This window comes from Triticum urartu, chromosome 3 (assembly GCF_003073215.2).
Source record: "Triticum urartu cultivar G1812 chromosome 3, Tu2.1, whole genome shotgun sequence".
NCBI lineage: Eukaryota > Viridiplantae > Streptophyta > Magnoliopsida > Poales > Poaceae > Triticum > Triticum urartu.
In genome coordinates, this window is record NC_053024.1 from 111,636,743 (window position 1) to 111,702,878 (window position 66,136).

Here is a 66,136-nt window from a genome sequence, read left to right on the forward strand (position 1 = left end):
GTCGTGCTAGTGATGGGCATGTCTATACCAAATTCGTTGGTTCTCCTCATGAGTACATTGAATGGTCTATTTGGGTTCCAAAGACCCTTGTTACTAACATCAAAGGACCCATTACAAAATGGGTACCTAAAACCAAGCATTGATCTCTTGTAGGTGTTTGCTTCTGGTGGGGGATCATGGTTGCTCGATAGCGGAGCTAAAAATCATATGACCGGAAGCAAGGACTTGGTGGTGGACATGCACAAGATTCCATCTATGCCCACCAATGTCGAGTGGGGTGACGCCTCATCTTCTAAGGTATTGGGACTTGGCAAGGTAGTCATCTCTCATGATCTCACGATCGAGAAGGTCATGCTTGTTGAGTCCCTTGCATACAATTTACTTTCCGTTCGTCAACTTGCAATCATGGTGTCACACCCTGATTTTCATGCCACAACACTTAAGCTAATAAATCTTGATAAAGTGTGGTTTGACAAAAACTTTTGCATTATTTGGCTTTTATTTGGAGTTGGTTTTCTCTCTGTGTTTTTCAAGTGCTCTTTAAAGTCAACACAACTCCACCTTCTATACTTCATCTCCTTGCCCCAAACTTCTGCCCAATGATCATGCCATGTGTATAGAGCAATATAGTATTTTCTTACAAAAATAATTTGGCCAAAAAGTATTTTCAAAAATTAGTTTTCCAAAAACCCTTGAATTGAGGTTTGCACAGAAAGTACTTAATTAAGGGCAGTAAAAATCTTTCCAAAAGTATATTTGAATCCTATTAGATATAGGACTCCCATAAACCACAAAAATATAATTTTAAAAGTTATTTTCCTATTTTATTTAAAAGCTTTTTCTTAAGGCCAGAAATGGTCTTTAATAGGGAAAAATTATTTTATTGTTTCAAAAATATTTGACAAAAATCAGGGAAACTCAGTGGACATATATTTTCCATATATAAGAGTTTCAACACATGGTCATGTTCAAAATATTGAACAAAACCTCCCAAAACCCTTTCTGCCCATTCTAAGGATTTGAAATATTTCTACAGGAAATATTTTCATAAAAATCCAAGGAAAATCCAGCAAGTCACAAATGCATATTATGATCACCTTGCAAAGCCTCATATAAATCAAGGTCATTTTGGTTCACCAAAATGCCCCAAAACCCTCTCTGACCAGAATCAAACTTGAACAACTTTGTACTACCAACTTTCTCTCCTTGACCCCAACTTTTCTGAGCATGTTCACATGACCAAATGAGGCCACTACACCAAGTGGTTCATCAAGGGGAAGTGATTTGCTCAACTAGATCTACACAAGTTCATTTCTGCTAATTTCTAGGGTTTACAAAAGATACATTGTGAACTTTGCCCAAATAAGCTCAAAATGGGTGCAAGGCCCTAATTATATGTGCAATTTCACCCTGTAGACTCTCCTGCCAAATGGAGTTCATTTGCTTAACCAAACAAGCATCAAACACCTTCTGCCATTTTACTAAAACCCCTGTTTTGACCTCTTCCACTGTTCTCCATGGCCTCCACTTTTTACCACAGCCCCTCCTAGACCTCTTCTACCTCCAGTAGCAATGGTTGCATCTCAGATCAATAATTGAGGGGTGAAACCACCTCTTTTACCTCTCTGGACAGCCTTGCACCCCTTTTCCTCACCTCCCTCCTCACTCCAGTGGCCACCCAAGGCATCCAAGGCTTTCCCCATATTCTTTACTCCTCCCTAGAGCTACCAGACATGCTTGGCCGTGCCCACTTTGCCAAAAAATGGCATGCCGGCCATTTGCACACTCTGGAGCGCGCTACAGTGCGCTCCCGCACTGTAGCCGCCCCCTGCCAACCACCTCCGGCCACCTCGGCTCTCCCCATCACGCCAGCCGATGCTCCTCGACGTTCGCAGCAAGCTACGCCTCTGTCCCCCTCCTCCTTCTCCCTCCTGCTGCCCTTGCTCGCACGCGCGCCGGCCGCCCGAGAGCTCCAATGAGCGGCCTCACACACGCGGCGTCTCTGACCCCTCCCCGCTCCCTCTCTTCTCCCCCTGGGCATAGTTGACCCCCAAGAACGCCCTAGACTCGGCGCAGCACCCTCCCGAGGCTCGTAGCGACGAGCACGAGCTCCCCGGCGCACGAGCCCACGGTGGACCGCCGCTCGCCTATATAAGGCATCCCCGAGCCCCCCTCTAGCCACCACTCGTCCTCTTCCATTCCAAATAGCCCCACTGGGCCTCCCGTTCACTCCCAGAGCCGCACGAGCTCGAGCTCCGCCGCTTCGGGTCGCCGTCGATCTCGTGGTACAGGCCTCCTTTGCCCCCCATCTCTCTTGATCTGGAACCGCCTCACCTCTCTTACCATTTCCCCTCTGCCTCCCCTCTCTATTGCAGCCGGAATCGACCGGGGCAAGCACCTCCTGAAGCCCTTCCGCCGGCTTCCTCATCGCCGGCGAACCCCTACACTCTGGCGACCGCCTCCACCTCCACCCGAACGGCGACTCCGCCCTGAGCACGCTGATGCCCTTGGATCGCCTCGCCGTCGACCATAGCAACGCCGGTGAGCTCGCCTCCCTCTCTGGGCCGAGGTTGAAGACGACGGCCGTGGGGCCCGTCGGTCAGCCTCACACTCTGACGGGTGGGCCCCACCCGTCAGGTTTAAACACGCACGCGCGCGCACCGGTTTGCTGCGTCGGCTGGAGGTGTATTTCCCAAATACGCCTTCGACGTGGCAGCCTTGCGCGGGCTGGATTCCCCCTGGGCCTGCTGCACTGTGGCCGAATAGGCCCAGTTGCACAGTGGCCTTTTTCCTTTTCTTTTTTCTATAACTTCTCCAAAAATTCCACAGGATTAAATAATAATCCAAATGCAATAATTCCAACTCCTAAATTCTTGTAATAATCTCACCTATTTATTGGTGCTGTTTCCACTCTTATCAAACCAACTTTTCTTCGGTGTTCAAATCTAAATTTGAATTTGAGCATTTATGCCTGACATTTAAAATTCCTAGCACTGTTTCCATGACTCCAAATCCAAAACTAGGAATTTTACCCTTCTTAGTTTTCACCCTAGTATTTAACAAAAATGAGTTGACATTTTTCTGAGCACTTTGGTTATTCTGTTTTGCTATTGCCTTATTTTTCCCGTCATTTCTTTTGCGACGAATAGATCCCGTATTTGACGAAGTAGTTGGATAAGAAGAAGGAGAAGGACTTGAAGACTTTGAAGCCCAAGGCAAGCAGCCCTTTGACCATGTCTATGAAACCCTTTTTATGCATGTCATATAGCACTTTATTAGTGTTGCATCGGAATCATGATGAGATGGTAACCACTTTGATGGGTTGCCTCTATTACTACCTCGTTGATACTTGCATTGTGCATGACCCTACCTCCTTATGAGGGTTATGCCGGTGGGAGTAGATAGGATGCTAAAGTAGTGCTACGCAAAAAGGGACGAGAATATGCATGGTGATGGGGACATAGTATTTTCAAAAGACTTTTCGAAAACCCCATCGGGTGACACTTATGCCCGAGGGACATAATGAGATGGGTAACCACTTGATGGCGAAGTGGTGTACCGAGGAAAGTGTGTGTGTTGTTTTCGAAAATGGATTAGATTTAAGATTTGTCGACTGTCCCAACCTTACATGCGCAACCACTCTACCCTTATATGGGAAAGGGCATTATTGATTACCTAGGCCGATACTAGCTTGGAGCCCGCATTACTAGTGACAGGGGAGAGTTGGTGCTCTCTCTCGGGACGGGGTCATGCCAGGTAGGGCGGCCAAGAACATTTTTATGGGGCACCGGACACACCATTGGTACCCCATGCCAGTGGTATGTGATGAATATGGGAGCAAGGCTCCACAATTTTAAGTTGTGAAAGGTTGGGCACGGGGGTTACTACCAATCGAGTGGACTCCATGTTAGTGTCGTCTAGGGAAAGATAGTGATCGGGTGCTTACCCCGGGTACTTGAGGTACCGCGGGTCGTGGATGACACGGAAGTTCCTCGGATCTTGGGGGTAAAGTGTGCAACCTCCGCATAGTGTAAAACTATTCGAATAGCCGTGTCCACGGTCAAGGATAGTTGGGCGGTGCTGCTTAAACTACGTCCAGAATTTTAAAAACCACGTGTGTGTGTGTGTGTGTGGGTGTGTTGATCAAGCTAAATGGGTTAAGTCAGATGACTTGACACGATGATCAAGTTGGATTGGTGTCCAACTCTGATAACTGTTACTTGTTCATACGGATGTCTGTACTCTCTTGATGCATACTTTACATGTTGATAGATCATGTCATTGCACTCAAAACTAGCTTTCTGCAAACTACCTACTTAGTGCTATATCATTGCATCATTGTGCCCTGTTCCAATCGTGGGTTGCTAGCGAGTACATTCAAAGTACTCATTGGCTTGCCACTGGTTATTTAATTGGCCAGGCATGGAAGAACAGGAGTTCGAAGAAGAGTTCTTTGGAGACGAACATGCGAACTAGGACGTTTCCCAGTCAGAATGCCTGTAGGGTTAAGGCATATGGCATGGGTTGTACTTATCAACGAAGATTTCCGCTGCTTAAGTTTATTTGGTATTCAGCCCTTGTGGCTTTATCTATGTAATACTTGACCATAATGGTCATAATTTGTGTAATACGATATGTATGGATGTAAGACTTGTTATTCAGCTTTTGTGTGTTCAGTGAGCATTGATCTCCGGGATCACTGTACACGTGCATTCGGTGATCTCGACTTATGAGTCAGGGTCCCCACACATGGGATTTGCCACTTTCTTTGATATCGATATCGTGGCCCTCTTGTGGAGCAAGACTCTTAAAGTAGCCTTTGTTGGGCATGTCGAGAATGGTCTATATTTGATTAACTTTTTGGAGCGACCCACTAAGACTGCAACATGCCTAATGGCTAAAGTTGATGTGGGTTGGCTTTGGCATCGCCGTCTAGCCCATGTCAATATGAGATCTTTGCAAAGTCTTCTCAAGCGGGACCATGTCCGTGGACTAACGAATGTTAGTTTTGCTAAAGATCGTGCTTGCAGTGCTTGTATCGAAGGAAAGCTACATGAGAAGGCTCACCCTCCCACGACTATCATTTACTCAAAGAGGCCTTTGGAGCTCCTTCACTTGGATCTCTTTGGGCCTCCATCCTTCGATAGTCTTGGGGGTAGGAAGTATTGCTTGGTGATTGTGAATGACTACTCAAGATACACTTGGGTGTGTTTCTTCAAGAGGAAGAGCGAGACCCAACAAACCGTCATTGACTTTGAAAATGAAGCACAACGTCAACACAATGCAAAGATCTTGACAATAAGAAGTGACAACGGCACCGAGTTCAAGAACTACACCTTGGACGAGTTTCTTAGTGATGAGGGGATCAAGCATCAATATTCCGCACCTTACAACCCTCAACAAAACGGTGTTGCGAAGAGGAAGAACCGGACGTTGATGGATGCGGCAAGGACCATGATGGCGGAGTTCAAGTCTCCATACAACTTTTGGGCCCAAGCCATCAACACCGCGTGTCATGCACCCAATCGGCTCTACCTCCGCAAGGGCTTGAACAAGACTCCATATGAGATACTCACCGGTAACAAACCCAACCTCAAGTACTTTCGGGTGTTTGGGTGTAAGTGTTTCATTCTCAAGAAAGGTGTTCGGTTGTCTAAGTTTGACGCTAGAGCTTACGAGGGCATATTTGTTGGTTATGCTACAAACTCTCATGCTTACCGTGTCCTCAATAAATCCACGGGACTTATTGAGGAGACGTGTAACGTGGAGTTTGATGAGAATAACGGCTCCCAAGTGGAGCAAAGTGGCACTTTGTGATGTAGGTGATGAAATTCCTCCTCAAGCCATAAGAAGAATGGGTGTTGGTTTTATCCTACCCATTGAGGAACCCCTTGTGGCCGAAGGAGAAGCACAATGCTCCACTCAAGTGGAGCCATCACCAACCCAAGGCCCACACGCTTCCGAAGAACAACATGAAGACCCTCATCCTCAAGAACAAGACCAAGGGCAAGATCATGCTCAAGACGGTGTTGACACACCAAGTGATGCCCAAGGTCAAATTCTCTCCTCCGAGCAAGTTCAAGAACAAGAACAAGCTCAAGACGACGCTCAAGATGATCAAGTGACCACTCCTCGTCTCACCCCCGAGGAGGAATTGGAGCGTCGTGCCGCTAAGGTTGCTTCCAAGCTCTCCACCAAGGATCATCTCATGATGAATGTGCTTGGAAGCTTAAGAAAGGGGGTAAGCACTCATAGACAATTACCAAGCTATTGTGAGCATCACGCGTTTGTCTCTTGTGCCAAACCCCACAAGGTCTATGAGGCGCTCGAAGATCCGGATTGGCTCAATGCCATGCATGAAGAACTCAACAACTTCGAGCGCAACAAAGTATGGAGATTGGTGCCAAGACCGACGGGGAACCACAATGTCATTGGAACCAAGTGGATATTTAAGAACAAGCAAGATGCCCATGGGATTATCATTTGCAACAAGGCTCGCTTGGTAGCACAAGGCTACTCCCAAGTCGAGGGTATCGACTACGGTGAAACCTTTGCTCCCGTTGCTCGTCTTGAATCCATTCGCATGTTGATTGCATATGCTTCTCATCATAACTTTAAGTTGCAACAAATGGATGTCAAGAGTGCTTTTCTTAATGGTCCTATTAATGAATTGGTTTATGTCAAGCAACCCCCCGGGTTCGAGGATCCCTACTTTCCCGATCATGTGTATCAACTCGATAAGGCACTCTATGGCCTTAAACAAGCCCCACGTGCATGGTATGACCACCTTACCGAGTTGTTACAAGACCGTGGTTTTGAAGTTGGGCTAATCGACCCCACTCTTCTTACTAAGAAGGTTAAAGGGGATTTGTTTGTATGCCAATTATATGTTGATGATATTATCTTTGGTTCCCCTAACAAAGCTTTCAATGAGGAATTTGCCGCTCTCATGACCTCAAAGTTCGAGATGTCTTCCATGGGAGAGTTGAAGTTCTTTCTAGGGTTCGAAGTGAAGCAAAGAAGAGAAGGAACCTTCATCAACCAAGCCAAATACACTCAAGGCATGCTCAAGAGATTCAAGCTAAGTGATGTCAAGCCGGCTTCCACTCTAATGCCCACAAAGTGCCAACTTGACATAGATCCCAATGGTAAAGTGGTGGATCAAAAGGTATATCGCTCCCTGATTGGCTCCTTGCTTTACATTTGTGCATCTAGACCGGATATCATGTTGAGTGTGGGAATTTGTGCACGGTTTCAAGCCGCACCTAAGGAAAGTCACTATGTGGCGGTCAAACTAATCTTTTTGGCTCATACCCCAAACTTTGTCTTATGGTACCCAAGAGGAGCAAACTTCAAGCTTGTGGGGTATTCGGATTCCGATTGGGTGGGAGACAAAGTGGATAGGAAGTCCACTTCTGGAGGGTGCCAATTCCTTGGTTGCTCTTTGGTAAGTTGGTCTTCCAAAAAGCAAAGTTGTGTGTCTCTCTCGTCCACCGAAACAGAGTATGTAGCGGCTGGTAGTTGTTGTGCACAACTCTTATGGATGAGGCAAACTTTAAAGGATTACGGTGTCCTTTGTGACAAAGTTCCTCTTTGGTGTGACAATGAAAGTGCAATCAAGATTTCTCTCAACCCGGTGCAACACTTCAAGACGAAGCATATTGAGATTCGGTATCACTTCATCTGGGATCACATTAGGCGAGGGGAGATCGAGCTCAACTATGTCAACACTCATGATAACCTTGCAGATATTTTCATGAAGCCGTTGGATGAAGCAAGATTTCGCGAGTTAAGGCATGAGCTAAATATCATTGATTCGGGCAATGTTGCTTGAACCCTTGCACACCCCACCATACTCAATTTGTTATCTTGTTTAGATGCAGGCATAGACCTAGAGGGAGTGTTGTTCTCTCAATGAACTCTCCCTCCCCCCATTATGCATAAACTGAACAACTCTTCCACATTAGCCATTTGTGATGGTACTTGTGCTTCAAAGATGAGTTTTGGTCATGGTCCCAAGGATAATTCTTCGCAGTGCCATACCAATTGACTCATACATAAGGGGGCTACGGCCTCCGACCACCTTGTTCGTGTTGTGCCTTGTGTTAGTCCTTCTTGTTCGTGCCTTAGTTTGTTTTCTTAGGCGCTAGGTGTAGGGGTCTCCAAGTGTGGTTCTCTTTCTTTTTCTTTTTGTATTTCTTGGAGACCCACCTTTTTCTCATGCCTTCTCTATCCCAAGCCTTTCCTTCCTCAAGCCATCTAGTCTATATTGCACACTCTTGTTCATGGCGTTGGTGATGGTGTCCGGGCGGTACAACCGAGGTCACAGGCGGTTCTACCACTGGTGCTCTCCAGGCGGTCTCCCAGTGGTGGCTTAGCGGTTCCACCGCTCAACCACTAGGGGGGGCGTCTGGCCAGTTCTATCGATTGGTTACGGCGGTACTACCGCTGCCTCTTGGCGACGGAAGTACCGCCCGTACCCACTGGCTCCTACCAGGCAGCGGTACAACCGCTCCCTTGAGCGGTACAACCGCCGCGCGACTTTGGGCCTATATATTCCCCTCGGGCTGGTGGGGGTTTCTTTTCTTCCTTCCCCAGCCCTTCCCATCTTGTTCCCTAGCCGCCGGCCGCCATTGCCTCTGCACCGGAGTGCTTCTCGCGCTTCGGATCCGTGTGGTCTCCGTGGATCCTCTCCAAGGAGGCCTCCTCCTTCCCGATCTCTTCCCATGGATGACGGTAATGCCCCATTGTCTTTCGTTCTTCGTTCTAGGGTTTGTTCCCTTTGTTCTAGGGCATTACTTGACATTCCGTGTTTATTGATTAAACTATTGGGTGGAAGAGATCACTTTTTGCCTCATGCTTAGATTGCACGTCTTTGAGAGTAGAATATGGCTAGTATGATTCATATTTCACAGTTAAATCTAGTCTCTACCCGTAGTGCCACTGTTCAAGCGGTTCTACTGCCTCTGCAGGCGATACAACCACTGGAGCGGTACTACCGGTAGGAGAACCGGTTCAACCGGGATATCTGCACCATGTAGCCCTGTTTCATTTTCTAAGTTCGTGCAATATTTCTTTTCTTCCATTTGTGTGTGCAATCCTCTCATCCTTGTTGGGTCTCTTGTGTTCTCCTTGTGCGTGTGTTCAGGTGGATCTAGTTCTCGCTCTGCTCCTCGCAAGACCAAGAAGAGGGCACGACGGACCTTGCGTCCGGTTGTGTCAGATGACGAAGAAGAGGTTGTGATTCCTACCAAGCCCACTCATCGTGAAAAGTCTGCCACTGCAAAGCAACGTGTGGTAATGCTGTTGCACCGTTGGAAAGCCAAGGATTGGGAAGCCTTCCGCTCGAAGAATCCTTATGAGGTTCCCATTGCTCCTCGTTGGAGCACCGTTCAGTTCCGGAATGAGATGCAAGTATGTTTTGTACATGAACTCTTTGAGTACAACAAGAACAGGTATGCCAAGCAATGGACCATCGATCTTGACCATTGGAGGAGCAACTTGGAGTATTTTGGTGAGGCATGGGCTCTCTGCGAGGAATTTGATCTTGTCAAGCTCATGTCAGTCAACTGTGACTTTGATGTTCAACTCATCCATCAGTTCTATTCCACGGTTCACTTTGGAGAAGATGACGCACGCACTCTCACTTTCATGTGTCGTGATGAGCTCTTTCAATTTCCCTGGAGGGCTTTTTGCAATGCTATTGGGTATGATACCGGTCTGGAAGGAAGGGGTGGCATCCGTCCTCATGACCATCCTGAGTCCATGCCTAAGGAGAAGCTTGCCCCTCTGTACATTCGGGGCCGTGGGATTATTGGAGAATCCAAGGATTTGGAGAAGGTCTATGACATCATGCACCGAGTGTTCCGTAATGTGCTCTTGCCCAAGGTGGGCAATCAAGATGAGATTCATGGCTATTTGGTTGACTTGATGGTTTCTATGAAGACCATGGTGGGGACTGGTGCAACGTTTGATGTGTCCAATTGGCTGTGGCATGAGATGTACAACATGGTCATCTACCGTAAGGTCCCAATCTTCGCTCCGTTTGTCATGTGCTTTTTGAACTCTATGTGGGCTGTTCGTCGTCCCGGAGAGCTCCTCACTTCTCCAGACAATCTCACTGTTCATGAGGTCAAGCTTCTTAAGAAGAAGAAGCACGCCGAGCCTCGCTTCCCTGCCAATGCTCCTGAGGATGTCTATGCCACTTCTAACGATGAGGACTTTGAGATGGAGCCAGGGGCCAAGCCCTCTTGGGTGGCCAAGCTCACTGCCAAGGTGAAGAAGACCTTTTGTCTCCAGACTGACATCCAGAAGAAGATGTATGAGGCACATGTCAATGAGAAGCTTGCACGGCGTCACCAAATTGCAATGATGAAGCACCACAATATGCCAGTTCAGAGTTGCTCTGAGAAGAGCATCACCCTAGAGGAGCGTTGGATTTCAACCCACAACACCTGGACTGATGATGAGGCCCCTCCCCAGCCATCCACCTCTTTTGCTGCTGCTGACAATGCCATGGAGGAATCCGATCACAACGACGATGACGACTCTGCTGATGAGGATCCAGATGCGACCGAGGAGTCAGAGGAGGACTACTGAGCTTTGGGACGCTAGCTTCGCTCTTTTCCTTTTTGGTGTCTTGATGCCAAAGGGGGAGATGGTCCTATAGGTCTCGGGATTTGCATGGGTTTCTCGTTTCCTCGTGTTTCTCTTTAGTGTTGTACTTTGTTCGTGGTTCTTGCTGTGTTGATACTTATGCTACTTATTATTGCTTTTAGTTCATCGGTTATTATTATTATTATTGCTATCTATCATATTATGTGCTTAGAGTGGTGAGTCCATAAAATCTAGGGGGAGTCTAGCCCTGAATGTGTGCCCATGCTTTCTAACAGCTTGTTCATATTGGGGCACACATCTAGGGGGAGTTCTGACTAGATTTCATAGACTTCTCTCTTGCAAATCGTGTTGTTGTCATCATCCACCAAAAAGGGGGAGATTGAAAGGGCATTTCCCTACTTTATGTTTTGGATGATGATGACAACCCGTTGTTGGTCTAATCTTGTGCTAAATGTTTCAGGTTCTTGACGCTTAGGCCTACATCGGAAAGCTATTCTCTCTCGTAGGAAAAGATCGAAGACGGAGTCCCCTATGCTTTTTTATCTCTTTGGTCGTAGGGAACCCGTACTATCAAGAGGGAATCCTCATTAGAAAGAACTGGGGGAATCTATTCACATACACCTTCATCACCCCTCCTTTGTCTTTCTCGGGTGTGTGAGAGAGAGTTTCCCTTATCTCTTCCCTTATATACTTCTGCTCACTGTTTCTGCCCAGCGGTTGTACCGCTCTTTGGAGCGGTTCTACCGCTGGGTCTTGACGCTCACCAGCTTTGATCGAGCGGTTGTACTGCTGCCTCCGGGCGGTGGTACCACCACCTTGCTCTGCAAAAGCTAGGGCGGTGGTTCCGGCCATGCACCCTCAAGTACCGCTCGAGCTTCTGTTTTGATGCGGTTCTCGGGCGGTAGTGGCCCGGTTGCTCCGGTCGTTCCTCGATGACCGGTACCACCGGTGGTCCGAGCGGTTCTTCCGCTCTGAACTTAGCCGCCCAAGAGCTCAAGGCCATGCAGTTGTTCCGGCCATGCACCGGTCTAGTACCGGTCAAGCTTCTGTTTTGATGCGGTAGTTGTGCGGTGGCTAGGCGGTTAGTCCGGTTATTTTCTTAACCGGTACTACCGCCTGCTGGCCCGGTTGTACCGCCTGGTAGGGTTCTACAGATACACCGTGAGTCCCGGTTGTACCGGGACAAGGACCGGTTGTACCGCTGCAGTGCAAAAAACGCAGTAACGGCTGAAATTTTAGGGTTGCTATATAAGGGTGCTTCTCCCACCTACCACTCCTACCTTTGACCTCTCTCACTCCACCATTAATGCAACTCAAGCTCTCATGCCCGATCTCTCTCTCTCTAGCCACTCAAACTTGTTGATTTGCTAGGGATTGAAGGAGACCTAGATCTACACTTCCACCAAAGGATATTTGCTTCCCCCATACTTTTTTGTGTGGATTTTGTTACTCTTGGGTGTTTGAGCACCCTAGACGGTTGAGGTCACCTCGGATCCATATTCCATTGTGGTGAAGCTTCGTGGTTTCATTGGGAGCCTCCAATTAAGTTGTGGAGAGAGCCCCAACCTTGTTTGTAAAAGTTCGGTCGCCGCCTTCAAGGGCACCAATAGTGGAATCACGGCATCTCGCATTGTGTGAGGGCGTGAGGAGAATACGGTGGCCCTAGTGGCTTCTTGGGGAGCATTGTGCCTCCACACCGCTCCAACGGAGACGTACTTTCCTTCAAAAGGAAGGAACTTTGGTAACACATCCTCGTCTTCACCGGCTCCACTTTTGGTCTTCTCCTCCCCTTACTTTTGCAAGCTTACTTGTGTTACTTTCCTTTCTTGCTTGTGTGCTTGTATGTGTTGCATCATATAGGTTGCTCACCTAGTTGCATATCTAGACAACCTACTTTGATGCAAAGTTTAATTTGGTAAAGGAAAGCTAAAAATTGTTAGTTGCCTATTCACCCCCCCCCTAGTCAACTATATCGATCCTCTCACTTATATTTTCACCTCCCAACGTATTCACCTCAAGGGTGATGTCAACAATAATAACTCATGCTACCCATATCCAACTGGATATATGTGCCTAGATCTTTCCTCACCACATGATGCTTGCCAAAAGAAAAAATAAAAAGGAATAGAGAGAAGAACCTTGACTCTTGCATAAAAGTAAATTCATAAAAGTAAAAGATAGGCTCTTCGCAGAGGGAAGCAGAGGTTGCCATGCGCTTTTTGTTTGTATGCTCAATCCCTTAGTGCAAAAGAACGTCACGTTATATTGCCCCTTGTGATAGCAACCTTTATTATGCAGTCTGTCGTTTTTATTCTTTGTCATCACAAGTTCGCACAATGCTTAATTTTCTCTTACACTAAATGATCTAACACTTTTATAAGCAATTTTATTGCCTTATTGCACCGATGACAACTTACTTGAAGGATCTTACTCAATCCTTAGGTAGGTATGGTGGACTCTTGAAAATAAGATTTGGGTTTAACGGTTTTGGATGCACAAGTAGTATCTCTACTTGGTGCGAAATTTTTGGCTAGCAAAGATGGGGCCAAGCACCACATGTTGAAGGATCTATGACAATATAACTTCTAGAGAATATGAACAAACATAAATCATTATGTTGTCTTCCTTGTCCAACGTGAACAATTTTGGCATATAATATTTTAATGGGGGCTCACAATCACAAAAGTTTTCCAAGATAGTGTATTTGCATGTTAATCTTCTCTTCCCTTATTAATTTTTTCATGAGTTGCATCATTGACCAATGCTAATCTCCAATAAAATTTCTACTTATACTTTTCCTTATGTGGTGTCATTACTTACCATAAGATTAGCATATGATCTTTTTCATTTATTTCATTTCCTTTTATTGAAACATGAAAGTAAAGAAAGCAAAACTCAAACTAAGCTTTATTATATATCTCACACATGATTACAAAGATAGATCACTAAGCAAACTCTCGAAGAGAAAGGATCGAACTAAAATTTTATTCATCTAAAGCAAAAGATAACTATGGATCGAACTAAGATAAGTAAATGCAAAATATAGTCGGGGTGATACGATACCGAGGCACCTCCCCCAAGCTTGGCGTAGGCCAAGGGAGTGCCCATACCCGATACTCAATTTTCTTTTGGTGATGAAGAAGGAGGTGGTGATGATGTAGTGGTAGCGATCTTGTCCTTCACGATCAAGAGATTCTCCAATCTACGAATGACGCTCCGGAGGACGATGATGTGCTCTTGCAACAGAATATTTTCACGGGTGAGATATTTATTTTGCACATGAACCGTTTCGATGACCCGAAAGGCTTCGATCTCGGTGGGGGTGAGATGATCATAGTAAGGTTTAAGGATTTCTTATTTTTCCTCGGCAGGCCAGGCCTGCTCAACCACCGACGCTTGATCTCCGGTAGCATCCTTGCTCTTGTCCCCTTTGAAGGCTTCTATGGGCTCTTCTCTCTTCAGCTCGATCTTCATCAACCAAGCATCCTCTTCCACGTTGTTGGAGGAAGAAGAAGACATGATGCGTGGCTCAACAGATCTGACCGAAAATAGCAAGAAAAGAAAACAGAAGATTTCTCCGTGATACGGTGGTCAATAGGTTCGGGGGGTATATAAAGATTTTTTATCTTGGGAAACAAGCAAACGGAATAAAAACGGAGTCCGGAAGGTACCCGAGGTGGGCACAACCCACCTGGGCGCGCCTGGCGGTGTCTTGTGCCCACGAGGGTCACCTTCCTGGTAGTTTCTTATTTTCCTAATTTTTAAATATTCCAAAGCTGGAAAAAAATATTTTTGCGGATTTTTCGGAGTCCGTTTACTTACTATATCACGTACCTCCTCTTTTTCACGATTCTGGAGTGTTCCAGAAGGTTCCTTTTTATGTGTTCTTCTGGTGCTATAGTTTGGATAATATTGTTTTCAACATTAATGGGTGTACCTGAGATATAATGTTTTATTCATTGCCCATTGATGACCTTAGGGTTAGTACTTTTGGCATTATTTATTTTCATAGCTCCAGATCGATAAACCTCCTCGATATCATAGGGTCCTTCCCATTTAGAGAGGAGTTTTCCTGCAAAGAATCTAAAACAAGAGTTGTACAAAAGAACATGTTCTCCGACTTTGAATTCACGCTTTTGAATTATTTTATCATGCCATATTTTAACTTTTTCTTTAAATAACTTGGCATTTTCATAAGCTTGAGCTCTCCATTCATCTAGTGAGCTAATATCAAATAACCTCTTTTCACCAACAAGTTTGAAATCATAGTTGGGTTCTTTAATTGCCCAATACGCTTTATGTTCTAACTCAAGAGGCAAATGACAAGATTTTCCATAAACCATTTTATAAGGAGACATACCCATACGATTTTTATATGTTGTTCTATAAGCCCAAAGTGCATCATCTAATTTCTTAGACTAATTCTTCCGGGACCTATTGACAGTATTTTGTAAAATTAATTTTATTTCTCTATTGTTAAGTTCAACTTGACCACTAGACTGAGGATGATATGGTGATGCAATTCTATGGTTAACATCATACTTGGCAAGCATTTTACAGAAAGCACCATGAATAAAGTGTGAACCACCATCAGTCATTAAATATCTAGGGACTCCAAACCTTGGGAAAATAACTTCCTTAAGCATTTTAATAGAGGTGTTGTGATCGGCACTACTAGTTGGAGTAGCTTCTACCCACTTAGTAACATAATCAACAGCAACCAAAATATGAGTATACCCATTAGAGGAAGGAAAAGGTCCCATGTAATGAAAACCCCAAACAACAAGTGAATAATTCATAGGCATTTCTTGACGCTTACCGATATTACCTATTCTTCGACATTCATCACAAGATGAGACAAACTTACGAGCATCCCTGAAGAGAGTACGTCAATAAAACCCAGATTGCAATACCTTGTGAGTAGTTTTGTCTCCCGCATGATGTCCTCCATAAGCTTCGGAGTGACATTTCCATAGCATTTATCCAAGTTCATACTCAGGTACACAACGTCTAATAATACCATCTACTCCTTTATAAATATGTGGGTCATCCCAAAAGTAGTGTCTTAAATCATAGAAGAATTTTTTTCTTTTGTTGGTATGTAAAGCTAGAGGGTATGTATTTATCAACAATATAATTAGCATAGTTAGTATACCAAGGTCTACTATTATAAACATTTATTGCAGCTAATTGCTCGTCGGGAAAACTATCATTAATAGGTTGTGGGTCATCAAGATTATTTTCAAGCCTAGACAAGTTATCAGCTACGGGGTCCTCCGCTCATTTTCTATCAATGATATGCAAATCAAATTCTTGTAGCAAGAGAACCCACCTAATGAGTCTAGGTTTACCATCTTTCTTTTCCATAAGATATTTTATAGCAGCATGATCAGTGTGAAAAACAACTTTAGAATCAACAATGTAAGATATGAATTTATCACAAGCAAACACCACTGCTAGAAATTCTTTTTCAGTAGTAGCATAATTTTGTTGAGCACTATCTAGAGTTTTACTAGCATAATGAATAACATTCAGTTTCTTATCAACCTTTTATCCTAGAACAGCACCAACAGCATAATCACTAGCATCACAGATAATTTCAAAAAGGCAGGTTCCAATTAGGTTTTAACAATAGGTGCAGAAATTAAGGCTTTCTTGAGTGCTTCAAAGGCTTCTAAACAATCATCATAAAAAACAAATGGAATATCCTTTTGCAAAAGATTTATAAGAGGCCTTGAAATTTTAGAAAAGTCTTTAATAAACCTCTTATAGAAACCATCATGGCCGAAGAAACTACGAATACCTTTGATATATTTAGGACATGGCATTTTCTCAATTGCATCAATCTTAGCTTTGTCCACCTCCTCGTCAATAACACTCCATTCAGTACTTCTTGTCCGTAAACTTCAACGAAATTATCCTCTTCCATGAGAGCCGTTAGATTGACCAAGCTGCAAAAGTAGTTATTCTCCGGAATTCTGCAGTAAGATAACAGAGGCAGATTATGTGTGAGCCTCACAATTCTTACTGTCAGTCCATAGTAGTTCCAAGGATTGCATATAAGCTGCATCATCAATAGACGTACTCGCCCCATCAATACGGACACGTACTCTATGAAACCTAGTCATCATCTCGAGATTCTCTTCCTACCCATTAGAATGTGTCAGGAGATGCATAGTGAGCCATTCAAGTACCATATCGATTGACTGGTAGTTGTGTGCTGTGCATTGCCAATTATGAAAACTCTCACCCATAGACCCGCATCGCATTCTATCGTATAAGCATCATACTTGCCAACTAGCGATCACAGCATACAATTAAGACCGTTGTCTTTTCTGTGTATCTAGTGGTGCTTTGAAGAAAGACGCAGTTATTTGTGAGTTGAATTTAGACCGATGCAATTCCGATCACAGAAGCAAGAGAAAATGTGTGTGCTTCGCTCACAAAGTGCTCTATCTCGAGCATTTCGATACTTAATATAAAAGCACAGTCAGAGGAGAGATGTGAGTCTCTTTTCTACGTGCCTGCTTTGTTTTAATTTTCTAAATCGATTACCGAATCTCATACTCCCTATGTTACACGCTAAGTTCTTTATGTGGCTGGCACATTAAGTTCGATTGTTCTTATGTCCTTCTCATTAGTGGCGTGCTAGTTTGTATACTAATAGTTTAGATAGACCGTACAGCTTGCTTATATCGTAAGAGACACTCCCAATCTGAACGACGGATCTTCTTTACTCTTCATTTTGTATATCTGTAAGGTCAGCGACTATACGCATTATTACTATCACCTGCTCTATGCAATCGTTATTATATACTCTCTCGGTTCTTTCTCACCCTCCTTCATCTCTAAGCGGCCGATTTAACGCGATGTAGGTATAATCCAACACAACCGTCCTTGTTCTTATGGAGCATCAGATTCTGGATAGTTAATCTTGGTTTCCTGCAGGTGCAGAGTGGACTGAAACTGCCGTTAGAGTCTTCACACAGGAGTAGTGTTCGCACTATGGCAGACTTCGGTGACTTCTCTCTCAGTAGAGCTTCACTTATATCTTCGTCTTTCCAATAATCTCTTGCTTCTTCACTCGACGACTACGCGAAATTTCAGAGAGTGTCATGGCAACTGTGTTATTGAGACTTCTAAACATGCGACCGTATGATCACACTCGCTTTGTTTCAGGTCATGAAGGATGCCGTTAGACTACCGAGTAGTGCCTTCTCGGCGACGTATAGGCAAATTAGCTGTACTGTAATAGCAGATGGCCACTCAGCGTGTGTTCGACATACGACTAAACATGCGTCTAGTCTATTTCATTCTTTCATGCATATGCAGTGATCTAATCTATTCCCATGGCTTCTAGCCAATATCTGTGGTCTATAGAGGAACTCGAATAGGTACAACGCGTGACATCCGCCATAGAGCGCAAGGCTTCGATTAGATCAGGCTTATATATTCGAATCTCTTTCTTCATGAGCGTGGTGTGTCTTAGCGTGAATACTCTGTTGTGATACAATATCTTCACATGACTGATACTCATCATCCTCAAAAGCTACACTCTTATACTGTGCTCTGTCTTCTCGTCACAACTCTATGTCTAGCGGCAGTCCAAACTCTCAGCCTGGTCACAGAAGAGTGGCATCCTACCTGCTATGAGATCTAATGCGGACGAAACATCATCTGTCTGGAGATACCAGCACCGTAGAGTAGAAAGTACTACGTGGGTGTATCCATGTCTTTGACTCATTTGCGCCACAGAAGACTCCTTCACCTAACATCCTTCGCTACTATCAATCTACCAGTGGTCTCCTAGTGTGAATGAGGTGTCTCTATGTGTCTAAATGTCTTCACACTTTGTATGTCTTCTTCATTCTCTCTCGTTTAATGCATCTTGTTCCTTCATATTTCTCTTATAATCAACTTCGCATAAGAAGTGTTACTTGACCCTTTTATAGGTCAGCACTATTAATCAGACTTACCTATGTCACATAACCACCTTAGAGTGACGTCGAGAAGTGATGGTCGTGTCTTCCATCTTTATGTCTCCATGAGAACATCTGGTGACATATGTGCCGACAACATACACTGTCTATGTTCTCTATCGTTTTGCATCGAAGGTAGTTTAGAGCAATGTTCTAGCTGAGACTTCATATAGTAGTAAAATAACTATGCGCGTCTATATTTCAATCCAGTGGGTTCTACTTAGTATATTGATGTATCGTCTGGAGCTAAGGTTTATGAACTCTGTGTTACTCTCTTAAATTCGACTCACCATGATGAAAACTTTTATGATGCTATGTTCTTCTTATCTATGATGAGACGGTGTCTTTTTTTGCCATAGTATAGCAAGTAATGTATAAGGAACCAGACCAGTAACAACTCACACATTGTAATGAACGTAGTTTCTACCTATCTCTCGCTACCATAGAGCCGGCTGTCGCGTATGTAATACCTTGTATCTTTCTAATATGTCGTGTATTATACTCTCATTGAGCTCTTTAGGCGGAGATGTAGCCCATCAACGATATCGATCTAAGTCAGTCATAAATGTACTTTCCATCAATCGCAGGAGTTTGGTGCGCGTATATCGTCAGAAGTCCACAGGTCTCATAGTACTTTCGTATGCTTAACTGGGTTCAAACGTGTGTTCGTGTCCTTGTGCTGAATTCGCATGAAAGAGATGATTTACACTAATCAAACTTAAGTCTCGCTCTCATAGACTCTGCTAACACAGACTGTCTCCTCAAGATCGCAAATGTACCCGAATCTCTCCAGAGTTGCATTCTAACGAGTCTCTTCTGTCGGAAGATGTCCTGCACCAGAATTCGTAATCATGTGTCTCTTCATTACAGGAGACACTAGTACAAGACAAGATGAAAGTCAAGCATGAACTCCTATAGAATACATTGGATCGTGACTCAAGAGAAACCGAGCGCGCATAAACAATTTCTCTGAATGATAATTTCTCCTTGAAAGCTCTTAGTGATTGCGTGACAAAGCAATGAATAGTATGAACATTGAATGCCCCCTCGCTCGCTCCTGCCCCGCCTGCCGCGCCGCAGGCTAAAGACGTGATACTATTTCTCCGTGACACCAAGGCCTCACACAATTATCGACTATATGTAATCACTGAATTCCGACTTCCTTATGAGTGCACGGTCGCAAGTAAGATTGACCTTCGCATAGTCTCTATGTTTTTAGTCACTGAGATATCTGTCAATCTCGAGTCCAAGTTTCCGATAGCTGATATGCCGACTGTTATGTACTCACCATGAACTCTTGAATGACCATGTCACAATAGACTCGTTTCCACATGATAGTGTACACAGAGAAACACCTAATTTTCTGTAAGACTCATCGCACGGGGTAAACCTGGTATAGCTTAGAAGTGTGTTCAGCAAATTCATCTTCTAGGTAGTATATCAGATGTGATTTCAGGTGAGATCTTTCGCGTTACACTCCCGCTGCCGATAAGGCGATATTTTGAAGCAGTCTGTTTCTATCTAGCTATTCTCAATACCCGAAGACTCTGTTAGATATCTTATTAGTGATCGTTCAAATCACTCACAGTCTGTGCTTATGACTGTTCTAATTGTCGGTCACTGGAGAAGATGAGACGCACTTCTTACTGTGGTTCCGGTGAGTGAGCCTTTTCTGAAAGTTCATACCTAGCAGAACCCTCAAAAGGAGTGTATGTGCTATTTCCATATTACGAAGCTCGACAATAAATTTCCATAGTCATATTATAATACATTCGTATGATACCGTGAGTTACAATTGCGTGCCAACCATTTACCCAAGATGCGCTTCACTCATCGACCTTCCTGGCATAACTCATTGCCTAAGGTGCCAGAAGAAGTGTAATGCTTTGGAGTCTGCTCAAGTGAATAACAAAAATTTTCACTCGGTATTCGACCAGGATGTGCGATCCATCTGCTATGAGTTCAATTGCCGAGCTAGCACGACAGTGATCCAAAGTTATGTCGGATTGGCATGTATCAACACATACGCTCTTGTAGATCTCACCCGTGGAGAGCGTGCGAACAGAACCCGGCGCGTATGAGGTAAAGTCCCGGTACTCTGACATGTGCGATCTCAAATATCACCGCGATACCTAGGCCTGGCGATACCGAAAGCTGACGGTCTATTGGTCTCAACACACGTAGTCGACCCGCTCGTACGTGTGTCCTTGCTTGATGACGTCTCCCATTGGATCAAAGCGGTTGAGTGAAATAGGTTGAGGTTGGAGATGAATAGACCTCCATGCAGCTTAACTGACGGGCGGTCTGGCTGAAGGTGTGATGGCATGTGAGCGTGTCACGGCCGACTGAGTGCATTATGCACTGCATGGTCATGCTACAGCGCATAGAGCTTACATGTATGTGCTCTCTACTTGAGTAGTGGGAGTTAGCTTTAGCGAGGCGCAAGAGTGCCAAAGGGTGGCGAGCCTCCGCTCCCTCACCTACAAGACCGGAACTATGATATATATAACTCTCAAGCTCTTCCGCTAAGCGGAGTGTCTCGCGCCGGCTTCATGACCGAGCTCAGGAGATGGGAGTGCGGATCCCTTAGTGGAGAAGAAGACGCACGCGAGCCTCGCCAAACATCGTAGTGAGTGGCACACACAAGACCAAGGTGTCTGGAGTCGAGCCACGCGGGCCAACCGTGAACATGTTGACGCCCTGCAGAGCGCCAGCCGTGGCTCAACTCTCGGTGCCACGCCGTATGGTCTGTCCACAGGTAACGGACGCATGGGGTGCTGACACAGTGCGAGTGCCACCAAGGCGGCTCACTATCTGGCCTAGTTGCCCAACTCGCCTCCTTCTATTTAGTCCCATGGTGCGGCACGCTCCAGGGTGGATAGGGTGTCGGCCGGCCCACGATGTGAGATCCCCACTGGGACGATCCCGTGTCCGGGCTCATGTTGGCTACACTCCAGGTATGCCAATATTTCGCCTTACCTGTGACCCTCCGAGACCTTTGCTCCGATGCCCGACCATACTGCAACTATTGAACTGTATAATATAATATATGCTACACGCTCACAACGGATCTCCGATCTCCCGAGACTTCCTTTCACGTACGTCCAGGTGATCTCCTTCGCGTGGAGAAGAACGTCATCCACGCACATAGAGCGCTAGTCGTCGGTACGATGTCAATAATCATATCTCTTCACCACACAGAGTCACCACCATCACCGTATGAGAAGTCTGTGAATCGCCATTACGGGCCGTCTTCGGAGAGACATGATAGAATGACCGATGCGCATGCATATCTCATGGTCTCTATATCAATGCCTGCAGCAGACGCGATGATCCCACATGTGGACACGAACTCATTCTCTCGCGATGATCCTCCAAATCGACGATGACGACTCTGCTGATGGATCAGAGCGACATCACAGGCAGTCAGACGGAGTGTCTTACTGAAGCTTGTGTGTCGAGGACTTCCATAGCTAAATCCACGCACATATACTTTCCTCTTTGTCTTCATGGTACTTAGTTGTCCTGGTAGACTGTTCGATCATGATGTGTCGTATCACCCAATGAGCCGTGAGTTCTCGATACTCTCCATATGGCTGTGATGACAAAGAATCGACAGCGCAATGGTCAGTTATCTGACGTTCTTTTGCACTACCTGTCAGATGCGCATGATCCTCTGCTTCTCTGGCTCTATCGACACTAGATCTATCACTTTGTAGCTTCTCATGAGGTATGATGATGCACTCTCGTGATTACGATGTGCGGTGTGTCCATGCTCGAGGATACCGTCTCCTGTATGCATTACTCAGTGCTACTTATAGGAGCATAGATCCCCATCTCTAGTTTTCATACTCATTGGTGTCGAGCGAACCATCATATCAGACTCTTCACGGCGATGTATATTAAGCGTACTCATTCTATTTCATCATCTCCCAGTTACGTCTGTGTGTTATTGAGTACACGCGAAATGAGACATTCGCACCTTAAACGAGTTATCTCACGGGAGTTGGCGGATCTAGAGTCTCTCGAATGGTGTAAGTGATAAAGATACTGACATGAGTGACATAACATCTATCCGAATTCACGATTAATTGGAAGTATACGATCTGGATGTGCTTGTTTAGATTGCGGTCTTGTCTTCTGACTAGGATCACATGATTCTTCCTAACTGATATTACGTGATCACTCTCCTCTATGCACATGATCTGTTGATCATATGTGATTCTCCATGCAATAGCTACGTCACTCTCTCAAATAAGTGATCGGAGTTGAGACAATAGTCTCAATTCCTGCACCGCTCTATAGTCTCTAGATGGATTACTATGATCTGTGCGGGTGGTTTGCTATGGTCATATGCACACACAATGATCTTACAGTTGTCCGTCTACTAGGGTATACGATCGCATAAACATTGTATAGCTCAGCGTTGCTAATGGATTAACGCACATCATATATCCACATGAAACAATAGACATCGGAGAAGTCTATAAATCATATAATCCCTCTTCGTATCTATATTGCACTACTAGAGAGCTATGGGTTGTCACTAACGTCTGACCTCCACCGGTGATGCCCGCACCTAGAGTCAATCATTTAGTTGCGATGAGCTAGCATGTAATAGGCGATACAGATAAACTCTCCTGACGTGGTGATCTTCACTGTTTTTGCCACAGCTGAGAGAAAGGTAGATCGTTAATTATGTCAAACGAGAATCTGTGCGCGGACATTCCAGTGCCTGTATGTACTTGTACTAACACACAAATATATACTTAGGTCTCATCACTCCACTGTTAGTGTAACGATCTTTCCGTCAGCGAATAGGAGTTTGGATAGTAGTCGGCGACTGTCGCATTACGTGCCCAGGCTCTTGATGCGAGATGGCTTCCTCCTCGGGCCTGAGTAAGTGCAATTAGCTCATAGATGTATTGTCATCAGAGAGCTGCTGAGATCTCTCTGAGCCCCGCTGATCGGCGCGCTCGCTTTGAACAGCTTGGTAGTGAGGCTCGCTGGGTCGGGTGCGCACTGTAACATACTCATCACTCGAAAAGTCGCATTTACCATTTGATGCAGTCGTGGTCTGTGGTACACAACCACCTTGTCTCCTCTGCAGACAGCGTGCCATGTAGAGTTATCGCGTTCACAATAGTAGATCGGCTCGGCCACGTCCGGCCATTCGTTGGCCTCCATCCAACTCAGCTCGAGGGTGCCACCCAAGAGTGAACCAATCGCTACCATCACATTCAAGTAAGTGTACGTATCGGTTGTGTGTCAGAGTCTGCCGTAGTGCTAGATCTGTGTCGAAGCTAGCGTCGACGTAACCCTTTACGACGAGCTCTTCGTCACCTCCATAAACGAGAAACATTTCCTTAGTCCTTTTCAGGTACTTCAGGATATTCTTGACCGTTGTCTAGTGTTCCTTTCCGGGATTACTTTGGTACCTACCTACCAAACTTACGGCAAGGTTTACATCAGGTCTGGTACACAGCATGGCATACATAATAGAACCTATGGCTGAGGCATAGGGGATGACACTCATCTCTTCTATATCTTCTGTCGTGGTCGGACATTGAGCTGAGCTCAATTTCACACCTTGCAACACAGGCAAGAACCCCTTCTTAGACTGATCCATATTGAACTTCTTCAATATCTTATCAAGGTATGTGCTTTGTGAAAGACCTATGAGGCGTCTTGATCTATCTCTATAGATCTTGATGCCTAATATATAAGCAGCTTCTCCAAGGTCCTTCATTGGAAAACTCTTATTCAAGTAGGCCTTAATGCTGTCCAAAAGCTCTATATCATTTCCCATCAAAAGTATGTCATCTACATATAATATGAGAAATGCTACAGAGCTCCCACTCACTTTCTTGTAAACGCAGGCTTCTCCATAAGTCTGCATAAACCCAAACGCTTTGATCATCTCATCAAAGCGAATGTTCCAACTCCGAGATGCTTGCACCAGCCCATAAATCGAGCGTTGGAGCTTGCACACCTTGTCAGCATTCTTAGGATCGACAAAACCTTCCGGCTGCATCATATACAATTCTTCCTTAAGGAAACCATTAAGGAATGTCGTTTTGACGTCCATTTTCCACATCTCATAATCATAGAATGCGGCAATTTCTAACATGATTCGGACGGACTTCAGCTTCGCTACCGGTGAGAAAGTCTCATCGTAGTCAACCCCTTGAACTTGTCGATAACCCTTAGCGACAAGCCGAGCTTTATAGATGGTCACATTACCATCCGCGTATGTCTTCTTTTTAAAGATCCATTTATTTTCTGTGGCTCGCTGCTCAACGGGCAAGTCAGTCAAAGTCCATACTTCGTTTTCATACATGGATCCTATCTCGGATTTCATGGCTTCCAGCCATTTGTCGGAATCCAGGCCCGCCATCGCTTCTTCATAGTTCGAAGGTTCACCGTTTTCTAACAACATGATTTCCAAGACAGGGTTGCCGTACCACTCTGGTGCGGAACGTGTCCTTGTGGACCTACGAAGTTCAGTAGCAACTTGATCTGAAGTTTCATGATCATCATCATTAACTTCCTCTCTAGTCGGTGCAGGCACCTCAGGAACATTTTCTTGAGTTGCGCCATTTTCCGGTTCAAGAGGTAATACTTCATCAAGTTCTACTTTCCTACCACTTACTTCTTTCAAGAGAAACTCCTTCTCTAGAAAGGATCCATTCTTGGCAACAAAGATCTTGCCTTCGGATCTGAGGTAGAAGGTATACCCAATAGTTTCTTTAGGGTATCCTATGAAGACGCATTTTTCCGACTTGGGTTCGAGCTTTTCAGGTTGAAGTTTCTTGACATAAGCATCACATCCCCAAACTTTTAGAAACGACAGCTTAGGTTTCTTCCCAAACCATAATTCATACGGTGTCGTCTCAACGGATTTCGACGAAGCCCTATTTAAAGTGAATGCGGCAGTCTCTAAAGCATAGCCCCAAAATGATAGTGGTAAATCGGTAAGAGACATCATAGATCGCACCATATCTAACAGAGTGCGATTACGACGTTCGGACACACCATTACGCTGAGGTGTTCCAGGCGGCGTGAGTTGTGAAACTATTCCACTTTTTCTTAAGTGTGTGCCAAATTCGTGACTCAAGTATTCTCCTCCATGATCTGATCGCAAGAACTTGATTTTCCTGTCACGTTGATTCTCAACCTCACTCTGAAATTCCTTGAACCTTTCAAAGGTCTCAGACTTGTGTTTCATTAAGTAGACATACCCATATCTACTCAAGTCATCAGTGAGGGTGAGAACATGACGATAACCACCGCGAGTCTCAACACTCATTGGACCGCACACATCAGTATGTATGATTTCCAATAAGTTGGTTGCTCGCTCCATTGTTCCTGAGAACGGAGTCTTGGTCATTTTACCCATGAGGCATGGTTCGCACGTGTCAAATGATTCGTAATCAAGAGACTCTAAAAGTCCATCTACATGGAGCTTCTTCATGCGTTTGACACCTAGTGACCAAGGCGGCAGTGCCACAAGTATGTGGGACTATCATTATCAACCTTACATCTTTTGGTACTCACACTATGAATATGTGTAGCATTACACTCGAGATTCATTAAGAATAAACCATTCACCATCGGAGCATGACCATAAAACATATCTCTCATATAAATAGAACAACCATTATTCTCGGATTTAAATGAGTAGCCATCTCGTATTAAACGAGATCCTGATACAATGTTCATGCTCAAACTTGGCATTAAATAACAATTATTGAGGTTCAAAACTAATCCCGTAGGTAAATGTAGAGGTAGCGTGCCGACGGCGATCACATCGACCTTGGAACCATTCCCGACGCGCATCGTCACCTCGTCCTTCGCCAGTCTCCGCTTATTCCGCAGCTCCTGCTTTGAGTTACAAATGTGAGCAACTGCACCGGTATCAAATACCCAGGAGCTACTACGAGTACTGGTAAGGTACACATCAATTACATGTATATCACATATACCTTTCGTTTTGCCGGCCTTCTTGTCCGCTAAGTATTTGGGGCAGTTCCGCTTCCAGTGACCACTTTCCTTGCAATAAAAGCACTCAGTCTCGGGCTTGGGTCCATTCTTTGGCTTCTTCCCGGCAGCTTGCTTGCCGGGCGCGGCAACTCCCTTGCCTTCCTTCTTAAAGTTCTTCTTACCCTTGCCTTTCTTGAACTTAGTGGTTTTATTCACCATCAACACTTGATGTTCCTTTTTGACTTCTACCTCTGCTGATTTCAGCATTGCAAATACTTCAGGAATGGTCTTTTCCATCCCCTGCATATTGAAGTTCATCACAAAGCTCTTGTAGCTCGGTGGAAGCGACTGAAGGATTCTGTCAATGACCACGTCATCCGGGAGATTAACTCCCAGCTGAGTCAAGCGGTTATGTAACCCAGACATAGTGAGTATGTGCTCACTGACAGAACTATTTTCCTCCATCTTACAGCTGAAGAACTTGTCAGAGACTTCATATCTCTCGACCCGGGCATGAGCTTGAAAAACCATTTTCAGCTCTTCAAACATCTCATATGCTCCGTGTCTCTCAAAACGCTTTTGGAGCCCCGGCTCTAAGCTGTAAAGCATGCCGCACTGAACGAGGGAGTAATCATCGGTACGTGTCTGCCAAGCGTTCATAACGTCTTGTTCTACAGGGAGAGCAGGTGCTTCACCTAGCGGTGCTTGTAGGACATAATCTTTCTTGGCAGCTATGAGGATGATCCTCAGGTTCCGGACCCAGTCCGTATAGTTGTTGCCATCGTCTTTCAGCTTGGTTTTCTCTAGGAACGCGTTGAAGTTGAGGACAACGTTGGCCATTTGATCTACAATACATGTTGTAAAGATTTTAGACTAAGTTCATGATAATTAAGTTCATCTAAATCAAATTATTCAATGAACTCCCACTCAGATAGACATCCCTCCAGTCATCTAAGTATAACATGATCTGAGTTAACTAGGCCGTGTCCGATCATCACGTGAGACGGACTAGCCAACATCGGTGAACATCTTCATGTTGATCGTATCTTCTATACGACTCATGCTCGACCTTTCGGTCTTCTGTGTTCCGAGGCCATGTCTGTACATGCTAGGCTCGTCAAGTCAACGCATGTGTAAATCTGTCTTACACCCGTTGTATGTGAACGTTGGAATCTATCACACCCGATCATCACGTGGTGCTTCAAAGCAACGAACTGTCGCAACGGTGCACAGTTAGGGGGGACACTTTCTTGAAATTATTATGAGGGATCATCTTATTTACTACCGTCGTTCTAAGTAAACAAGATGCAAAAACATGATAAACATCACATGCAATTAAATAATAATAGTGACATGATATGGCCAATATCACACAGCTCCTTTGATCTCCATCTTGGGGCTCCATGATCATCTTGTCACCGGCATGACACCATGATCTCCATCATCGTGTCTCCATGAAGTTGCTCGCCAACTATTACTTCTACTACTATGGCTAACACGCTTAGCAATAAAGTAAAGTAATTTACATGGCGTTTCTCAATGACAAGCAGGTCATACAAAAAATAAAGACAACTCCTATGGCTCCTGTCGGTTGTCATACTCATCGACATGCAAGTCGTGATTCCTATTACAATAGCATGAACATCTCATACATCACATATATATCATTCATCATTCATCACAACTTTGGCCATATCACATCACAAAACACTTGCTGCAAAAACAAGTTAGACGTCCTCTAATTGTTGTTGCAAGTTTTACGTGGCTGCAATAGGGTTCTAGCAAGAACGTTTTCTTACCTACGTGAAAGCCACAACATGATTTGTCAACTTCTATTTACCCTTCATAAGGACCCTTTTCATCGAATCCCTCCAACTAAAGTGGGAGAGACAGACACCCGCCAGCCACCTTATGCAACTAGTGCATGTCAGTCGGTGGAACCGGTCTCACGTAAGCGTACGTGTAAGGTTGGTCCGGGCCGCTTCATCCCACAATACTGCTGAAGCAAAATAAGACTAGTAGCGGCAAGAAAGTTGACAACATCTACGCCCACAACAAATTGTGTTCTACTCGTGCAAAGAGAACTACGCATAGACCTAGCTCATGATGCCACTGTTGGTGAACATTGCAGAAAACAAAAAATTTCCTACGGTTTCACCAAGATCCATCTATGAGTTCATCTAGCAACGAGTGATCAGATTGCATCTACATACCTTTGTAGATCACGCGCGGAAGCGGTCAAAGAACGGGGATGAGGAAGTCGTACTCGACGTGATCCAAATCACAGGAGATCATAGCGCTGAACGGACGGCACCTCCGCGTTCAACACACGTACGGTCAGCGTGACGTCTCCTCCTTCTTGATCCAGCAAGGGGGAAGGAGAGGTTGATGAAGATCCAGCAGCACGACGGCGTGGTGGTGGATGCAGGAGTCACCGCAGCAGGGCTTCGCCGTTCTACTGCGAGAGGGAGAGGTGTAGCAGGGGAGAGGGAGGCGCCAAGAGTCAAGGGTGCCGCTGCCCCTCCCCCCCCCTTTATATAGGCTCCCCTAGGGGGGCGCCGGCCCTAGGAGATGGGATCTCCTAGGGGGCGGCGGCCAAGGGGTGGAGTGCCCCCCCAAGCCAGGTGGGGCGCCCCCCCACCCTAGGGTTCCCAACCCTAGGCGCATGGGGTGGGCCAAGGGGGGTGCACCAGCCCACTATGGGCTGGTTCCCCTCCCCACTTTAGCCCATGGGGCCCTCCGGGATGGGTGGCCCCACCCGGTGGACCCCCGGGACCCTTCCGATGGTCCCGGTACAATACCGGTGACCCCCGAAACTTTCCCGATGGCCGAAACTGCACTTCCTATATATAATTCTTCACCTCCGGACCATTCCGAAACTCCTCGTGACGTCCGGGATCTCATCCGGGACTCCGAACAACTTTTGGGTTACTGCATATTCATATCTCTACAACCCTAGCGTCACCGAACCTTAAGTATGTAGACCTTACGGGTTCGGGAGACATGTAGACATGACCGAGATGGCTCCCCGGTCAATAGCCAACAGCGGGATCTGGATACCCATGTTGGCTCCCACATGCTCCTCGATGATCTCATCGGATGAACCACGATGTCGAGGATTCAAGCAACCCCGTATACAATTCCCTTTGTCAATCGGTACGTTACTTGCCCGAGATTCGATCGTCGGTATCCCAATACCTCGTTCAATCTCGTTACCGGCAAGTCACTTTACTCGTACCGTAATGCATGATCCCGTGACCAGACACTTGGTCACTTTGAGCTCATTATGATGATGCATTACCGAGTGGGCCCAGAGATACCTCTCCGTCATACGGAGTGACAAATCCCAGTCTTGATCCGTGTCAACCCAACAGACACTTTCGGAGATACCCATAGTATACCTTTATAGTCACCCAGTTACGTTTTGACGTTTGGTACACCCAAAGCACTCCTACGGTATCCGGGAGTTACACGATCTCATGGTCTAAGGAAAAGATACTTGACATTGGAAAAACTCTAGCAAACGAACTATACGATCTTGTGCTATGTTTAGGATTGGGTCTTGTCCATCACATCATTCTCCTAATGATGTGATCTCGTTATCAATGACATCCAATGTCCATAGTCAGGAAACCATGACTATCTGTTGATCAACGAGCTAGTCAACTAGAGGCTTACTAGGGACATGTTGGTGTCTATGTATTCACACATGTATTACGATTTCCGGATAACACAATTATAGCATGAATAAAAGACAATTATCATGAACAAGGAAATATAATAATAATCCTTTTATTATTGCCTCTAGGGCATATTTCCAACAAAAAGAGCCTTGATGACCCATAAGTATAGGGGATCAATCGTAGTCCTTTCAATAAGCAAGAGTGTCGAACCCAACGAGGAGCAAAAGGAAATGACAAGTGGTTTTTAGCAAGGTAATGTCTGCAAGCACTGAAATTATAAGTAACGAGTAGTTTGATAGCAAGATAATTTGTAACGAGCAAGTAACGATAATAGTAACAAAAGTGCAGCAAGGTAGCCCAATCCTTTTTAGGCAAAGGACAGGCCAAAACGGTCTCTTATGGTAAGAAAAACGTTCTTGAGGGTACACGGGAATTTCATCTAGTCACTTTCATCATGTTGGTTTGATTTGTGTTCGCTACTTTGATAATTTGGTATGTGGGTGGATCGGTCCTAGGTGTTGTTCTTACTTGAACAAAACTCCTACTTATGATTAACCCCCTCGCAAGCATCCACAACTACGAGAAAAGTATTAAGAATAAATTCTAACCATAACATTAAACTTTTGGATCTAATCGGTCCCTTACAGAATAGCGCATAAACTAGGGTTTAAGCTTCTGTCACTCTCGCAATCCATCATCTAATAACTACTCCACAATTCATTCCCTTAGGCCCAAATATGGTGAAATGCCATGTAGTTGATGTTCACATGACACCACTAAAGGAATCACAACATACGTACCATCAAAATATCGAACACATATAAAATTCACATGATTACTTGCAACAAGATTTCTCCCGTGACCTCAAGAACAAAAGTAACTACTCACAAATGATAATCATGCTCAAGATCAGAGGGATATTAAATAGCATATTGGATCCAAACATATAATCTTCCACCAAATAAACCATATAGTAATCAACTACGAGATGTAATCAACACTATTAGTCACCCACAAGTACCAATCTATAGTTCCGGTACAAAGATTGAACACAAGAGATAAACTAGGGTTTGAGAGGAGATGGTGTTGTTGAAGATGTTGATGGAGATTGCCCTCTCCAATATGGGAGAGTTGTTGGTGATGATGATGACGATGATTTCCCCCTCCGGGAGGGAAATTCTCCCGGCGGAATCGCTCCACCGAAGGACAAAAGTGCTCCTATCCAAGTTCCGCCTCGAGACGGCGGCGCTTTGTCCCGAAAGTCCTCTCCTTATTTTTTTCTAGGTCAAAATGACTTATATACTAGAAGATGGGCACCGGAGGTGGGCTGGGCTAAGCACAACCCACCAGGGCGTGCCTGGGGGCCATGGCGCGCCCTGGTGTCTTGTGCTCACCAGGTGGCCCCCCTCCGGTAGTTATTTGCTCCATTATTTTTATATATTCCATAAAAATTCCTCATGAAGTTTCAACTCATTTAGAGTTGTGCAGAATAGGTAGTCTGACGTACCTTTTTCAGTTCCAGATTTTCAGCTGCCGGAATTCTCCCTTTTTGTGTGAACCTTGCATATTATGAGAGAAAAGACATTAGAATTACTCCAAAATGCATTATTATGCATAACAACATTATAAATAACAGTAGGTAAACATGATGCAAAATGGACGTATCAACCTTCTCTCACCCTAAACATATTTGGTACTAATCCTGCTGCTAGGGTGTAGGGTTTAGGGTTCTGCCTACACGATGACGTGTTCTGCTGGAGCGTTTTGCCTACACGATGAGGCATTCCCGCTGCAGCATTCTGCATTTTTTTGTCTGCGACTAGTGAAGATCCGTATTTACCAATGCAAATTACAGTCTACAGCCTAAAGATTTTTAGTCAAAATGTAGGTTCTTGTTCGCTCTTGGAGCTGTTTATGACCTCGGGAAGCAAAATAATTTGCATTTTTTGTGTTTCGTTTGTGTTTTTTTAAGACCACAACATTGTTTTTAAGTTTTTCTATGGTGTTTTATTAACTCATAATGAAGCATTAAGAGAACACAAAACACAATAAACATAAATTCGGCCTCTGTGTGGCTCGGAGCCAACATCAATGAACAAAGGATCACACCGATATATAACAAAGCCATGAAATACCAACACTATGCCTAACACTGATCCTCGCAAGCAGTTGCAGTCACCAAAACGGACGCAAACACATATGCCCATCCACACTGCCGCACAATTCACCGCGTAGTTGGGCACCCTTACCCAGACTTCTCTTCCTCATCCACACCTCCGCGATGCATCCCGCCCGCAGTGTCCGCCGCCGCCCCCACCTCCCCTTCTTGCTCATCCGCACCGCCGCGATGCCTGCCCTCCTCCTCCTCCTCCTCGCCGTCCTGCTCCTCTTCGCCGCGGCCAACGGGTACCCACCCACCTGCGGCAACGCCACCTGCGGCGGCCTGACCATCGCCTACCCGTTCTGGCTGAACTCCTCCTCGGCCTCCAACTGCGGCTACCGCGGCCTCGGCCTTGCCTGCGAGGGCAACACCACGCTGATCCTCCCCGCCCAGTCCCACCACCGGTACAGAGTCTCGGGCATCGACTACGACACGCACTCCGTCTTCCTCGTCGACGACGTCGAGGCCGAAGCCCTCAACACGGCCAGCTGCCCGCACCTCCACTTCAACTTCACCATCGACGCCGGCTCGGCGCTGCAGCTCACGCAGTCGGACTCCAACATCACCTTCTTCTACAACTGCAAGAGGAACGCCTCATGGCCCTCTGCCGTGGAACTGACCGGCTGTCCCGACTACAACGGGAGTTCGTACGCGTTCGCGGGCGATGGCTACACGGACGAAGCGAGCGAGTACGGGTGCGAGGCGGCGGTGGTGGCGCCGGTGCTGGACGCTCATAAGAAGGCCATGATGGAGGCGCCTCCTGCGGCAAGATACGTCGAGGTGCTCAAGGGCGGGTTCGAGCTGAACTACAGCCCGCACTCGGAGCAGTGCGGCGCATGCGAGCGCTCCGGCGGATGGTGCGGCTACCGGCACAACCAGACGCACGGCGGGGTGGGGTTCGTCTGCTACTGCGAGGGCGGGCCCACGGCGGATCAGTGCGGTAGCGGTACGTATGACTTTTCTATCGCTCAGTAGTCATTAGTACTTTTGTTTGAACGAGTCCCTGTCGTGGCCTGTGGGCGCGTGGACTTGCGCCACACATCTCGTGGCACTTATTACGGAGACGTACCAGTCTTCCTGCTGATTGATGCACTTACGGAGGGTACACGGCCACATTCGTCAGAACCAAACGCGTGCAGGATCTCAGAGCTAAAACAGTCAGGTTTGTGTACGTGTAGCTTTGTTCAGCGCCCTTTCTGTGCACCGCCTTGCCTTTTACTACTGTACTTGCAACTGATCCCTCACACGAAACCCACGGAGTTATGCTCAACGCACCAACCACACCAGTCGCGCGAACCCGGTCTCGAGCCAACCAGAGAAGAAACTGGACATGTCTCTCCTCTACCGCCACATCATCGTCCTGCTCGTCGTCCTCTTCGCTGCAGCTTCCCGTGGCGATCAAGTCGGTGGCGCATACGGCCGCCCGACGTGCCAGCTCGGGCCTTCCACCTGCGGCCATGTCAGCGTCCGGTACCCGTTCCATCTTTACAACGGAACAGATGAGACAGTGCGGGAGTACGGCGAGCCGCAGTCGTCGCACTGCGGCTACCCCCGGCCTGGCCATCATCTGCGACGACGACACGCCCATCCTCCGCCTCGGCAGGGACGACTACACGGTCTCGAATATTAACTACACCAGCCTCACCGTCTCCCTCACCGACGCCGATGTCGGCGGCGACGGCACCTGCCCCATGGTCGATCACAACGTCACCGTCCCGAAGCAGTTCCATCTGCCCACCTCCACCATCGCTTACCTCTTCTTCGTCAACTGCACCTTCCTGCCAGTAGCCGATTTCGCTACATTACGCAAGCCGCCGAGCATCAAGCCAGTCACATGCGGGAGCTCTGGGCAAGAGCCTGCCATGTCCTTCGTGCTGCCGGAGCGTGAGGTCCCTCCCAAAGATTGGTGGCAGGCGTGCAGTCAGTCTACAGAGCCCCGGTGCTCAAGGACGCCCTCCCCGCCGACGCAAAGGACCCCGGATGGAGGGAAGACGGGTACGCGAAGGCTCTCCGCGGCGGGTTCCAGGTGAGCACGGACCGAAGCTCCGGTCCGTGCAGCCAGTGCGAGCAATCCAGCGGCAAGTGCGGCTACAACCGCACCGGTGAGTTCTCGGGCTGCTTCTGCGCCAATGGCGTCCTGGTGGGCAACGACGGCTGCAGTGAGATATGACACCACCGCGCCACTCTCCCGTAAGAGCATCTCCAATAGACGAGACGGTCCAAATATAAAAATATCTAACTTTTAAACCATCTAGAACAAAAAACGCTGCTTCAATAGACAGTCTATATAAAAAAAATAAACCACGGCCTCCTCGTAATGTAAAATGTAACACCTCGCGATGCAAATATACATCAGGCGATGCATCTGGTCCAAAACTAGCCGCTGCCCGCGAACGCCCACCCGTCACTTCATTTCCGTTCCCGCCCGCGCCCGTCCGCCCGCCCGCGACCCACCCAGCCGCCGCCGCCCCTCGCCGTCCGACGCCATCATGGCCGATGCCGACGACCCCGCCGCCTTCTCCGCCACCGCCGCAGCCGGTGGGCTGACCCACGTGGCCGCCGCCGCTGCCATCCCGCCCGCATCCGCGGCCATGCCGCCGCCCCCTACCGGCCGGCCTGGATTGGTGGCGCCCCAGCCGGTGGCCACCGCGCAGTCGGCGAAGCCGGCGAAGGGACGAGGAGGCAGCTTCAAACGACCGGTCAACCGCAGCCGCAACCCGGCCGACAGTTCTACGCGGCCGTTGAAACTCTCGAACGCGGTCGCGATGGCTCGGGGCGACGAGTCGCAGACGGTGCGGCCGGCGGCCTCCTCCAGCAGCCACACATCCATTCCTCCACCTCCTCCGCCGCCACCGCCGGCCGTGGATTTTAATTTCTAGGGCGAAAAACTTTGATTGAGACGATGCTCTTTTGATAGACAAATTTGATACTATGATGGTGATGCACTTTTGATTGAAACTATGATGATGATGTACTTTATTTTCAAATTTTAATTGCTATTTGAATGCAAAACCGCGGCTGAACAGTGGCTGGTAGCAGCCGCGCGGCCGTTTTCATCGTCATTTTGGACCATCTATTAGAGTTGCAAATTTGGACCATCATTTTAGACCATTTATTGGAGTTGAGCTTTTTTCAAAGCTCCAAAACGCATTTTTTGATGGTTCAAATTTTATATCTCCGGTTTTGAACCGTCAAATTTTGGACCATCTATTGGAGATGCTTTAAGCCGTTCTGATCGAACTGCCCCAACTCTTCTGTGACTCTGTGAGTACCGTGGAATCCTCACTTGCCTTGCCCGTCAAAAAAAAATTCCGGACACACTCTGGCTAACTTCGCTTGGCAATTTTGAACTAAAACAGCGTCACCTATTTCGAGTATTACTTTGCATGTCATAACTGAATCCATAGACTCAAAGCTGGCTTTTTTTATCGAATCATGCAGAGAGCTGCATGCAATAATTAGATAGAAAGAAAAGTCCCTGTGGTGGGCGTGTGAACGTGAATATGTGATGACCGATGATTCATACTAGTATGTCTTTGCACTTTGCACCACACATCTTTTGGCATTGACCGGCATTTGCCGAGATGCAATGCACCAGTCTTCGTGCCGATTCATCGCATCCCATCATTATCACATAATGTAGCGTGATCCCCCACATCGGCCAAGTGCAACTCCACGCCAGGTCTATATACGGCCACATTCCTCAATATCAAACGCGCGTGCATAATCAGAGTTGAAGCAGCAGCCAGATTAGTCTGTCTCCTGACTCTCGTTTCACCAATGGCTCACCTACCACATCAGCTTCTCCTCCTCTTCCTCGCCGTTCATGTCTTCGTCACTTCCCATGGCTCCCCTCTACCGCCATCTAGCACCTACAATGATTCCATGTGCTTGGAATCATTCAAGTGTGGTGGCGTTGACATCAAATATCCATTCTACCTGTCAAACACAACCCAAGCAACCCCCGATTACACATCCTACTTCTCTTGCGGCTACACCGATTTGAAGATCTTCTGCCAAGGCGAGGGGCAAACCGCGATCGCGGTCCTTCCACTCGATCAATACAACTACACCGTTCGGAACATCTTCTACGACAATTCGACCATCATTCTCGGGGACACTGAAGCCCTTAGCGGCGTCAAGTGCCCCACAGCCAGCCACAATGTGTCATTCGGCGACGAGTGGCTGGAATACACCGACTCCTTGCACGAGTTCACCTTCTTCTTCGACTGCTACTCCACGGCAAGCGATCACCTGCCTCCTGATTTTCCGACAGAAGATTTTCAGATCAACTGCAAAGGGTTCAATCCACCTGCAGGCATTGGAGATGGTGTTTCCTTCGTGTTCACCTCTGAGGATGACAACGTTTCTCGAGAGTACGAATTGGCCGAGCACTGCAGCCGGATGGTCATCATGCCGGTAAATAAAGATGTTCTATTGAGCAGTGGTCAGCTCATGCTGCCGAGTGATTACGGTGCCGTGCTCAAGCAAGGATTCGAGTTGAAATGGCATATGAGCACACCGCAGCCATGCGACCTGTGCGAGCTATCTGGCGGACGGTGCTCCTACAGTGAGGAGAAGAAATTTCTTGGTTGCTTGTGCTCCGGCGGGAGGGTTGGCGTTCAGGGCTGCCACGCCAGCGGCACCACCACTGCGTATTCAAACTCTCCATCAAGTAAGTTATTCAGAACTGATCCTTAAATTTTTAATCCCATCCGAAAACAAACGGCCGATAGTATCACTCGCTTGCCAATTCCTTCCCATTTCGCCGGAAGGCAAACCCAGGTAAGGTGTGCGGTAGACAACGTGTTTTTTACTAGTGCTAAAAATGTTCTTATATTATGAGACGGAAAGAGTAGTTGACAAGCTGCGGCGCGTCAGTAACAGGAGGCTTAGCAGTCCCGCTCTTGAACCTTTCAAGCTGTGGTTCGGCTGGTCCGCCGATGGGCTGTTTTAATTTCCGTCCGGGGTTTTTCTGTTGTGGACCTGGGTTGGCTTACCCTTGGTGACTTCCATCGGGGACCTCCTTTTTCAGACAAAAAAACTGTAAAAACCAACAATTAACAGCTCATTTGCCATTTGGTCCAACCATGTGCCTGCATCCTGCTCTCGATTAGGATGTTTATATGTATGCACTTGGCAATTACTACAAAATACGTAGATAATTTTCATTGGGAACGGAAGGAAATGTCTGTCTCAGGAAACTGTTCTGTGGGTGTAGATCGGTCAAATTTATACGCGCACACTAGTCTCAACGGACCAAACTCGAGAGATAGAGATGACCTGCAAGATCCTGCCATCTATCACATCGCCCATCCTTCCCCGAAACTTCTACCCAGGACCAAATGCCCTCGGAACATGTAAACGAAGGCATGAGGGCGGACAGCGAATCACCTGTTTAAAGATCAAAGCAGAGAATGGAACACTACTGCTGACTTAGCTAGCTAGCCAAGCAGCCATGCCTCTCTTGCCAAGCCACCACCAGCAGCAGCTGCTGCTGCTTCTCCTCTTGGTTGCCGTTGCCGCCTCTCATGGCGATTCATCCGATGACACCTACGATTCCTCCATGTGCCTGAACGAGCCTTCCACCTGCGGAGGCGTGAACATCAGATACCCGTTCTATCTCGCCGGGAAGACAAATGATCTGAAGGGCAACAACAACTCCTACTGCGGGTACCCTGGCCTGGGGATCCTCTGCGACGACAACAAGCCCATCCTGCAGCTCAACGGCACCGCCAACTACACGGTCAAGTGCATCGACGGCGCGCTCGCAACCGTCTCTCTAGCCGACCCGAACGTCGACGACGACCTCAACCCCTGCCCGAGACCAAGAATCGGCCGCAACGTCACTTTTCAAGAGGGATCGCCGCTGTACTTTCCTTGACGCGTTTTCAGTAGGTAGCAAAAATGCCTTGTGCAGAAAGGCACATAAAAAAAAATATCATACTCAAGTCTCAAGTAGTACTACGATCGGGCTGGAGGTCAAGTCAACTAGTGAAGCCATGGCATGACGCGGGAGGCAGCCCATCATGATCCATTCATTCATTTTGGCTTTTCTCTCAACAGCAAAGTGACCCAAGACGAGGAGACCGACTTTGCTTCGGTCTTCCGCGAATCAGCTCCACGCTAGTCCTAGCGGCACACCAACCAAGCAAAATTTCCACCAGACCCGGTCGCGCCCGCGATTTAAATACGGCGTCGCTCGCCGGAGCCTGTGGCGTGCAGGACCGAGCAGAAAACAGCCAGCCAGATTCGTCTTCCTCCTCTCGCCAATGGCTCACCTACCACCACACTCGCTCTTCCTCCTCCTCCTCGCCGTCCATGTCTTCCTCGCCTCCCATGGCTCCCCTCTTCCGCCGTCCAGCACCTACGATGATTCCATTTGCTCGGAGTCGTCCAGGTGTGGCGGCGTTGACATCACATATCCATTCTATCTGTCAAACGCCACTGGAGCAACCCCTGATTACACACCCTACTCATGCGGCTACACCGATTTGAAGATCTTCTGCCAAGGCGAGGGGAAGACCGCGATCGCAACCCTTCAACTCGGCCGAGACAAGTTACACAACTACACCGTCCAGAACATCTTCTACGAAAATCACGCCATCATTCTGAGGGACACTGAAGCCTTTATTAGCGGCGGCAAGTGTCCCACGGTCACCCACAACGTGACATTCGACAGGGAGTGGCTAAACTACACCGAGTCCTTGGAGGAGCTCACCTTCTTCTTCGGCTGCCACTCCACGGAGAGCGATCAGCCGGCTCCTGATCCTCCGCTAGACAAGTTCCAGATCGACTGCAAAGGGTTCAGTCCGCCTCCAGGCAGTGGAGACGGTTTTTCCTTCGTCTTCAGCTCTGAGGAAGGCAACGTTTCTCGGGAGCACGAACTGGCTGAGTACTGTAGGCAGAAGGTCATCGCGCCGGTACTCCAGAAAGATGCTGTGAGAAGTGGTCTGCTCGTGTTGCCGAGGGAATATGGCGTCGTGCTTGGACAGGGCTTCGAGTTGGAATGGAAGCAGAGCAAGGATCGGCAATGCGAGCTGTGCGAGAAATCTTATGGACGCTGCGCCTACAACGAGAAGAAGGAATTCCTTTCTTGCTTGTGCTCCGGCGGGATCTGCAAGAGCAATCCAAACCCTCCATCATCAGGTAAGTCCTTCACAACCGGTCCTTCAATTTCATTGCCGTTTGAAAACAAAAATGCCCGAAAAACGAAACCGAGAGCGTGTCTGTCGGTTTCGAAAACAGAATAGCGCGTGAGAAGCAGTAATATTTGCTCGCCATTTCGTCAGTGGACAAGGACGGTTCCCGACCTTTTCCACGCCCCTTGTTCCCTACCATGTATCGAAACGCGCCAGCTCGTGACTGCGGGGTTCATTATCATCAGGCGGACCGCTGCCTCCAGTGGAGCTTTTCTTCTTTTTCTTCTCTGAGTTTTCCGGGTTAAAGCATCTCGAGCCGTTGGAGCCCCCAGGACAATCGCCGGACCAAAAATAGCACGTCCTAAGAGGCAAAATATTTTCGCTGGATGAAATGCGAGTACGTTTTTCCAGTCGTTGGTGCCCCCAAGACAATCGTCGGGCAAAAAGTGATTAGGTGGGTTAGAAAAAAGGAGGAGTGGGGGAATAGGATTGGCTGTTACTTCCGCCGGCGCCCTCAAGAGAGGCCAGTGCGTTGTGTTTGGTCTGGGTTTGCCGGCGCTAATTTGAGGTCTTGGGAGGGAGGGGGGGGGGGGGCTTCGGGGGCCCGGCCGGGCCGTTTTTTGTCCTTTTACATCACCGGTGCAAAGAAAATGGTCTGGAGGGGCGGCTCGAGATGCTCTTATGTTAGACAAACACGTAGTACCTTCATCTGCAGTAGGTCTTCGGAAGAGTTTTGACGTGGTCCTTATTCTTTCTTGGGTTTGGCTACGGCACATCTAAATACATCTAGATATGGTACGTCTAGATGTGCTGTTCTTTTTGTAGCTGGGAGGGATCCAGCTTGGATCACCACCAACACCAGGTGCACTGTTTTTACAGAGACTATTAAGAGAACTTAGCGATTCCCAAATTTTAAAAACCTGCTGTGGAAGACAAAAGGGTACATCGGCGACTAGCTAGAAGCCTTTCTTCGACGCGGCTGGGCCAATAAACTGAATAAAGTATACCACACCAGTCTCCACGGAACAACGACGGGAGGTAGCAGTACAGCAGACGACTTGCGTGGCACACTCGCGTTATGTGTGCGCGAGACCGGACTGGTCAAAGGTTTGAGCAAGAGGGGCCTTCCAAGCCAGCCAGCCGCCGGAGAAACTCGCAAGGCCTCCGCCACTTATAAACGCGGAGGAGGAGGAGCGGCAAGAAACAAACGGCCCGGTGCAGACAGCCACCAAACCAGAGGGGAAGAAAAAAGAGGCCCTCGTTCGCCTAACTCCATTAGCCCATAGCCATGCCTCTCTTGATATGCCACCGGCTGCTGCTGCTTCTCCTCCTCTGGGTCGCCGCCTCCCATGGCGATTCATCGGATGATGGAGCTTACGACCCCTCCATGTGCCTGAATCAAACTTACACATGCGGGGACGTGAGGATCAGCTACCCGTTCTATCTCGTCGGGAAGACAAAAGATCTCAGGGGCAACGACAACTCCTACTGCGGCTACCCTGGCCTGGGGATCCTCTGCGACGACGACAAGCCCATCCTGCAGCTTAGCGGCATCATCAACTACACCATCAAGAGCGTCGACGGCGCAACCGCAACCGTCTCCCTAGCCGACCCAGCGGTGGACGACGACCGCAACACCTGCCCGAGACCAAGAATCGACCGCAACATCACTTTGCAACAGGGATCGTTGCCGTACTTCTCTGACAGCACGGTCGATTACCTTATCTTCTTCATCAACTGCACCTTCTACCCACCGAGCGACATCCACCCGATCGGCTGCCAAAGCTTTTACGGTGGTCTTGGTCTTGGACCCTCGTTCGTGCTACCGGATGATGCAGTGCCTTCCGGCAACAACTGGGCACAAGCGTGCAGCCAAGTCATAGAACTGCCTGTGCACAAATACGGCGAGATCAACGTTACTCACCCTGGATGGGCAAACAGTGGATATGCCAGTGTTCTTCGTCAGGAATTCCAGCTGGGATGGAACGAGAGCGGGAAACCCCCGGCATGTATCCAGTGCGAGGGATCCAATTCCAAGGGACGGTGCGGTCACAGCCGGACTGGGGACTTCATAGGCTGCTTGTGCCCTGACGGCCGAGTACACTCCGATGATAATTGTGATAAAACCCGTAAGTTCTTTGAATCTCAAGCTTTTTCTTTGTAAGAAGTTGCCGTCTAGGTGTATTTGGCATGCTCTCTCGGGCCAACTTGTTTCGTCAGGTGTAAGAGAGCCTGCAATTATTTTTGAAGTAATCCTCCAAAATAACTAGTCCAGAGTCGATTAAATCCATATACATAGATTTGACCGTGCAAAACCCACAAGGTTAATATGTATCAACCGTCTAACTAAATGCACCCACGCAGTCCATTTATCCCCTACGAGAGCTCGCCTGAATTGGATATTCAATGGATTTGACTCTAACACCATGCTCACATAGTCTTCCTTGCGCTGAAGATCATATAAATATATAGTAGGAAAATTTATTTTGTGATGTATCTAATGGAACTAATTTGATGTTGTAGATGTTGCTGTATTTTTCAATAGACTTGATCAAACTTAAAGATGTTTGAGTTAAGATAAACCTAGAACCTTAAGTATTTTGAAATGGAGGAAATATATTTCACTGATCAAACTGATTATAAATAGTACACATGTGGTCACCGATGGGCCTCCTCAACCTCTCTCCAATGGACCTGGCACCAGCCTCGGCTACAGAGGCACCAATGGTGGCGTTTAGAGCCTCCTCCTCGGCATCAGCCTCGGGAAGGGTGTGTTTTGGGAGCTCCCAAAAATATTTTGGGATTTAGACATCTGTTTGGGATGGGTTAGATGGGCTTAAGTCCCGAAAATTGCAGTTTTTTTTTGGGAGTTCACGAAATTATTGGGGATGGATTAGAGTTGCTCTAATTGTCTTTGGGCATGACTTATCGATATGAATGATGCATCTAGGTCTGCATTGCATTGTGAACTTAGACCTGGTCGTTTTTGGATGATTAGTACTGAGAACAAAATCAAAAGTGCATCATCGCCATTTTCTCATGTGCAAAAATAATTACTGCCTCCGATCCAAATTAATTGACGCAGCCTCTGTACAACCTTTATACAATATTGAATAAAGGCTGAGTCAATTAATGTGGATCGTAGGGACCGAGGGAGTAAATCATTTTCGTCACTTGGCAATATTCACTTACACATTGACATGAGTATCTGCACTGAAATACAGAGGGCATGTGGTATGTGGACAATTAACAGTTACACCATTTTGATCTCAAACAAATCCATCACCATTGATCCTAAAATTGCTAAGAGACTTCAATAGGTCCAGATTTTATGGCTAGGAAGTAAGATCAACTTCAAGTGATGATTTTTCTTTCTTTAAGAAACTAAAGAAATGACTGTTACATAGAAATGTTAAAACTATCTCTGTCAAAGTTTGTACATAGAAATGATGATCACTTTTATTCTTGGGAAATGAGGACTAGTTGTTCCTGCAATAAAATTACTAATGTTACCTTCCTTTTAAATTTGTATGATAAACTAATTGTTGTATCAGTTGTGAAGTGTAAAGTTTATATTTTGTGAATAAATGCATCTTCCATCTACTCATAGGCACTCATGTTCAAATTTTGCAGGTCGTCAATACTCGAAGAAAACAACGAGAATATGTAAGAAATATCTCTCAACCACATGATAAATTGTTTTGCATATTGCATCTGTAACAAACTCTGCTTCATATGTACTCCCTCCGTTCCAAAATAGATGACCCAACTTGGTACTACTATAGTACGAAGTTGGGTCATATATTTTGGAACGGAGGGAGTATGTACTTAGCAACCGTGTCCGGTTTATCTGAAAAGTGGCACTAGTTCATGACATGCAGGCTAATTCAGAGTTTATGATGCAAATATAATATAGCTAGCCTTTTAGAATATACAATACAGTAGGTTTGTCAACAATGGCCTTCAATAACTCGAGGTTCTCTGTACTGCGTGACACTAGATATTGTGTTCTTCTATAGTTGCACTGATTTCATGCCTCTACTGTGATGCATTAAACAAAATGCAAATACACCAGTTGTTAACTGGAAGATCGTGTAAGTTGGTACCCCTTTTGATGCCTTTCTCCCTCCAAATTTTCTGCGCAGATATAATAGCAGGCAGCTCGAGCATACCTATGCTATGTCTACTCTTCTTTGCGTTCTGGTTGGGCTACAAGAAGTACGGATGCAAAAGAAAATCAAAGGAAACAGCCAGGATTGAGTCCTACCTACAAAAGAATGGGACGGTCCATCCGAAAAGATACGCTTACGCACAAGTGAAAAGAATGACGAGATCTTTTGCTGAAAAGCTAGGTCAAGGTGGGTTTGGTGCTGTTTACAGGGGCGACCTCTCTGATGGTCGTCAGATAGCAGTCAAGATGCTAAAGGACTTCAAGACTGATGTTCACTTGAAAGGTATGCTTTTAAAGATGGCTCCGAAGGTGGAAATACTTTAGGTTGGGAGAAATTATTTGAAATAGCAGTGGGAATTGCTCGAGGACTTGAATATCTGCACAGAGGATGCAATACTCGCATTGTGCATTTTGATATCAAACCCCACAACATTCTATTGGACCAAAACTTCTGTCCAAAGATCTCCGATTTCGGACTGGCCAAGCTGTGCCTCAATAAAGAAAGTGTCATCTCCATTGGTGGTGCAAGAGGAACAATAGGCTATATTGCCCCGGAGGTTTATTCCAAGCAATTTGGAGCAGTAAGTAGCAAGTCTGATGTGTACAGCTATGGAATGATGGTTCTTGAGATGGTTGGGGCAAGGGACAAGAATATCAGTCCAAACACTGAATCTAGCAGCCAATATTTCCCACAATGGATTTATGAACACTTGGATGAATACTGTATCAGTGCTTCTGAGATTAATGGAGAGATCACCGAGGTTGTGAGGAAGATGATAGTGGTTGGTCTGTGGTGCATTCAGTTAAGTTCTACAGATCGTCCAACAATGACTAGAGTCGTCGAGATGCTTGAGGGGAGCACAACCGGCCTCGAACTGCCACCAAAAGTGCTCTTGAGTTGACAGGGTTTATATTGCTCTTGCACACTTGCTCCAGTGTTGCATAAATCTGTAAACGGTTTGAATACTTCATATGTCCGCTGCGATTGGGACAAACAGAGCGGCTTCCATATGTCCGCTGGTCTCCTGATTACTCCATGCACAGGAGATAACACGACAATCCTGTCATTTGCAGCATCCCGGTTCTTTATCCCAGAAAATAACAACACCATTCCTTCCACGTATGCTTGTTGGATATATGTCGTATATATAAGCACACCGCACACGCCACAAAAGACATTCGCCATCTTTAAGACTTTAACAATGCCCGGCAAGCCCGGCATTCTCACGATCTTGCTCTTTGCGGCGTCCGCCCTCGCCGCGGCGGCGGCGGCGGACACCGCCAACATCGCCGTCTACTGGGGTCAGAACGCCACCGAGGGCACGCTCAGGGACACATGCGGCACGGGACTCTACGCTTACGTCAACCTCGCGTTCCTCTCCATCTTCGGCGCCGGCCGTGCTCCGGTCCTCAACCTCGCAGACCACTGCGACCCACCCTCGGGGTCGTGCGCGACCCTCGCCGCCGACATCGCGTCATGCCAGTCCGCCGGCGTGAAGGTGCTTCTCAGCATGGGCGGCGGCGCGCTCGGGTACAACCTGTCCTCGCCCTCCGACGCGCAGGCCGTGGCCACCTACCTATGGGACAACTTCCTGGGCGGCACCGCCGCGGGCGCCGCCGCGGGCGCCGCCGCGCCCCGCCCGCTCGGCGACGCGGTGCTGGACGGCGTCGACTTCGACATAGAGGCCCCGTCGCTGTACTACGACGACCTCGCCAGGAGCCTGACGTCGCTGTACAAGGGCGACACCGGCGGCAAGAAGTACATGCTCACCGCGGCGCCGCAGTGCCCGTTCCCGGACGCGTCCCTCAAGACCGCGCTCGCCACGGGGCTGTTCGACCGCGTGTGGGTGCAGTTCTACAACAACCCGCCGTGCCAGTTCGCGCGCGGGGACGCGGGCACGCTCCAGAGCGCGTGGGGGCAGTGGACGGCGGCTCTGCCGTCGGCGTTCGTGTACCTCGGCCTGCCGGCGTCGCTGGATGCTGCCGGCAGCGGGTTCGTCGACGCGGACACGCTCGTGTCGCAGGTGCTGCCGATGGTCGAAAGCGCGCCCAATTACGGCGGGGTCATGCTGTGGAGCCGCTCCTACGACAAGGTCTCTGGTTTTAGTGTGAAGCTGCAGAGCAACTTGCAGAACCGGAACAAAAACACAGGTAGTACCTTCTGCTTTCAGGCTTACAGCGACCTGATAACAATTTTTTTCAATTGAGAATTGTTTTGCCGTCGTTTATTCTAAATTTTAGTATAAGCTAATATTTTGTTTGACAAAATTACAGGGAACGGCGCATCCTCAGATTACAAAAAGAGAATATGTAAGTGGTTACTTTTTTTTTCTGACTATGTTTCCTTACTCCATAGAGTGACAGTACATACATAGACTAGCTCAAGAGTTTGGAAGTTGGTGATTTCCTTGCCATTTCATTTCAATGCATTGCATTTTAAACCCCCTATTGTTTATACAGATATAATAGTAGGAGTCATTGGTGGCATCTTCCTGCTGCTCCTGCTTCTTACCACTTGTTTCATCTGCCATAAGAAATACCGCGGCTTGTCGCCTCCTGTGGAGGGATCGACCACCCCTCCAAGCAAAGAGCCATCTGAACCAAAACTGGGAGCTCATCATCCAAAAAGATACACCTATTCCGAAGTGGAAAGGATGACAAGGACCTTTGCTCACAGGATGGGCCAAGGCAGCCATGGCGATGTCTACAGAGGCAACCTCCGCGACGCACGGCAGATCACAGTGAAGGTGCTGAAGAACTGTAAAGGAGGCGACAAGGACTTCTTGAAGGAGGTCCAGAGCATCGGCGCAATATCTCACGACAACGTCGCTCCTCTGCTGGGGTTTTGCTTGCAGGGGCCGACGAGGGCTCTGATATACGAGTACATGCCCAATGGCTCCCTGGAAAGCTATGCTCTCAGCAGCTATGACTCCGTGGAGGAGAACTACTCGCTATGGCTGTACTGGGAGAAACTGTTCGACATTGCCATGGGCGTGGCGCGAGGTCTCGACTATCTCCATGGCGATGACGGTGCTAACGGCATGAACATCAGCATCAAACCCCGGAACATTCTGCTGGATCAGGAGCTATGCCCAAAGATATCCGATGTTGGTGTAGCAAACCTATGCGAAGCATCTACTCGCGGTGCGAGGGAGAGAGATGGCTACCACGCACCTGAGGTGGTGTCCAGGAGATTCGGGCCGGTCACTAACAAGTCCGACGTGTACAGCTATGGCGTGATGGTCCTGGAGATGGTCAGGGCAAAGAGACACGTCAGGGTTGGTGCTGACACCACCAGCAAGTATTTCGCCCAGTGGCTCTACGAGCACCTGGATGAGTTCTGCAACAGTGTTTCGGACGTCAATGGCGACACCAGAGAGCTTGTGAGGAAGATGATCATAGTCGGGCTGTGGTGCACGCAGACCGCGCCTGCGAGTCGCCCGTCGATGAGCGGAGTCGTCGAGATGCTGGAGGGTAGCAGCGCGGACCTGGAATTGCCAAGAAGAACCTCCTGAAGCGTACTAGAAGACATGGTTGTAAACAATGTTCAGGGAAATGCACCTGCTTTTGGATTTGTGTAGTGTTGGTTTCAGGGGAGTAGCATGAGCACTTCATTTCGTTATTGTCAGTATAGGACTGGTTTTAGTGCCAGATAACTTGTTGGTGCAATCATATGTTGAAAACAAACAAACCAAACAATAAGACACGATCATCAACACCACAGGCACATTTGATGGCAATGACACACAAAGCACTGCTAATAGCTAGCATGTCAGAAATGGAGACGGCCAAGACGAACACAGCATAATAGCACGGCGCTCACACAACCGCGCCGCGCGTGTATTCCTAGCTAGCCTAGCACATAGGAACCCGCACGCGACACGCAGCCGCGACCTCCTTGCTGTTCTGGGAGTTGATGTATCTGCCCAGGTCGGGGTTCCTGGCGTACCTGCACAGGCACCGCCTCTGCTCCCGGAGCCTGGCGCAGCACGCGCTGGACGGGGGCGCGCTCCAGAGGATCACCGGGGCGCACGGCCGCAGCGCCCATGGGTCGCACTCCGAGCGCGCTGCAATGGACGCCCCGCGCACCGCGCCCGACGCGGTGAGCACGGCTACGAGGAACAGCACCGTGCAGGGCTTCATGGCTTCTCAGTGAAGGATTACTCTGTCTGGTGGTTTTGGGAGCACAAGAGAGGGTTGGCATACTATTTGTAGCAAGAGAACAGCGCACCCGGCACCCGCGCCATGCTCTATCTGGAACAGTGCCGCTAAAACTTCGTAAAGCTTTTGCATTGCACGGTTGCGTAAACGGTGGAGCACGGGCATTCCAATGAGTGCTTGGGGCTCCGGCACTGCTTCAGAGCTCGGGTCGCGTGAAGCACGCTGCTGCTGCTGCTTAGCGAGACATGTCCAAGGTTTGCTGTGCAGATTACGTTTGTTAATTGAAGTGGGGTGACCGTGGAGCACACCGATAAAAGTGCCTTGTTGAACAGATTTTCTAACATTGAGCAATGGCGAAATGGCGATAGTTGTTTCTGGAATAAGGAGCGACGAGCGCCGTCAGAAATGCGGAGTAAGAAAGACGGCATCTTCATCACCGGGTCACAAAAGCTCTCACACTTGAGTAGGAGACGGCGAGTGCAGAAACGCTGGGGTGCGTCGCAAGTTCACATTGATGCGTGTCACGGTCAGAACCCCATTGATGTTCACAGAGCATCAAGATGCAGTTCCGGCAAGCTTCTGGCATAAACTACTGGCAAACAGCTAAACTTGCTTCAGTCTGGGCTCTGACGAAGAAAACATCTGGTTGAAGGAAACCCTTGCCCTGCACCCGTTTATTCCCCTCCCTCAATTGCTCATCCTCCTACAGGCCAAGCTATCCTTTCCTTGTCAACATAGGCTTACCCTTTAGAGCTCATACTAGCATTTAGGTGCCTATAAAGACGCAATTTCTGCAACTAAACAGATCAGACATCTAACAAATCAATCAGGTGAACATCCCAAACGCGTGAAGTCATGCCGCCACATTTTCCCAGCAATCCTGACCACGGACCGCACGTCGCAGGGCCATTCCACAGGCACAAGTCGATCCACCGGATCCTGGGGGGAGGGAAAGGTGCGCCATTCTTGTTCTGTTTGTAAGCAATTACCCTACACTATCTGCATCACCATAGTTTCTCCCCAAGCCGACGTAGTTATGGACACCGATGTTGGGCTTTGGTTGCAGCTGCGGACGTTCTGCTGTGGAAGAACAGGAACGTGTCTGCTGGGGTTCTCGCTGGGGCCACGTTGACATGGTTCCTGTTGGACGTGGTTGAATACAATGCAGTTCCGCTCCTTTGCCAGATCGCCATCTTCGCAATGCTTGCCATCTTCATTGCGTCAAATGCTGCGCAGCTCTTCGACAGGCATGGCTTCCTTTCTTTCCACGGAGAGGAGATATCCCAGTGTTTATTTATTTTTTGAGTAATTGTCCCAGTATTTAGCTTTAAAGAATTTCAAAAGGTCGGCTGACCAATTTCAAATCGCAGGGCCCCGCCAAGGATACCACAAGTCGTCATCTCCGAACACGCCTTCAGAGAAATGGCCTTGACCATTCACCACAAACTGGAATATGCTGCATCTCCTCTTTATGATATCGCATGTGGAAAGGATCTGAAGAAATTTCTCATGGTACGAAATTCTCTTATTTGCTATCTTCGTCAAGAAAAGACAAACCATGTGACAAGTCTTGTTCCAGATCGACATTATGGATTAATACAGAAACACTTAAGAGATCTGAATCAACCAGATTAGACATGACACGCCACTCAAATCAACGTTTAGCCAATATAGTTCACAACGTTATTTTGCTATTGCTCTTCAACTTAAACTTGTACTGACATTCAAATTGTTACTATTGTTATAAGGTGGTAGGATCCCTGCTGTTATTGTCAGTGATTGGAGGTTCTTGCAGCTTCACAAGCCTACTCTACCTTGGTAAGTAGAACAGAAATAGTAACGTTCAAGAAAACCAAATACAGAAGGTGGAACTAACTAGTAACTACAGAAAGGATGCTAGGAGAACACATAAACTAATGCAGTCTCACAGAAAAATGTAAAACTGAAATTTCTAAATAGTATAACAAGTAGTATGTGTTTCTTACTTTCACAGGATTCTTGTGTGCCCACACTTTGCCAGTGTTGTACCAACATTACGAGACAGAAGTGGACCATCTCTTTGCAAGGGGTGGCCAAGACATCAAGAAGTTCTATGAGAAGGTTTATTCCAATTTGCTCAACAAAATACCAAGAGGCCCTGTCAAGACGAAGTTCAGATAAAATAAACTCCATGAAGCTGTCAGGACATAATAATAATTCCAACCAAGATCCTGGAGTAGATTTCAAGAAAAATGAACCTGCTATAAGAAAATATGATTGCACGAACCAAGTCCCAGATAGGCGAAGTTGATGAAACACCAGTTGAGTTCAGACCTGACTGCTAGCATCCAGATGTACGGTACCTATTAATGTATACAAGCATACTCCATCAGCGAAGCAATCTATGTGAAATACCTCTGATGCTATAATCTCAAAAACAGTATCCACTGTGACACCGATGAGTCTGTACATGTATGACACATGAAAAGTGTCCAATAACAGCATACCCAAAAAGACAAACAGAAAGATTACATGGCTTTCAAGAAAAAAATAATAGGGCTACCATCGCCTTCTGACATCTGTAGTACTAATGGAATGTGTTTTTGCCTTTACTAATACAAACATAACAGTTATTATTTGCATGGCAAAACTATGAAATCAAACACTGCCATGACTATTTGCAAAGCTTCGCCCAAGAGAAAAACATCTTGAATCTGGTGTAGGATAGGACCAAGTGTTCGAGACATCAGAGCCCTTGTTTTTTTCTTAATTCAGTAGATGAAATGTCTATGCGGAACTTCTCCTCTGGTATAGAGATAAACATGTCCTTCAACTCTGTTGGAATATTTAATTCTTCAAGGACCTTCAAAACAAATAGTGAAGTACATGAGCAGACAAAGAATTTCAGTGCATGTAAAACAAAACATCAAGGCCATTTCATACCTTGAATACTCCTTCAATCTCTCGACCACCAACCAGAAATGTTGTGCCAGTGCTTTTACATTCAAGAAGAATCTCCAGCATTCTGTTGTAGTCACCTCCATAATACTTAGGCTGCCATGAGTAAACTTCATTTAGTTTGAAAAATAAAACACTCAATTGTCGAACATCCATTCTAAGATAGCATTCAATAACTGAATTCGAGAATTATATGATTCAGCCAAATATATCCTGAATAACAAATCAGGTTATGTTTATAACTTACAATAATGGCATCTAAATCAGCTGCACATGAAATTTCACTTTTTATGATTATACTAAATGCTGCACTGATGCTAGGTGCCTAGCTGAAAAGATTTGCTTGCATAGGAAAAGGCTTCTTTTGGAATTGGATATATCATTTTACTAACATGTTTTTGGTGGGGGTGTGTCCATTCATAGAAACCAATGCAGAAATGCAATCTGGGCTTAATAGAGCTCAATACTGTAAATGCCGAGTTGAGCAGTTTTTTTTTCACTTAACCATGTCAGTAGACGCTGAGTTTTTCTTTCACATGACTAAATGGCATATCACACTTCATATTCGGAAGTAAGCATAAGCTGATAAGAAACTAAAAGAATGCCACAAAGCATTTCATTATTAATTATGTATACAAAAAATCTGAGGAACCGGCAGGAGCACTGCCTTTTCATTTAGAAGAATGCCACAAAGCATTTCATTATTAATTATATTTAATGAAAAAGGGAACAGTTGTTAAGCTAATCTCAGAAAGCAAACTAACTAATCTGTAATTTAACGGTCAACTCAAGCAAACTTACATTTACAAGCCTAGCTGCAGTGTCTGCACCAATTATAAAAGCACTGCCTGGGAAAAGTTCTGCTTTCTTATAAAAGTACGGTTGGTTAGATATGATCACATTCTTCCCTGCATCAGAAAGAATCAAAGACTCGCATAATCACTGATTAATTGGATGAGTTTTCCCTTACAGATAAACATAGTTTTATCTTGCCACATAAAGCCAAAGAAACAGAGGTAGTAGATGGTGATTGGTGAAACGGAGTAAGGAACATGTCTGGACACATCTGTGTCCCAGAATCACTGGTAAACGATATATCAGCAAAGATGACTACACGAGTTAATACAAAATTATATATCTCTGTAACCTCAAACCAAAGCACATTTATTAGATTGGCATAGCAATCGAATAAGAGCACCAGGAAAATAGCAAAATAGAGGGTAGGCCACGTGATAAATAGTTTGTAAGAAAATCCAAGTACGACTGTAATATTTTGCACCACAGCAGTTAGTCATATGCATACCTGCTTTTCTGAATTGCTCGACACGGCGCTTAATTTCTGCAATAGACAGGGGGGGTTTGTCCGCATTTATTGCTGATATCTCAAAGCACGGAAACCCATCATCACACATGCTGCAATGAGCAGATTCATGAAAATAAAAGGTCCATTACTGTTTGTGGGCTTCAACAAGTGAAAGGTTTTAATAAAATGATGTAGATATTTGCTACACAAACAGCTATATTGAAACGCTATTGCATTATCAGTTTTCCATTAAGTCACCACTGTAAAAAACATTCCAGCTTAACAGAGTACATTTTACACCACATTACTCCGTACCCATTTTTATATATTTTTACCTTGATAAATTTTAGGATGACAAAATTCAATTGTACAAATAGTTAATTTCATTTTATCTCACCTTCCAATTTAGCAGAGAAAATTTTACACATTACTTTGTATAATTTTGATATATTTCGCCTTGCCAATTTTTAGAATGACATAATCCAGCTGTGCAAATGTTTGATTTGATTACATCTCACCTTGATGCAACTTCTAACAACCTAAGGTGGCCATCATGCAAGGGATTGAATGAACCAGGTAGAATTAGTTTCCTGTCGAAGTTCTTTTCCGTTGGATCTACAAATGACGAATAATAATATGATTAAGAATGAAAATGAAACAATTCTAGTACGAAAAAGAGAGCAATTTTGAGTGTCAGGGTATACCAGCAAAGTGGTAAACTTTCATGCAGACTTGACCATCAATAACTTGCTGGAGCTCTTGGTCTTCATCAAATTGTTCCACACTTTCTTTTGGAATTTCAGGTTCTTGAACGTCTGACTGAATGGTTGCAGAAATTCTGCATGCATCTGCGATTGCCTGGAGCGCAGTAGATTTTTATAAGGGAGAGCTAACTGGGAATATCGTTTAAGGAAAAGTACTGTTGGTCCTGACACGATGATCACACTCTCAGGATTGGTTGCTCCTATTCGCTAATCTGATGCCCAATCAACTGTTACCAGTGAGACCTAGTATATATAACAAACCTTAAGCACAAAACAGCTTGAGACCTTGTCTTCTTCCTCTCTGCTCCGTAAACCCTACATAAAAATGCTATAGAAGTTTTTCTCAAAAAAGTACTGTAAATGCCAGGATGCAAAAATCGCCCAGAAACAGAGCATAATCATGACATTGACTCCAGGAGAAATGCTTTGTTAAGAGTAAAGAGTTTTGGTAGTACCTTCGACAATGTTACATGTGATGTCCTGAGGCAATTTTGTGTGCGCGTTGACACATAAAACCTATTTGAACATGAGTGTCAAATATCATATAGAGCAGAAAGACGCAGACTTAACAAACTTAGATGCCCTGACACTCCAAAAGCTGGGAATTTTGTGTAATACATCATGTATGCAGGCTCCTATGCCATAGAAACTAGAGCAATAAAGCTCTAAATGACATAGGCACATTAAAAAAAATTGTAAGCAAGAAGTGCATTCGTGTCAATAACAGGTTAACTTGTACTCAGTTAACTAGCTAACTCTAATAACTTCTCGCAAAAGAAAACTAACTCTAATGACTGATAAGCTTTGGGTTAGGTGCTGTAAACATTACCGAGAAGTAGAACCACTAAAGGGATAACTGTAAAAGCTTTGGTGGTTTCTTTGTTCCTCAAATTATTGCTACTGTATAGGGGAGTTAGCGAGGCATACCTGTGGTCACCATGTTTTGGGCGTGCGCTAGCGAGTGACCCAGTAAATCCAACACCCATTACTTGTAGACCTGAGAGTATTCTCACCCAATTACTTAAATTCATAGCAAACACAGATTATGTCGTGTGCAAACTGTAAGCTCGTATGCAGAATGATCCACAGATCGAGCGTTATGAAGTTAGAGAAGACAGACACCCACAGAGGCACAGACCTGGCCCAGAAAGCTTCAGGGCACGGTTGAACGCGGCCAGTGCCATGTCCTCCGCGGCCTGCTTGCTTGTGAATTGCAGGGGCAACTGGAAACCAAAGCATGGTCGGTCAGTCAGTCAGTCAGTCAGATGAGTGCCTAGAAAAGTTCAAAGGAGTTCGAGTTCGAGAGTATGCGGGTGCGTTTACCTTGCCGAGCAGCTGCGCCATGGAGGCCCTGGAGTAGGGCACGACGACCTCGAGGACGCTGCCAGAAGCGCCGGGCACGGACAGGAGCCAACCGAGCGCCTGCGGCGGTCGAGGTGTCCAACAGTTGGGAATCTGGCGAGTACAAATTTACAGTAGAGCTGCCGAGAAGAGGGCGGTACCTGGGAGGCGCCGCCGGCGAGATAGATGACGGCTTGGGCTCGAGACGAGTGGATGGCCTCCACGGCGGCGCGGACCCAGGTCTCCATCGCGATTCGGTCGGTCTTGTTGGATGCCCGTCGCTACAAGAGACGACGGGGCAATTCGTCCGGTCAGCATGGGTCTGTGGCACGGCAGCGAACCTTGGAGCCGTACCAACCGGCATCAAAGATCGAGTCCTTGGTAAATCTCACCAGGGCTCTTTTTCTTAAAACATCTCACCAGGTCAGTAAAAAATTTTGAATCCGAATATCCAGCCAATGTCCGATTTTTAGGCATGTCAAACCAAACACTTTTTCATGACAAATCGTGAAGGAAATATGCCCTATAGACAATAATAAAGTTATTATTTATTTTCTCATATCATGATAAATGCTTATTATTCATGCTAGAATTGTATTAACCGGAAACTTGATACATGTGTGAATACATAGACAAACAGAGTGTCACTATTATGCCTCTACTTGACTAGCTCGTTAATCAAAGACGGTTATGTTTCCTAACCATAGACATGAGTTGTCATTTGATTAATGGGATCACATTATTAGGAGAATGATGTGATTGACTTGACCCATTCTGTTAGCTTATCACTTGACCGTTTAGTTTTCTGCTATTGCTTTCTTCATGACTTATACATGTTCCTATGACTATGAGATTATGCAACTTCCGATCACCGGAGGAACACTTTGTGTGCTACCAAACGTCACAACGTAATTGGGTGATTATAAAGGTGCTCTACAGGTGTCTCTGATGGTACTTGTTGAGTTGGCATAAATCAAGATTATGATTTGTCACTCCGATTGTCGGAGAGGTATCTCTGGGCCCACTCGGTAATGCACATCACTATAAACCTTGCAAGCATTGTAACTAATGAGTTAGTTGCAGGGTGATATATTACGGAACGAGTAAAGAGACTTGCCGGTAACAAGATTGAACTAGGTATTGAGATACCGACGATCGAATCTCGGGCAAGTAACATACCGATGACAAAGGGAACAACGTATGTTGTTATGCGGTTTTGACCGATAAAGATCTTCGTAGAATATGTGGGAGCCAATATGAACATCCAGGTTCTGCTATAGGTTATTGACCGGAGACGTGTCTCGGTCATGTCTACATAATTCTCGAACCCGTAGGGTCCGCACGCTTAAAGTTTGGTGACGATCGGTAGTATGAGTTTTTGTGTTTTGATGTACCGAAGGTAGTTCGGAGTCCCGGATATGATCACGGACATGATGAGGAGTCTCGAAATGGTCGAGATGTAAAGATCGATATATTGGATGACTATGTTCGGACACCGGAAGTGTTCCGGGTGGTTTCGGAGAAAATCGGAGTGTCGGAGGGTTACCGGAACCCCCCCCCCCCGGAGAAATAGTGGGCCTTATGGGCCTTAGTGGAGAGAGAGAGGGCTAGCCTAGGGCAGGTCGCGCGCCCCTCCCCCTCTGGTCTGAATTGGACTAGGAGAGGGGGGGGCTCCCCCTTTTCCTTCTCCCTTTCCCCCTTCCTTTCCCCCTCCTAGTATGAGTAGGAAAGAGGGAATCCTACTCCTACTAGGAGGAGGATTCCTCCTCCTGGTGCGCCATAGAGGGCCGGCCGGCCTCCCTCCTTGCTCCTTTATATACGAGGGCAGGGGGAACCTCTAGACACACAAGTTGATCTATTGATCTATTCCAGCCGTGTGCGGTGCCCCCCTGTAAGGGCATATTTATCCCTAAGGTGTTTTGGTGATTGATGACAATGCGTTTACAGACTAATCGTATGCCTTGAGTATCCCAGACGTTTCATCGCTAGGCACAAGACGGTTGGGTGCCCCTCGAAGACTATTGAAGACGACGTCTTTTCTACGTTTCTTTTTGGTGGATTTGAGTCGTAGGAAAGCCGTACTATTAAAAGGGGGTCCACGTCGGAAAGGTTTGGGTGGAATCATCACGTACACGTTTCTTCCTTGTCCCCTCCTTTCCCTTGCACCTTGGAGCTTCCTCCGTTGTTATCTCGTCACCTTGTTTCTGGCTGCTGTGTTGGCTCGCGGTAGTACTGCTCCCAGGTGAGCGGTAGTACCGTAGGCACCAGCGGTAGTACCGTGCTGCGGCACGGTAGTACCGCAGGTGCCCACGGTAGTACCGCTCCCCTGGAGCTGCACTACCGTGGCCCACCAGGCTAGTACCGCTCCCCCGCGGTAGTAGGGGCGGATGTAATTTTTTACATCCGCGCCTACCACGGTAGTACCGGTTTCCTTCCACGGTAGTACCATGCTCAGCTGTCAGGCGGTAGTACCGCCCCTCTGCGGTAGTACTGTGTCGGATTTTTGCTTCTTCCGTTTTTCAGCGGAAGTAGGCACGGATCCTTATCCACACTCTTCCCAGGCTAGGGGGTTCCTGCCTTGCGGTAGTACCGCAAAGGGGAGTGGTAGTACCGCGCCCGCGGAAGTACCGCCCTCAGCACTTGTGCTACAGGTCTGGCCTAGCTGTTGCTGGTGCAACGGTAGTCCCGCGGGCCTGCACAATTGTACCGCGTGACCTTGCGGTAGTACCGCTTGGCAGCAAGCGGAAGTACCGCATGGCCCCACGGTAGTACCGCTTGCCTGGTGCGGTAGTACCGCTGGCCGCGGGCTGATAGATGGATAACGGTTGGATCTTTGTCCCTCGCTATAAAAGGGGTTCCCTTCTTCCCCGTTGACTTATCTCTTCCAACCCTAAGCTCCATTGTTGCTCTAAGCTCCATTTTCGCCCGATCTCACTCCCTAGCCAATCAAACTTGTTGATTTGCTCAGAAGTGGTTGAGAAGGCCTTGATCCACACTTCCACCAAGAGAAATTTGATTCCCCCCACTAATCCCCTGCGGATCTTGTTACTCTTGGGTGTTTGAGCATCCTAGACGGTTGAGGTCACCGCGGAGCCATAGTCCATTGTGGTGAAGCTTCGTGGTGTCGTTGGGAGCCTCCAATTGAGTTGTGGAGATTGCCCCAACCTTGTTTGTAAAGGTTCGGTCGCCGCCTCCAAGGGCACAAATAGTGGAATCATGGCATCTCGCATTGTATGAGGGCGTGAGGAGAATGCGGTGGCCCTAGTGGCTTCTTGGGGAGCATTGTGCCTCCACACCGCTCCAACGGAGACGTACTTCCCCTCAAAGGGAAGGAACTTCGGTAACTCATCCTCGTCTCCACCGTCTCCACTCTTGGTTATCTCATGCCTTTACTTGTGCAAGCTTATTTGTGTTATATCTCTTGCTTGCTTGTGTTCCTATCCTTGTTGCATCATATAGGTTGCTCACCTAGTTGCATATCTAGACAACCTACTTTGATGCAAAGTTTAAATTGTTAAAGAAAAGCTAAAAATTGTTAGTTGCCTATTCACCCCCCCTCTCTAGTCAACCATATCGATACTTTCAATTGGTATCAGAGCCTCGTCTCTTTATTAAGGACTTTACCGTCCGAAGAGTATGGTTGATACCGTAGACGGTGTGGAGGAACACTCCAGTGTGAATCCAATCTCGTCTACGGGCGATGGGGGAACCTCGGTCTCTCGTGAGGAGTTCAATGTGGCCTTGGAGACATTGAAAGCCTCCATGACGACCGAGGTTGAAAGCATGTTTACTAAATTCCTTGAAGGGCTTAAACTATCCACCGCACCATTGAAAGTGGGTAATCCCACCGACAAGGTGACGGATGCTACCTCCGATAAGGGGGAAGCTAGTAGTGAAAAGGCTCCTTCTTCTAGTGGTAAGAATGGCACCGGCATCTTTGCTCATGTGGAACCACCACTTGTTTATGGTGGACCGGTTCCTTCCACTCATTTGAATCATGTCGGTCCTCCCCCTAAGATTGTAAAAAATGAGGACTTTGATTCTTGGGTTTACCGCTTTAAACGTCATTTAAATCATGTGAACACTAATATTTGGAGAATCATTGAAGAAGGTTTCTATCCGCATGATCCAAGCAACTTCACTCCTCGAGAAGCCGCGGATAATCAATTCAATGAAAATGCTCTCTTCATCATTCAAGATGCAATTCCACCCGAAGATCTACCTCATCTTCGGCCCTTCGCCTTGGCCAAAGACGCATGGCTTTGTGTTGTCTCTCTCTACCGGGGAAGCGCAAGCATTCAACGCTCCAACTATGAAGTGGTGCAAGATGAGGCCGATGAGTTTGCAATGAAAGAATATGAAGAACCTCGTGAGCTTTATCGGAGAGTAACCAAACTCGCGGTCTCACTCCTAGATCACGGGAGCAAGGACACGGATGACAATTGGATCAAGCGCAAATTCCTCAAGGCAATGATGCCCTACCACAAGGCCATGTCCTCCGTCATTCGTCAAAGGCCGGACTTCCACACTTTGACCTCAAATGAAGTGTTGGATGAGTTTGTGGCCATGAACATTTTGGACAAGACCACCGACAATGTAGTGCTTCGTTCTCAAAGGGCAAAGAAGCCCAACCTTGCATTGAAGGCCAAGCTCTGCGTTGAAGAAGAAGAAGAGGAGAGCAACCCCGAAGATACAAAGTATGCATATCATGAACACATGGCACGCACTTCAAGGCAATTTTGGAGCAAGAAAAACTCAAGGCCAAACTTTAACAAAAACAACTCAAGTGGCATGAAGAGCAAGCAACGTGTAAGGACTTGCTAAAATTGTGGCAATGTGAGTCATTTTGTTGCGGAGTGCCCGTATGAGAAGAGGGAAGACAATGGTCGCAAGCTCATCCGAAAGGACAAGGCCAAGTCGTTCCCCAACAAGAGCAACTTCACCAAGAAGACTCCTCCCAAGGCATTGGTGGTATAAGAAGAGTACAATGAGGATGGTGACGATGATGAAGATGGTGAGTCGGCTGCCATGGCCTCAGTTGCCATTGCGACGACTCCATGAGTGTCTCTCTTCGACTCACCCAATGAGAGCATCACCGCCAAGTGCCTCATGGCTAAAGCCACCAACAAGGTAACCCCCAACATCAAAACTACCATCATTAATCATCCTTGTTCGACGGATAGCATTGATGAACATGAGGGAGCTAATGTGGAGGCAAATGAGTTTGAGGCCTTTATGGGCAAACTTAAGGGTAAATCCAAGAAGCACTTTGTTGCTCTCTTGGAACAACTTGGTGAAGCCAATGACATGATCGAGGATCACGAAGATACCATCACTAAGATGGAAGGGCATAGTCGTGACTATGCCGATGAGATTTCGGATCTTTCCAATGCTCTTGAGGAAGAGCGTGGTCTTCGTTTGGCTCTTGAGGAGTCACACAACGTTGATCATGCTAAGTTAAAGAAAGATTATGATCATGCTCTCATTGTTTCTCATGTGCTAAACTCCGAGAAGGCCGAACTTGAGGTTGATCTTGCTAGACTCAAAGAGGAGTTTGATCTACTTGACAAGGCTCACAAGGTCTTGAAGGGTGCTCATGCTAGCCTCAAAGAGTCTCATGATCAATTTCAAGTAAAGCTAACCAAGGAAAAAGCCACTTTTCCTCGTGTGATGTTAATTGATAATGCAAATGCTACTAACCCGTGTTGTGAGCATGTGCATCTTGTTGAGGAGAACGCTAAGCTAAAGGTGCAACTTGAGAGAGGTCTTGCTACTTGCATACAAGGCAAGAAGAACCTCAACGACCTCCTGATCAATCAAAAGGGAGTTGTGGCCAAGGAAGGGGTTGGGTACGTGCCCGAGTCCAAGAACAAGAAGAAGAATGACAAGACCAAACGACCTCCTCCTCTCATGCAAACCTTTGTGAAGGAGGGAGAGAGTGCTTCCAAGGAGAAGAAGAACAATGCGAAGGATGGCGGTGTCAAAAAGGGCAATGCCACTTCTCCCATCAAAGCCGGCGACTTTAATCCATCTTATATATTATCATCTTATATATTATGTCGTGCTAGTGATGGGCATGTCCATGCCAAATTCGTTGGTTCTCCTCATGAGTACATTGAATGGTCTATTTGGGTTCCAAAGACCCTTGTTACTAACATCAAAGGACCCATTACAAAATGGGTACCTAAAACCAAGCATTGATATCTTGTAGGTGTTTGCTTCCGGTGGGCGATCATGGTTGCTCGATAGCGGAGCTACAAATCATATGACCGGAAGCAAGGACTTGGTGGTGGACGTGCACAAGATTTCATCTATGCCCACCAATGTCGAGTGGGGTGACGCCTCATCTTCTAAGGTATTGGGACTTGGCAAGGTAGTCATCTCTCATGATCTCACGATCGAGAAGGTCATGCTTGTTGAGTCCCTTGCATACAATTTACTTTCCGTTCGTTAACTTGCAATCATGGGCTTTGCCACTTTCTTTGATATCGATACCGTGGACCTGTTGTGGAGCAAGACTCTTAAAGTAGCCTTTGTTGGGCATGTCGAGAACGGTCTATATGTGATTAACTTTTCGGAGCGACCCACTAAGACCGCTACATGCCTAATGGCTAAAGTTGATGTGGGGTGGCTTTGGCATCGCCGTCTAGCCCATGTCAATATGAGATCTTTGCAAAGTCTTCTCAAGGGGGACCATGTCCGTGGACTAACGAATGTTAGTTTTGCTAAAGATCGTGCTTGCAGTGCTTGTATCGAAGGAAAGCTACATGAGAAGGCTCACCCTCCCACGACTATCATTTACTCAAAGAGGCCTTTGGAGCTCCTTCACTTGGATCTATTTGGGCCTCCATCCTTCGATAGTCTTGGGGGTAGGAAGTATTGCTTGGTGATTGTGGATGACTACTCAAGATACACTTGGGTGTATTTCTTCAAGAGGAAGAGCGAGACCCAACAAACCGTCATTGACTTTGCAAATGAAGCACAACGTCAACACAATGCAAAGATCTTGACAATAAGAAGTGACAACGGCACCGAGTTCAAGAACTACACCTTGGATGAGTTTCTTAGTGATGAGGGGATCAAGCATCAATATTCCGCACCTTACACCCCTCAACAAAATGGTGTTGCTGAGAGGAAGAACCGGACGTTGATGGATGCGGCAAGGACCATGATGGCGGAGTTCAAGTCTCCATACAACTTTTGGGCCGAAGCCATCAACACCGCGTGTCATGCATCCAATCGGCTCTACCTCCGCAAGGGCTTGAACAAGACTCCATATGAGATACTCACCGGTAACAAGCCCAACCTCAAGTACTTTTGGGTGTTCGGGTGTAAGTGTTTCATTCTCAAGAAAGGTATTCGGTTGTCTAAATTTGAAGCTAGAGCTTATGAGGGCATATTTGTTGGTTATGCTACAAACTCTCATGCCTACCGTGTCCTCAATAAATCCACGGGACTTATTGAGGAGACGTGTAACGTGGAGTTTGATGAGAATAACGGCTCCCAAATGGAGCAAAGTGGCACTTGTGATGTAGGTGATGAAATTCCTCCTCAAGCCATAAGAAGAATGGGTGTTGGCTTTATCCTACCCATTGAGGAACCCCTTGTGGCCGAAGGAGAAGGACAATGCTCCGCTCAAGTGGAGCCATCACCAACCCAAGGCCCACACGCTTCCGAAGGCTGTAAGTGCATCTAGTGCCACCCCTAGTTGGTTTTGGAGTATTGACGACAAACCTAGTTGAGGGACTAATGTGTTTGTGAGAATTGCAGGATAACACAGGTAGAAGTCCCTCACTGACTCGGTTTTCCTACCAGAGATGACCCCTAAAAATGTAAGAAGACATTGAAGTCAAAGGTGGTATGTGAAGACATTCATATTGAAGACTATGACAAGAGAAGACATCGCATGAAGACAATGGAGCGCGAAGACTTAGCAGTTTCACCGTTCTGTGTTTTTCTTTGTTGAGTCATATGAACCACCGTACTGTTAAGTGGGGTCCAAGAGAACCAGTCAGAATGACTGAAGTGATGCTTAACCAAAATCCTATGTCTTCGAGTGAAGATTATGAGAGCAAATCTTGTCCAGAGTTGGATAAGTCAGCTTTGCTTGTAGCCCAAGTAAAGTTGCCGTGTGTGTTTGAAATCTGACCGTTGGAACACGTGTCAGTTCCTTAGTGACCAAGGGTCATTTCGGACAAATCAGGTCGGGTTGCCAAGTGGCTATAAATAGCCCACCCCCTACAACCATAAACGGTTGGCTGCTCAGAGTTAGAGTACGGCTTTTGTCGTTTGAGAGCAACCCACCTCGAAGCCTTTAAGAGAGAATTCCTTGCGAGGATAAAGCCCTAAACACCCAGAGCCAAAGAGTGTTAGGAATCACTTAAGTCTTCCTGTCTGTGTAATCTGAAGACTTATTACACTTGAGGACTGTGAATTCTCCAGCCGGTTAGGCGTCGCGTTCTGAGCATCCAAGAGTCATTGTGGATCGCCGGTGAACGAAGTCTGTGAAGGTTTGGAAGTCTACCTTGAATACTTACCAGAGTGATTGGGCGAGGACTGTGTGTCCTTAGCTTAAGGGGAATAAGGTGAAGACGAGGTCTTTTGAGTTGAATCTCAGCCTCCCTAACCAGACGTACAGTTATCACAGCAACTGGAACTGGTCCAACAAATCATTGTCTTCAACAAGTCACTGGTTTCATCCTTCCCTTCCCTTTACTTACTGTTGGTCCTTGTGAAGTCATTGTATGATTGCATTATCTTTTGTCTTCACTAAGTGACTACTTGTTTTGATTGGCTTCACAAAATCTTCCTACCTGATCTTTACTGCCTAGCTGCTATTAGTCATTGTGCTTTCACTTCATTGAATACTCGACTATGGTTTGCCTAGTGTAGTCTACCTTCCGCTGCATGGTAATAGGTTTATTTCTATCGTTTGTCTTCGAAACTTCCATGTTTTGAAGACTTTCATAAAAATCGCCTATTCACCCCCCTCTAGTCAATCACTAGCACTTTCAATTGGTATCAGAGCAAGGTACTCCCTTGTTCTATGTGATTCGGTTTAACCACCTGGAGTTTTAGCTATGTCGACTGCAGGGATAATTAAAGTCTCCGCTGCATGCCCCGTCTTCGATGGAACTGAATATCCCTACTGGAAGAATAAGATGCGCATGCATCTTGAAGCCATTGATGTCGACCTATGGTATGTCGTCAAGAATGGCGTTCCCAAGGCTGGTGAAGGTGTCACCGCTGCTGATGTCAAGAAGTTCGTTCAACTGGACTCCACTGCCAAGAACATCATCTGTGGTCATCTGACCAAAGGACAGTATGGCCGCGTGAGTGCTTTGGAAACATCTAAGCTGGTCTGGGACTGGCTCTCCAAGGTCAATGAAGGCGTCTCAACCCAGAGAGATCAGAGAATCAGTGTCCTTCGCAACCTCTTCAACCGCTTCAAGAGAAATGACAATGAGAATGTCCAGCTCATGTTTGATCGACTCACTGACATCACAAATGAGCTTCAAGCTCTCGGCGCCATTGAGATCCCCAAGCATGAAGTCGTCAAGACACTCCTGAGATCACTTGACAGCTTGTTTGACACCCTAGCCCTGATGATTCAAGAACGTCCTGACTTCAAGACACTCGATCCGTCTGACATACTTGAGAGGCTCAACACACACGAGTTTCAGCTTTCTGAGAAAAGAGACATCTACGGTCACAACTATGGGCGAACTCGTGCCTTGAAGGCAAAAGCTATCTCCTCATCTGAAGAAGAATCTGACAGTAGTTCTGATGATCCTGAAGACATTGGAAAGGAGCTTGCTATGCTTGTGAAGAAGTTCCAAAAATTCACCAAGAAGAAAGGCTTTAGAAAGTCTTCACGATCAAGCTCAAGGAATGATGAAGCTTTTGCTCATGACTACAAGAAGAGAACATGCCACAAGTGCAAGAAACCTGGCCACTACATCTCTGAGTGTCCGCAGTGGGACAATGAGAACAAGAAGAAGAAGAAGAGCAAGGAGTATGACTCTGACGACAAGAAGAAGAAGAAATACTCAAAGTCTTCTTCCAAGTCTTCCTCAAAGTCTTCATCACACAAGAAGAGCTCATCTGGCAAGGCACGTGCATTTGTTGGCAAGGAAATGGATTCAGAGGAGGAGTCCGCTTCTGAGGAGGCGGAGGTGGAGTCTGAGGAGGAGTCCAATTCTGGCGTTGCGAGTCTGGCTACAGCATACGTTGCCAAGTCCATATTCAACGCTAAAGACAGTGACTTCATCACCGACACCGATGCAAATGACAAGGACTACTCTGCTCCTACCTACTGCTTCATGGCACGCGGTGCCAAGGTAAACACACACACTACTCACTATCAAACATCTAGTGAAGATGACTCTGATTATGGTTCCAAACCCAGCTACAAAACACTTGCTAAAATTGCAACTGAACAATAGAAAGCTATGGAACATATTCAAAAACTGTTAGACAAAAGCGATGATCTGTTAGATGCTGAAATGACTCGATCTCAGTCCTTAAATGAAGACATAAAAAATCTTCACGTTAAGTATGAGGAACTTGAAAGTCGTCATGAAACGCTCTCAACAACTCATGAAAAGCTTTCCTATGATTATCTTCAAAGGAAGCAAGATCTTGAGAAATTGAGAGCGGCTCATGAAGATCTTCAAAAGGAAAACAAGTCACTTCGCGCCGAACAGATCAGTTCAGCTCGGGAAGGATTTGAACCACCATGTCTTAAATGCCTTGAGTGTGATAACGCTACTTCTGTTGCTGAATGTTCTACTGCTGCTACTGTTGCAATATCTTCAACTGTTAATGTGGTAACTAACCCCTCTGCTGAGGATGCCACTGCTATTGCTGATGAGAATGCTAGGTTGAAGACATTGCTTGAAACAGGGATGTTCAAAAGTCTCAAAGGGTATCAGACACTATGTGATGTCCTCAAAAGGCAGATCCTGAACCGAAACCCTAGGAAAGAGGGTGTTGGGTTCGAAAGGAAAATGAATGCTGATGGCTCTTACTGGAAACCTGAGCAGTACCCCAAAACCACATGGGTTGCTGCAAAGGAACCTTCAGTGGATCCATCCACCCTATCTGGCTTCACTTGTGCTAATCCCATTGTTATTGATGAATCCTTTGATGCAAACTATAAACTGTTTAAAAATCAGAATGGTGAAGTGTTTGCCAGGTATATTGGTAGTAACTGCAGGAATGGGACGCCTATGAAGAAAGTCTGGGTGCCGAAAAGGTGTTTGGAGAATCTTCCTGTGAATGTCGTCATGACACCACAAGTGAAGAAGACAAACCCCAGACCACGGGCTTCATATGGTCCAAAGGCTTCATACAGATAGAGGACTCACCTGGGTTGCACTAACGCAAATGTTTTGCAGGGAAACCTTACTCATGCCTATGAATATGAGCGCGTTTCATCAAACCGCCATGTTCATAAGACCAAAAACTATTCTGCTTATCCTTATGAGTACTATTGTCCACCTGCAAGACTTTTTGCTAGGGCTCCAAAGCCAAAGTTCTCAGATGCTGCACTTAGACTCATTGCTTCGAAGCCACCCTTGAAGATGTGGGTGGCTAAGAAAGCTTAACTCTCTTTTGCAGGGAAAGGTCTCCAGCCGAAAACCAAAATCGTCTGACGCTATTGCTGGGGACCTTAAACATCTTGTAGGGCGCAAGATCAAATGCCCAAATGGTCTTATTATGTATTTTGTTCCTGAGTCGCTTGCCACTTGCCCTATCAGTCCTAACCTCGATCTAAGCTTTCATAATCCACTTGCTCGTCAAATGTTTATGCTTCACAATTCTCTTCGTGAAGCCTATCCCCCTAACTGCACTGTAGGGTACGACACCAGCTGCTTCAGAATGGATTATTG

At 46.6% G+C, this 66,136-nt stretch overlaps 6 protein-coding genes and 2 pseudogenes across 7 annotated transcripts; 6 read left to right on the plus strand and 2 right to left on the minus strand.

The window, feature by feature from the left end:
* Positions 1–32,072: 32,072 nt before the first annotated feature.
* Positions 32,073–45,056, plus strand: LOC125543182 (annotated as a pseudogene).
* Positions 33,376–34,598, plus strand: LOC125543186 (annotated as a pseudogene).
* Positions 38,331–40,878, plus strand: LOC125543185 (LEAF RUST 10 DISEASE-RESISTANCE LOCUS RECEPTOR-LIKE PROTEIN KINASE-like 2.8). The gene has a single exon (XM_048706439.1). The coding sequence runs from the start codon at positions 38,696–38,698 to the stop codon at positions 39,674–39,676; it is 981 nt and encodes a 326-aa protein (XP_048562396.1). The 5' UTR covers positions 38,331–38,695; the 3' UTR covers positions 39,677–40,878.
* On the plus strand, positions 44,747–46,338 carry LOC125543183 (acidic endochitinase-like). Of its 2 annotated transcripts, none has more exons than XR_007298339.1 (2): positions 44,747–46,046; positions 46,197–46,308. XR_007298339.1 is itself a non-coding variant. In XM_048706437.1 (2 exons), the coding sequence occupies exons 1-2, from the start codon at positions 44,747–44,749 to the stop codon at positions 46,109–46,111; spliced, it is 1,242 nt and encodes a 413-aa protein (XP_048562394.1). In that variant the 3' UTR covers positions 46,112–46,338. The 2 variants fall into 2 exon arrangements, 1 of the variants encoding a protein (XP_048562394.1); XM_048706437.1 differs by having other exon boundaries at positions 44,747–45,887; positions 46,011–46,338.
* A 52-nt stretch (positions 46,339–46,390) lies between these two features.
* Positions 46,391–47,251, plus strand: LOC125546719 (LEAF RUST 10 DISEASE-RESISTANCE LOCUS RECEPTOR-LIKE PROTEIN KINASE-like 2.1). The gene has a single exon (XM_048710873.1). The coding sequence runs from the start codon at positions 46,391–46,393 to the stop codon at positions 47,249–47,251; it is 861 nt and encodes a 286-aa protein (XP_048566830.1).
* LOC125543189 (non-specific lipid-transfer protein 2-like) lies at positions 47,231–47,890 on the minus strand. The gene has a single exon (XM_048706441.1). It carries the CDS (start codon positions 47,877–47,879, stop codon positions 47,592–47,594), a length of 288 nt encoding a protein of 95 aa, XP_048562398.1. The 5' UTR covers positions 47,880–47,890; the 3' UTR covers positions 47,231–47,591.
* An 823-nt stretch (positions 47,891–48,713) lies between these two features.
* LOC125543187 (reticulon-like protein B9) lies at positions 48,714–50,316 on the plus strand. The gene is made up of 5 exons (XM_048706440.1): positions 48,714–48,852; positions 48,964–49,144; positions 49,268–49,409; positions 49,646–49,715; positions 49,891–50,316. The coding sequence occupies exons 1-5, from the start codon at positions 48,753–48,755 to the stop codon at positions 50,055–50,057; spliced, it is 660 nt and encodes a 219-aa protein (XP_048562397.1). The 5' UTR covers positions 48,714–48,752; the 3' UTR covers positions 50,058–50,316.
* Positions 50,317–50,324: 8 nt separating this feature from the next.
* On the minus strand, positions 50,325–54,605 carry LOC125543184. The gene is made up of 12 exons (XM_048706438.1): positions 54,404–54,605; positions 54,225–54,323; positions 54,040–54,124; positions 53,829–53,898; positions 53,357–53,417; positions 53,163–53,216; positions 52,842–52,995; positions 52,656–52,752; positions 52,138–52,247; positions 51,636–51,742; positions 50,820–50,930; positions 50,325–50,739 (listed from the first exon to the last, which is right to left on the minus strand). Exons 1-12 carry the CDS (start codon positions 54,488–54,490, stop codon positions 50,623–50,625), a joined length of 1,152 nt encoding a protein of 383 aa, XP_048562395.1. The 5' UTR covers positions 54,491–54,605; the 3' UTR covers positions 50,325–50,622.
* Between the last annotated feature and the right edge of the window lie 11,531 nt (positions 54,606–66,136).

Bases quoted from the DNA above. Each gene is read 5' to 3' on its own strand.
- LOC125543184 (XM_048706438.1), bottom strand. From the start codon at position 54,490: ATGGAGACCTGGGTCCGCGCCGCCGTGGAGGCCATCCACTCGTCTCGA. The intron at 54,125-54,224 runs GTAAACGCACCC...TTTGGTTTCCAG, and splicing joins TGGCGCAGCTGCTCGGCAAG to TTGCCCCTGCAATTCACAAG. The intron at 53,899-54,039 runs GTCTGTGCCTCT...GAATACTCTCAG, and splicing joins CCTGAAGCTTTCTGGGCCAG to GTCTACAAGTAATGGGTGTT.
- LOC125546719 (XM_048710873.1), top strand. From the start codon at position 46,391: ATGACAAGGACCTTTGCTCACAGGATGGGCCAAGGCAGCCATGGCGAT.
- LOC125543189 (XM_048706441.1), bottom strand. From the start codon at position 47,879: ATGAAGCCCTGCACGGTGCTGTTCCTCGTAGCCGTGCTCACCGCGTCG.
- LOC125543183 (XM_048706437.1), top strand. From the start codon at position 44,747: ATGTCCGCTGGTCTCCTGATTACTCCATGCACAGGAGATAACACGACA. The intron at 45,888-46,010 runs GTAGTACCTTCT...ACAAAATTACAG, and splicing joins GAACCGGAACAAAAACACAG to GGAACGGCGCATCCTCAGAT.
- LOC125543187 (XM_048706440.1), top strand. From the start codon at position 48,753: ATGCCGCCACATTTTCCCAGCAATCCTGACCACGGACCGCACGTCGCA. The intron at 48,853-48,963 runs GTGCGCCATTCT...CTTTGGTTGCAG, and splicing joins GATCCTGGGGGGAGGGAAAG to CTGCGGACGTTCTGCTGTGG. The intron at 49,716-49,890 runs GTAAGTAGAACA...TTACTTTCACAG, and splicing joins CACAAGCCTACTCTACCTTG to GATTCTTGTGTGCCCACACT.
- LOC125543185 (XM_048706439.1), top strand. From the start codon at position 38,696: ATGGCTCACCTACCACCACACTCGCTCTTCCTCCTCCTCCTCGCCGTC.